The sequence below is a fragment of the Lissotriton vulgaris genome, chromosome 1_1 (genome assembly GCF_964263255.1).
Source record: "Lissotriton vulgaris chromosome 1_1, aLisVul1.2, whole genome shotgun sequence".
NCBI classification, from domain to species: Eukaryota; Metazoa; Chordata; class Amphibia; order Caudata; family Salamandridae; genus Lissotriton; species Lissotriton vulgaris.
The window spans coordinates 466355415-466427503 of record NC_141685.1 but is presented as its reverse complement, the minus strand read 5'-3'; positions in this window follow the sequence as shown (position 1 = coordinate 466427503).

Genomic DNA, 72089 nt, shown 5'->3' with positions numbered 1-72089 from the left:
GAGAGGAAATGGCGCCGCCTGTATAAGGAAGAGGATCTCAGCCATTATAAAGAATCTAGGAAGCAGTACCATGCACAGATTAAAACCGCTAAAAAGGAATACTACTTAAAAGCAATTGAATCTTCAAATAATAAACAGAAAGAGATTTTTAAAGTAGTTAATGATTTTATGAAACCAAGGTTTCTCCTATCAGAGATCCCTCCCTCCCTCACTCTATGCAATTCCATTGCAGATTTCTTTGAGCAGAAAATATTAAACCTTACTAAAGATTTCTCTGAACTGCCCGCCTCCAAGGCAGTAGAGGACCTAGAAACTGCCCCGGAAATAGCACAATTCTGTGATTTCCAGCCTATCAGCCCAGAAGACTCACGTCTATTGATCATGTCCACTAAATCTGGATCCCCTTTTGACCCTTGCCCCCCAATGCTGATACAGGCCTTAGTTGATACAGTCAACCCCATCATAAACAACATCATAAACTCATCTCTGTCCTCGGCCGAGGTCCCATCGGAGTGGAAACTGGCGGCAGTAAAACCGCTGCAAAAAAAACCCCTGCCAGACCCCTCAACCCTCTCCAACCTCCGCCCAATCTCCCTGCTCCCGCTGCTTTTTAAAATGACTGAAACTGTGGCGACCAAACAGCTGACTAAGTTCCTAGAGGATGAGCACATCCTGCACCCTAATCAATCAGGGTTTAGGGCCTCACACTCCACCGAGTCTGCCCTCTTATACACCGTGGAGACACTGAAGTCCGCCATGGATCAAGGGAAGAAGGCAGTCCTTGTCCTACTTGATCTATCGGCGGCCTTCCATACGGTGTCCCACCCAATACTGATCAGTCGTCTGGTAGCAGCGGGGATAGCGGGCACTGTGTTGGACTGGTTGAAGAATTTCCTTGACCATCGTAGACAGGTAACGGTGTTGGGAGAACACTGCTCTGAGGAGAAAGTCACACAAACAGGGGTACCGCAGGGCTCTAGTTTGAGCCCGGTGCTGTTCAACTTATATATGACCCCCTTGATTGAGCTGATTTCGTCCTTCAACATCTGTACCATATCATACGCTGACGATACTCAGCTCATCCTAGTTCTAGATAGGGAAAATGGAAAGGCAGAGGAAAATCTAAAACACTGCCTTACCGCAACCTTCATTTGGATGCGTGAGAACCATCTAAAATGTAACACCGGGAAGACCGAAATTATACCTTTCGGCCCCCAAAACCCCTTTTCCCCTAGCCTATGGTGGCCATCGGATGCGGAATCCCCTCCGGATACCATCGCCACGGCCCGGAATCTAGGGATTAGGTTTGACAGTGCCCTATCTTTTAAACAGCAGGCTGGGGCAGTGGCAGGGTCTTGCTTTAACATCATCAGAGGACTCAGAAAGTTTTTTGATTTCCTTCCTCTGACAGCCAGGAAGACAGTGACAGTAGCACTCGTAACTTCTCGCTTGGACTACTGCAACAGCTTATATGCAGGACTCAATCGTTCTGTCCTGCATAAGTTGCAGATGGTCCAAAATGCTGCTGCCCGCCTGGTGTTAAAATGGCCGAGGAGGTCATCTGCCTCGGCTGCTCTCAAGGCCCTACACTGGCTACCCATTCACAAGCGCATACTGTTCAAGATCTTGGTGATTACCTTCAGAGCTTTCCATCAAAAAGGCCCTAAATACTTTCTTCCCTGGTTCAAACGGTATTTACCAACACGCTCCCTCAGATCAGCAAGCCTGAATCTGTTACGGATTCCCAAATTCAGACTCGCAACAAGAGGAGGAAAATCCCTCGCAACACTGGGCGCAAAGGCCTGGAATAAACTCCCACCCAATCTGCGCCTGATCTCTACGGAGAATAATTTCCGTAAGGCCCTGAAAACCTGGAGTCTGTATGACTTTAGTTTAGACACAGTTGTGTTCAGTATAGAGGAGACAGATGTGCGAATTTGACTGTTACCGGCCTCCCACCTTAGGCTACGGGCAAAAAGCGCCAAGATGCTCCTTGGAGTGACAGCCGCGCTATATAAGTACACACTTACATTACATTACATTACATAGAGAAGGGTCCGTACCCCTAGGGCTAACCATCTCTGTACAACCATCACCCTGCGTTGCTTTGCCAATGGTAGAGGCCTCTGAGGGCGGTGTATAAGCTTTGGCAAGTCTATCTATCAGGAAACATTTCTTCAAGAGACCTTCCAAGCAAGTGTTCGATGTGTCCACAATGTCTTTGGCGATGCCCACAAGCAGGGGCTCAATCCTGGCAACAAAGAGGGCCTCCAGTTTTTCTCCCAGAACGTCCGAGGGTGTGGTGGAAGTACCTGCTACATTGTTCATTTTCCCCCGTTTCCGCTTCAATGAGGCTATACCGTTAGGCTGGGTACATTGTGGATTATGCAATGTTTGACTATTGTCCTGTGTTGTGCCAATCCCAGGTGTGGCTGGGGGGGGGGGGGGGGTGGGGGGGGGGGTAGGGTTAGCAATAATAACGACTGGGTCCAAAGGAACACCAGGGGCGTCAGCAGTAACAGAAAACTGTGTCTCCTGAACGTTGGATGCGTTAGAAAGAGAGGTAGCTATGAGACCCAGTTCTTGTTCTGCGTTTGCAATCTCTTTGGTAAGTGCCCCCACAGCAGATGACAGATATGACATGATGGTGTAAGAGTGTCTTGGCACCTTAGCTTTACTCCCCCCTCATCAGTATTTGCATTTTTCTTGCGCTTACCCATACGTAGATGTAAAGTGACCGGCCCTGCCCTGCCTCTTCCGGCCTCTGACGGCCACGGACGGCCCGCCCTTTGCCCGGGCTTAGCCCGGCGCCGCCCGCGGGCGTCCGCGATGCAGAGGTAGCTCCTCGCCTTTATGCGCCTCCGCGCGCACTGCTGGTCGGAAGTGGGCGTGTCTGCTGAGGAGTCTGGGAGCTGTAGTCTTCCCCCGCTGCGGCCCCGCGATGGAACTTGCGGTGGCGGCAGAGAAGACTGACAGTGTCAGGGCCCCAGACGTGTGTGGCAGAACGAGTGGCTGGCAACCCTCCAGCAGGTGAGTCTTCGCAGCGTTAGTCCCCCGCTCCTCTGTGGGAGCTCCTCGCCTTTATGCGCCTCCGTGCGCGCTGTTGGTCGGAAGTGGGCGTGTCTGCCGAGGACTCTGGGAGCTGTAGTCTTCCCCCGCTGCGGCCCCACAATGGAACTTGCGGTGGCGGCAGGGAAGACTGACAGTGTCAGGGCCCCAGACGTGTGTGGCAGAAGGAGTGGCTGGCAACCCTCCAGCAGGTGAGTCTTCGCGGCGTTAGTTCCCTGCTCCTCTGTGGGAGCTCCTCGCCTTTATGCGCCTCCGTGCCCGCTGTTAGTCGGAAGTGGGCATGTCTGCCGACGAGTATGGGAGCTGTAGTCTTCGCCCGTTGCTGCCCCGCGATGGAACTTGCGGTGGCGGCAGGGAAGACCAACAGCGTCAGGGCCCCAGACGTGTGTGGCAGAACGAGTGGCTGGCAACCCTCCAGCAGGTGAGTCTTCGCGGCATTAGTAATGTCTTTGTGAGAATAGCACCAAAAAGCACAAGGAGCTTTTTGCTCACAGATATCAGATCTAAAACTACAAAATTTCAAACAGTAGACCCGGAGGTGTGATTTTTTCTAAAGTTTAAAGTAAAAAATTGTGATTTTTAAAAAAATTACTACGTGAGGTTACCAATTTGCTCACAGGTATCAGGTCGCATCTAAAAGAATTGAGAGGTTCATAACAAGTCGACAACCAATATTGAGAAAACCACCTTTAGGCCATCCTGAAAGAGACATTGGTAGCCTACTCTAACAGAGTGCATTTCATAACCCATACAGGAGAAATTGGAAAAGAGGGTAAGATTAAGACTAATAATAAAAACCTCATCACCTTCGAAATCATTTGACTGGTTCAAGTTTCATTCAGAAATATGTAAAGTCTTGTACAAGTTTGGTGTATGTTTTAGATGTGAAATGCATTTGATTATTTATTTTTATAAAGGTTTTTGTTCAATGTGATTGTTTGCAAACTACATATTTACTCATATAGTGCAGTAAATAATGTGCCAACCACAGAAATGCTGTCTGAATAATGTGTTTAGGTGTTTGTGAAATGTATACAAATATTATGAAGTCAAAAAAGGCAATTAAATTACTCGATTTTATGAAACAAATGTTGACTGAATAATTAGTCTGGATAGAGTGTAGGTTTTTGGATTTAATAGTGGCCCAACCCACTGGTTAAAGGGCTCAACTCCTTTGTATGTAAACTTCTAAAATGTGCATTTTTTTTTAATAGTAACTTAAAATCTAACTTAACCATTAAAGATGGTATTAGTTTACAATTTAAATAAATGAAAGAAGTATCTACCTGTCGCCAAGTTGAATGTACCCCATATTAAGTGTAGTAAGGTAACCCAGAGTTAGTCTATGGGAGAGATAGCCTTGATATAGTAAAAAAAAAAGTTGCAGGTTTTTTACTGTAAGGACATGTAAAACTTAAATACGCATATCCTACTTTTTACATACCATGCACCCTGACTATGAGCCTTTAGAGCCTACCCTAGGGGGGACTTATAAGTATCAAATAAGGGAGGTATAGGCCTAGCAAAAAGTTTATTTTTCCTGGTTGACATGGCAGTTTCAAAGTGCACTATAGGCCGCTGTGGCAGGCATGAGACTCTTTTTACAAGAATACTTCAGCGGGTATCACAATGAGTCCTGCAGCACTCTAGTAGCATTTGATTTACAAGCCCTGGGTAAATGTAGTACCATGTGCTGGGGACTCATAAAGTAAATTAAATGGACCAATCAGGAGTATTCCAATTTTGCAATGTTTAGAAGGGAGTGCACCACTGGTTTGCAGGAGTCCTAGGAGCCAACAAAAATCTTGGGCAAGCCTGCAGAGAGGGCCTGGTCCAACCTAACCTCCCTACAACGACAAGCTAGTCTAGACTAACTAATACCTTGATAAGCTTCCCTGCTTAGATGATAATGTGTGGACAATAGACCTCTTGTGTAGCAGCACCTGTCAGTTCCATGCCCATATGAACCTTTTTGGACACCTCTGTCAACACCCTCCTGAGTGTTTGGGTAGGCTCAGAGGGACCCCTTCTCATATGTGAGCCCCTTCCTTGAGACTCCTACCTTAGTTTGCTTACAAATGCACCCCAGTAGGCAGACTGTTCCACCATGGTGAACAATGTGGTGTGGCCCCTTCTGGCCCTTGGATGTGAATCAGTCTCCAACCCTGAGAAAACTGTGCCCAAAGAGACAAATACCAATAGTATTAACTGACAGCTGCCAATGTCAGGAGCCAGACTCCGGGTGTAAACAACTGGGTTGTTGATTGAGAGGATGAAACACTTACTCAAGCAACAGCCTCAAACCTTATCATGGTGAGCCACAAATAGTCACTTAATTAGCCCATGCTTAAACCTCTGGTAGTAAATGCAGCACTCAAGCAGTAATAAAGTGGTACCAAAATCCTAAACCAATTTAGAAAATAGAGTAATTTGTTGATAAATAAAATGACACCAAAACAACAAAATGCAATAGGTAGGGCTGGAGTTATGAATTTTTAAAAGTAATAGATGAAAATATCTCCAAAGCGCACTAACCGCCATGCCCAATCCATCTAGTAGGGCTGAATTGAGTCAAAGTCACAAGTAAGGGCTGAAACACAGTAGGATTTAAGGACCAGGTTTGTCCTGGTGAAGAGTTTACCTTCTCAAAGTCCAAGTGCATGAGAGGAGCCTCAGCTGGAGCTTCGCATTAGTGGAAGCCACAATAAGGTCAATGTCGGCGTGAAGAGCAGTCTTCGCTGGACCTTTGCATTGGCAGGAAATGCAGGCAGTCGCAGTTGGGCGCAAAGAGCAAGTAATCGTAGGAACTTTGTGTTGGCGGGAGATGCGGCGATCTATGCTGACACAAGGAGTTTGCTGGAAGTTGTGAAGAGCCCCAAACATTTAAACCTTCACCTGGAGCTAAGATTTGCAGCAGGAGGAGCAAATTCTTATGCCTCCCTGGGGTCCAGGACCTAGAGGGCACCTCTTAAAGATCAAGACTCACTCCAGCAGAGGCCCAGAGCAGGGCTCAGACTGGTCCAGGTGGTGCTGGTCAGCAGGGCAGTTGCAGGGAAGCCTCTGGAAGCTCGTTGTGTCACTGTAGCTCAAATAGGAGGTCAGTCAACTGTCCCTTCTAGTTATTTCTTGGGATTATTGGTTTAAGGTAAGCAGGTCCAGTCTTCAAACAGCAGGGCTTTCCTTCTGTAATAAGTCACTCACCTGAATCCCAGGTGATGCCGATCGGGTAACGCTGGACCCCCAAATTCCTATTAGAGTCTGTACCTGATGTCAGGATGTAACACTGTATAGGCTACAGACCCCACAGGGAAAGGGGGGTGGGATTTTAAAAGACACCAGATGTTGTGGCTCTCCTCATTGGCGACTACAGTGAAACCTCAAAAGGGGCCAGTTTTAGAACTTACAGTACGCCCTGTCATAGGAGTTATCTGTTAAGGCACAAGGACAATAGGTATGTATACAATGTTAAGATCAATTCTCCTTTATTTAATTTGTCTTTTTAGTTTTGACTCATAGACTAAACAGACATCTGAAAAGCGCTGTCTTTCCGATGTAGGAGTTTCAGACAATATGAGCTGGAAACCTTTGTTTTCAGTCATTTAAAAACATACATTACAATCTTTACAGGGGCGTAACAAACGCCCCCGCAGCCCCCGCGGTGCGGGGGACACCACTCTCTTCAGTAAATGAAGGGGGCCCCCTCAGCTCTTCTGAGAGCTGTGAGAGAGGCTTGCGCTACAGCAAGCCTCTCTCCCTCCAAAGCAGGTGCAGGCTGTCTGTAGCCTGCTCCTAGCTCTGAGCCCCTCCCGCTGGCTGAAGAGAAACAATGTATCAAGTTAAATTGTTTCTCTTAAGTCAGAGCGCTCGAGGCCGGAAAGAGAATGGGGTGGGGGCCCAAGAGAGCAGGAGGCACTGGGAATGAGGGCTTCCAGAGACCTGCAAATATCTTCCCCTAACCAGTTTGTGGTTAAATGGTAGCAGCAGTTAAACTCTAGTTGTGTGGCTAATTAAGGGTGCGCACCTTTTATTCTTCCAAACAAACCAGTAGTATAGTATTTGAAAAACACGGGATAGTAAGAGCCAAGCTCTGATTCGTCCTCGTGAAATGACAAAGCACACACAGAAAACGGACAAGTTCACTCCCTCTCCCAGATCTATTATGGATCAGTATTCAGTATAGCGGCTAGGAGATTAAAGAAAGATAGCTGAGCTGCTAAAGTGCCTGCTGCAGAGTTCCATGCCTAACCCTTGTAAGTGACAGTTTTGAGTGAAGTAGGTAAAATGAGCACCACTGACTTGCAGTATCATCACATATCAGTGACGCACCCGCAGATAATTCAATATTCGCTCTATTTGGTATGTAGATGGTAGTTGTACCCGTCCAGGAGGGGATGACTTTCTTCTCTGACCCTCTCTCCCCAAAGGGAGGAGTCAGTCCCTCTCCGCAGGGTGATGTCATGCAAACAATATTAAAACACCTCCTTTTTGGTTTGGTGCTGTCATTTCAGCCTGGAACACACTGGGGTCATCCCCCCTTGCCCCCCCTTGGACTATCACTGGCACATCCCTCACTCCTGAGTGCCTGTTTGTACATTCACCTCAGGTACTCACTCCAGTCAGAGAGTAATGCAGGCTTTATTGCCAGCTCTTCAGTGCAAAGCCCCCCCCCCCCCCCCACCCCCTCTTCACCCCACACACACCTCCCTCAGGATCTTGATTCAATTCCACTACCACTGGCAGGCAACTACTTTGACTGCATTCTCAGTCAGATTTATTCATTTATTTGCGGTTTTATACTGTGGACTAAACGCAGTGAGTGGCAGAGCGCTTTTATAAGAGAGGAAAATGTATGCTGAATATACAAAGGCATTACAATGCAAATTAATTTTATGAATTGTACAAAAAGTATATATAACTGGCAAGAAAAGCTATTTATATACAGAAATACAGAGAGTTCCTCCCTACAGATGTAGTACCTGTAGAATAAGTAAATTGTGGAAAGAACCCAGAATTTTGAAATGGGTCCCCAGAGGACCCATTTTAAAGGTCAGGACTGGTTTTAGGTCAGAGCGACCAGTGCGGCCGCCCTGGGCGCCAACCTGGAAGGTGGGGCACTGTGTTTAGCAATAACTTAGGATGTAAAAGCATTTAATGCAGAGTTCCTTGTGCGTCCAGATTTCAGGCAGCAATAAAAATTTCAAGACAACTTTTGTAATTAATGTTCCAGAGATCTGAGTTTTGTGGAGTGGTGGGTTTGACTCCCTATAAAGTAGTGCAGAGGGTTAATATGCCTGCTGCCAACAATAGATAATTTGTAAAGGAGTCCCATCACTTAGAGTTGTGTAAAGGAAGGAAAGCACCACTTTATCAGTTTTGAGGTGTTATTCCTCAGGCACAATAGGGACTACCTTACAATGTACTGCTCTGAATTAAGAGCGTACACACTGATTGTTCTGTTCTTAGTAGGGGAACTCATTATTGATCTACCTGTTTGTGATATTTGTATATGTTTGATATATGTTGGACATGTATATATTGTATATGTGTAGTGTATCATATATATGAGCGTTATTTAAATGTTTATGTAATGAAGTGTATATTGTGTATATATGAAAACTTTATATGTGTTAGTTTGTTGTAATCATATTGGGTTTTGTCCCGTCACCTGACACGTACACAAGTTGTAATAGTAGAAATTAATTTGTCATAAATAAGATTTGGGACTAGCAGGGTAATTAATTGTACTCTGGTTGTAAATAAATGTTTTGATTGATCCCTTTATACATTTTTTCTTTGACTCTACATCATTGATGTTTATTGCCCAGGTATATGAGGGTAATTTGGGCATGACCCCGACTATATATATACCTGTACAGATTTCAGGCAGCAATAAAAATGTCAAGATAACTTTTGTGATTAATGTTCCAGAGATCTGCGTTTTGTGGAGTGGTGGTTTTGATTCACTATAAAGTAGTGCAGAGGGTTAATATGTCTGCTGCCAACAATAGATCTGTATTTAGTATGCGAGGGAGGAGCTTTGGAAAGATTAGGGGCCTTTTGTGGGTGTTGGTTAGAAGCAGGTGATGAGGGAGAGTTTGCTACAAAAAACTGCCGCACCGCACCGGGTGTCACCGTCACTAAAGCTGACACTGGGTGTCCTTTTCCTACTGAGGGATAGGATCTGGAGTAAGAGGGATTTGGTGCCCCCGGGGCACAGGATAAAACCCTGATTGGTCAGTTTCTTTGCTGGATTGTTCTGAGCACCAAAGTGGAGAGATCTGTGGACAGCGCATGCGCGTTTCATGGTGCTGTTGGCTTCACCGAGGGCAGGTGGGAGTACATGGAAACATTTAGTACTAGTTTATTGCATTTGCAGTGTTTAAAAGCTGGAAGCAGCTTGGCCTTGGCATGCAGTGCAGCCTCAAACAAAATCCAGTAGATTTTCCGAACACCTACTAGAAAAGAATTGTCTTTGACGGTAAACATCGTTTACTACAAATCCTTTTCCCTGGTGGGAATTACAATGCAGTGTTTACAACGACCATGTTATAACAATGCATACCATTACTCCGTAAGTCAGAACAACGACTTGCGGAGGGGGCAGAAGGTTTTGGATTTAAAATCCAACACCTTCCCTACTGTTGCACATACTTGAGTTGGAATTGTAAATTATGCTATTCCAACATCCAGCGCCCCCGAGAGCTAATGGTATGTGTTGTTATAACGCAGTCGTTGTAATTGCATGTGGGAAAAAAGCATGCAGAATAAAGGGGCATATTCGTCTTCGACTAACCTGGACGGGTTTTCGATTGTACCACTGTCTTAAATGTGTTATTACTTATATGATATTGTATTTCTTCCAGAGGTCTAAGGTCCGGAGTAGAGAGAGAGTAGAGAGAGAGAGAGCGGAAAGAGAGAGTGAAGAGAGAGAGAGTGGAGAGAGAGAGAGAGAGTGGAGAGAGAGAGAGTGGAGAGAGAGAGAGTGGAGAGAGAGAGAGTGGGGAGATAGATGGTAGAGAGAGAGAGTAGAGAGAGAGAGGAGAGAGACAGTGGAGAGAGAGAGTGGAGAGAGACAGTGAAGAGAGAGTGGAGAGAGAGTAGAGAGATACAGTGGAGAGAGAGTAGAGAGAGAAGAGAGAGAGTGGAGAGAGAGTGGAGAGAGAGAGAGAGAGTGGAGAGACAGAGAGTGGAGAGAGAGAGAAAGTGGAGAGAGGGAGAAAGAGAGTGGAGAGAAAGAGAGTAGAGAGAGAGAGAGTGGAGAGTGGGAGTGAAGAGAGAGTGGAGACAGAGTGGAGAGAGGGTGGAGAGGGAGTGGGGAGAGAGAGAAGAGAGAGAGAGAAAGGAGACAGTGGAGGGAGGCAGTGGAGGGAGACAGTGGAGAGAGAGAGAGAAAGAGAGAGAGAGTGGAGAGAGAGAGAAAGTAAAGTGGATAGAGAGACAGTGGATAGAGAGACAGTGGAGAGAGAGACAGTGGAGAGAGAGACAGTGGCGATAGAGTGGACAGAGTTGGGAGAGAACATGGAGAGAGAGAGTAGAGACTGACTGACTCAGAGACTGAATACTGAATGACCGAGAGACTGACTGGCTGAGAAACTGACAGAGAGAGAGAGACTGACTGACTGAGAGAGAGAGACTGACTGACTGACATAAAGAGAGAGATTGAGAGACTGACAGAGAGAGAGACCGACTGACTGACAGACTGACAGAGAGAGAGAGAGACTGACAGACTGACTGACAGAGAAACTAACTGACTGAGAGAGACTGAATGACAGTGGGAGAGATAGACTGACTCACTGAGAGAGAGATAGAGAGAGAGAGAGAGAGAGAGAGAGAGAGAGAGAGAGAGAGAGAGAGAGATGGAATTGGGCTCACAGTGTGTATGAAGCGCCCCTTAAGATTGCTATTGTCTACTAACAAAAATTTATTATCAAAATGTGCTCTTTGTAGTTACATCTACTTTTGAAATACTACATTGTCGCGTTGTCTAATGTTTTAAAACAGAAACGAGAAGGAGCAGTGGATGCACTTTTGTCAAAACTGAACGATGAGTGGGCCTGATGTTGTATATCATGACAGGAGTCTGCATCACGAAACCCACCTAAAATTGGGCAAACTTCCCCGACGTACTGATGGCAGGGACCCTGTAATGAATGGACCACCACCTATGATAGCCTGGTGGCAGACTAAGCCCAACCTTTAACTCCACCATCCAGTGTTACTTATAACGGCTGGATTGGTGACAGTGGCGTAACAATAGCCCCGCATCCCCTGCAGTATGGCGGGTTGCTGGCCTGCAAGCTCTAGACTGGCACAGAGGATGGGAGGGGGGCCCCTTCCATGTAGTTTGCAGGGGGGCCCCCTCAAGTTTCGTTACGCCACTGAATCTTTAACGTATATCGGCATACAGAGTAGAGGGAAATATAATCATTGATAAAGCCCGATCGGTATTTTATCTATTTGGACCTTTTTATCTGCTAAGAAGTGTAATGGGGAAATACCTTTGCATTAATAAAATTTCCAAATGACCAATGCGATTCAATTCAAAGGACTACTGACTACAAATTTAATTTGGGGAATTGATTATAAAGCCAAAAATAACTGAACATACAGGCACCTCAGTAAGAGGTTAACCATATCAGTGCTAAGGGAATTTACCATTGTTCATGACAAGGTCAGCTCGTCATAAGCACACGACCAGTGTACTGCATGACGAGCTGACCTTGTCATGAGCATGGAAGGGGTTAAGAAAATAAATGGTCACTAATACAAACATAATCCTATGCAAGAGTCTCTTCCGTCTGTGCTAAAAGATAACTCTTGAGAGTGTCCCATATATCTTTGGGCCTCAACGCCCGGGGGAGTGTTTCGGCATTTGTAGTCAGTTGTTCCTGGCTATATATTAAATCAATAAGCCACTCCTTGAATGTTGGTGCTCACCCATCTACAAGCCACTTTGCGTTTAGCAAGCAGCAGGGCAATGGTAAAGTATCGACAGTAGAACTTGTGAGTATGTTTGGAATATCCTAACAGGGCTATCAGGGGGCTGCACTCCAACGAGACTGACGCCATCTGCTCCACAGCGTCAAAAATCCATACCGAATACTCATGCACCCGTGGACAATCCCAGGCCAAGTGTAGGAAGCCAGCCCCTAGAATTCCACATCTCCCGCAGCAATCTGTGTCTTTTAATTTGGATCGAACATTTTAACCGGGTGTAATATAGGCGCTGCAGAAACTTATAGTGCATGATGTGCAAACTGCAGCTGGCAGATATTTGTTCTTTTTGTAAACAACAGTATGTCCATTGTTCATCCGTCATTTTGCACTCTAATTCTGTGTTCCATTGTGCAGGGGAAGAGCTGGGAGAATCTAACTGCTTCGTGTGTTTAGTATGATAAAGCATAGCGACCAAATGCCCAGGCGAAGTAGCACGTAGCATCAGATGTAAGGGAGCGAGATTGAGGGGTTCCTGAGGGAACTCCGGAATGATGGAACGTACTCCCTGACAAAGCCAGATATAAAGAAATATGTCCAGAGAAGAGGGTTGCATCTCATGGAAGATGTGCCATTATGATATAGATCTCCCCATTTGGTAATTTTACTGCGTTCACATATTTTAAGGATACCTTTTTCTTGAAACAGGGGCATGCGAGGATGGTAGGACAGGGGAAGCAATGGCGAGTATAGCATAGGACACTGAAGGGAAGCCAAGACACTATTCCAGGTATCTACTGTGCGTAGTAATAGTGGTGGTCTCTAAGTCATACGTACGTGTGGGTGCGCACAGCATACCATCCAGAGGAATGGCGTCTGCTAGCCATTGCTCCACCACTATCTGCGGCATATACCTAGGAGGGTGAACTCAATAATAAGCGTAATGAGCCTGTGCACATGTGTAATATAGCTCAAAGTCTGGAACATCGAAACCTCCCTGTGCATAGTGTTTCTTGAGGATTTTCCATTGTATTCTAGGCTGCAGTAGCCGGATCATTTCTGACCAAGTGTCTTAAAAAAGTGTCAACCAGGATAATATGCAATGTTTAGGAATAACTACAATAGCTGCGGTAGCACGACCATTTGTATTAAGGATGCTCGGCCAGCCAGAGAGAGCGGCAGTGAGATCCAACGAGTGATGCAGCTTGTGAGGCTTTCCATAGTGGTGCCATAGTTGAGGCGCATCAACATCTGCCTGCCTCCTGAGATGCCAATCCCCAAGTAACGCAGGTCGGTATCACACCACTCCAGTGGGAAATCAAAGGGAAACCGAGTAACTGCAGGTGTCAGAAAACATTTTTGCGACTTCCCCAAGTTAATATGACCCCAGACAGTTTACCAAAGACAATAAATTCCTGCAACAGTGGATTCATATTTTGCTGAGGGTCTCTTACTTAAAGGATAATGTCATCCGCATATAGAGTATGAGGATTTGACGTAGGCTGCATCGGAGTGCCTTATCTTGGTGATGCTGCCACAGCTTAGATGCTATCGGTTGGATCGCGAGTGCAAAGAGCAGGGGAGATAGTGGGCACCCCTGCTGGGTGCCTCTAGAGATGGGAAACGCAGGAGACATATGACCGTTTATTGTGACTTTGGACGTAGGAAGTTGATATACCAGCCATATCGAGGAGAGAAATAGAGGGGGAAAGCCCATTCGATGCAGCACCCTGAGGACATAATCCCACTCTACAGATTCAAATGCCTTAGTAGCATCTAGAAAAACCGCCGCTAGTGGCAATTCAGGATCAACCTTCTGAAGAATAGAGAAAAGGGTTCAGAGAGTGTGTGTGGTGGCACGTCCAGGAACAAAGCCCGCCTGATCAGGGAGGACAAGTTTTTCGCTTAGGAGGGCCAACCGATTAGCAATGAGCTTGGCTAAAATGTTCGTGTCACAGTTGATAAGGGACAGTGGCCTGTAAGAATCTCAGTATATTGGTGACTTCCCAGGTTTCACAAGAGAGGTAATGAGTGCCTCTCTCATGGAGGGGGAAAGTGTACCAGTCTTGAGCGAGTCCTCATAAATTTCTTTTAGAATCGGGCCATCAAGTCTATATAAGTTTTATCAAATTCAGCAGGTAGTCCGTCCAAGCCTGGAGCCTTTCTGGACTGCATTTGCATTATAGCTTCCCGGATTTCACCAAGTTCAAATGGAGCACATAATAATTCCCTTTGTGAGTCACCTAACCACCCAATCACCACTTCTCCCAGAAAATTATCTAGCTCGAAGTGGTACCTCCTTTGTGAAGTATACAGTGCGGAGTAATGTGTGGTAAAGGTGGTAAGTATGTCAGCAGTGTCGCGATAGAGCACCTCTCCAGGACCAGAGATTTCCAGTACATAATTAGAAAAACGTGGTCGCCATATTGTCTCAGCCAAGGCCCTCCCGGGTCTCTCGCCCTCTCCATACCGGCGGGCCACCGAGTATTTACCCCAAAATGTTGTCTTGCCGGCTGCAGTTGTGGTTTATTCCGAAAGTTTCTCACAAAATTCATGTTGCGTGCGACCATCACCCCTGCAGAAAGCTGTGTTTCCAATGCCTTAAGCTCTGTGTCCAACCTCTGTAATGTTCCCTGTATATCTAGGAGTACTCCAGAGCTTTTTGAGATACACAATCTTCTAATTGTGACTTTAAAAGCCTTCCAAATCGTTTCAACACTGTCTTCAGAGCCCTTATTTCTCTGAAAGAAGTCCTGGATTTCCTCACCCAGTTTGCTATGAAAGACCATATCCAATAGTGTTGAAGGTTGTAGTCTCCTACTGCTACGCAATGCATTATAGCCTGGAGGAGCAAGTGTAAGTTTCACCGGGGAGTGATCATGGTATGTTCTAGCTAAGTGTGATGTCTTTTATCGATGGTCCCAATCCACGGCATAGCAGGCAATAATCTAAACGTGCCCAAGATGCAGCTTGCGTTGTGAAATGTGTACCTTCCCATCTAAAAGGGTGAACATGGCGCCAGGCGTCTAGTGGCCGTTATCCACCCTGATTTCCTGGAGGACTTCATGTGATTTATTATAATGATGCGGTGCAGTGTTGGACCTATCTAGTGCGGGATTAAGGGCAACATTAAAGTCTCCTCCCCATATGATGTGGGTAGAGCCTATTTCTACAATCTTTCCCCATAGCCTGGTGAAAAAGTCTGGAGTGTCAACATTAGGGACATAACAACATACCAAAGTGACGAGTCCATACCCAGGCGTCCCCATGCAAGTGAGTACCTCCCATTGTGATCTACTAATGTGCCCGCTAGGGCGAATGGTGTCCGTTTTTTTATGGCCGTGCCTCTGGCGTATGAGGAGTACGATGAAAATATCCTGTAGTACACCAAGTTACACCAAGTTATTAGCATAGTGGTGGTGTGTTGTCGATTAATGTGTGCTTCTTGGAGCATGGCAATATGGATCTGGTGGGGTTCTAAGTATGTCAGTATCTGGGCATTTCTGTGGATCGCCCAACCCCCTAACATTCCAAGTGATGATCCGTAAGGTCTGGCGAGTTGTTGAGTCAGCCATATTTACTATTGGTGTGCAAGTGATAATGGGTAGACCTGTGTCGTATGTAGAGAGAACAAGAAAGCGTCCACATTTCTGTCTGTCTTGTTGTGGCATATATATGGTAAACAAACCCTCTACCACCCCCCACCCACTGAAGCATCCCAATCATACCAGACATTTCTGCCCCAACCCCCACCCTGACACCCAAAGACTCCAACAACAACCAGCACCTAACTGTGCAGTGTATTTAAAAAAAAGAAGGGGTGCGAATCACCCTTAAGGGGAACTCCTAGGTGCTTGCACAGATATACCCTACCCTCAAAGAGTTAACGAGATGGAGGCTTCAACCTCTAGGAGAGTTTGAGGGTGCTTAGCTCAGGTTATCTCAGTTACCCATTGTGTCACTTATCTGGTCTGCAGTGGTGAGTGCCCCATAGCAATGGGATCATGGTACAGTAGTCCCAAGGCCACATATCAGCACAGCGTTCCATGCCCCGCTAGGGCTGTGCTCCCTCAATGGCGTCCAAGGAGTCACTCCGTATACGGTGAGGCCGATCCAGGCGATGCATCTGGTGCAGTAACAGCTGCATTCTGGCGTTTGAGGCTCTTCAAAAAGTCATCCACCTGCTGTGATTTAGTGTAGAACATCTGCTTGCCTTGAAATGAAAATGAAATGAAATGAAAAATTCCACTTATATAGCGCATAACTGCCCGGAAGCCTCGCAGCGCTGGTGACTGATTACTGTGCTTGACTGCAGGGCAAAGTTAGTACGCTTTTGAAAACAGGTAAGTTTTTAAATCTCTCCTAAATGACATCAAATTGTCGTTTTGTCTAAGGGATAAAGGCAGAGAGTTCCATGCCTTCGATGCTGAGCAAGTAAATGAACGGCCACCCCAGCGGGCTTTCTTGATTTTTGCCGTGGTTGCCAAGTGCAAAGAAGCCGAGCGAAGAGTTCTAGGCGGCACATAAGGCAGTACTAGGGGAAACAGCACTGCCGGGCCAGTTTGATGAAAAGATTTGTGCAGAATGCACATGGCCTTGAACAATGTTCTTGCAGCCACTGGGAGCCAATTAAGCTCCTTTAGGGCTGTTCTGGCTGACTGCCAACGAGGAATGATAAACAGTAAGCGCGCGGCACAGTTTTGAGTGACTTGGAGTTTTTTGTCACTGATGCCGGAGCCCCTAGATATAAAACATTTCCATAATCCAGGCGAGAGAGTATCAGGGCCTGTACCATGACTCTTCTCGCCTGGAATGGAAGTAGGGGGAGCACTTTCCTTGGTAGGTGATTCGTAGGCGGGCCGGATACAATTGTGCATCTATTTAGGCTTGTCACAGCTTTTGTTTGTCAGGGAGAAATTTGCGTCTTTCCTCCTGCACCGTTGCCATGAAGTCTGGGTATATGGTGAATGGAATGCCCCCAAAATTGAACCAGGGCAGCTTTAAGGGCGGCATCTCTCTCCCTATAATTCAGGAGGTGTGCAATGATGGGTCTAGGCGTGCTTCCCGGCTGAGGTCGGGACCCCAAAGAGAGGTGGGCCCATTCAACAATAAAATGGGGAGAGAGGGATTCAGCACCAACCAAGGCTATCAATATATTCTCTATATTTTCTTACATTTTGCCAGTATTTGTACTCTCATGGATGCCAAGGACGCGTATATTATTGCGTCTGCTCCTCGCTTCAATATCTTCATTTTTTGCAGCAATGATCTTCAGGAGTTTGCCCATTTGCTTGGATATGAGAAGTGGGGTCTTCGGCATCTGTAATACGGAGTTCTGTCTCCTTGATGCGTTCTTCATGGCCATTTAGTTTGTGAACTATGCCGTCCATGCGGGTGTTCATTGCATCCATTTTATGCGCAACAGCTGCGAGTCTCTGCCTGAACTCTTGTAGTATTTCTTTCATATCTTCAGCTGGGGAGGAGGATCAGCGCTCCTCTCGGACTCTGTCTGGTGTAGGCGGATGCTTTTTTTGGCGTCAAATGTCAGCCTTGGCTGCTTAGCGTCCGGCTACCTCATGGTCGGTACGCTGGGAACGCGTAACTGTCACTCGCGGATGGTTAAAGGCTCTGGAATTTTCCAGGCAACAATCAATAAGTGAGGATTGGCTATGGCTTTCTCTTACAGTGAGGTCAGCAGTTGTTAGGAGTAATCGCTGATTTATTTGCGGTATTCTGTGTGCCGCTGCCACATCAACTGTGTAGCTTCACCATCGTAGTATATTGCCACTGCGAGGTCCACAGTGAGTCGGTCCCCCCAAGAACAGGTGCCAGACAGGGGAGAGGGCGCGCCCATTTGACTTTATAGGGAACAACATTAGGATATCTCCTCCTTACACTGTAGTGGGGGCACAGGTCTCACCCTCTGCCAAGAACTGTGGAATTAGCTTCTGCGTGTAGAAGAGCTCTTCTCTCCTGAATCCACACCCTTATGATGTGAGGGTGATAACATTGGCATCAGACCATCAGAGGCGGCTCTGATGTATTATGCTAACTGCAAGTTCCAAGGATTCTACGTTGCCTTCTATCGCCACATAAATATCCCGCTCCAAGGGCCAGAGATGAATATCTTCTGCACTGCGCTGTATAGAAGGACAAGTGGAGCTGTCAGGGCCTGTTTTGTGCCAGTAATTCAACAATCTCTACCTCTCCTCTATTACCAGGATGTGGGGTGTGGTATCCACTGCATGCTCCGCAAGAAGGTAGTGCTGCACACTGCCGCTTAAGGCCGACCCGCCACCCGCGCGGCCGAAATCAATATGGCGCTCAGTGCAGATGGGGTGAGTGAAGGATGATATATGTGGACCAAGGGTCCGCCACCCCAGCCGCAATTCCGCTTGTGCGTTAGCCGCTTGTTTCTGTTGGACCACACCGGAGGGGTAGAATGCGTACTCACCACTCCAAACACCGATCATGCCCATCAGGAATAGAGACCGCATGGGAAAGACAAAGCACCCGTGTGGCGCGTCGTGCCCAGCAGCAGCTCCGAAAAGAGCGGGACCCCACAGTGGTGAAAGTAGGAGCCGCCGGTAGCAGGGTGAGACAGCCTTGGGTAGTGTTCAGTTTTACAGCATCAGTTCTGGAGTCATCAGACACCGCATGCCTGTAGTTTTTTTCAACGTTATTTACATCTAGGCAGGAAAATTTAAAGGATAAATGCACTGAGCTGCAGGAGCCTCACTCCAGTGCAGCCATTCTGCTTGTGCGCCACCTAGCGCCCCCCAATATGAGCTGGAAACCTGCTGGGTTCAGTGGAGGATGTTGTAGCAGGGCAATTAAAAGTTCCTATAACAGCGTTACACAATAGTTCGTTGATTCACTATGCTGTGATATACTGGACAGATTAGACGATTCAAGATTTCCTGAGAACAGACTGTTAACACTATTAAGTTCTCGAGGAATGCATAGATATAATTGATGTCTTGACAGAGCCCTGTCAGATGCTGTTAAATGATCATCTTAGAATTTGTCTTTAGAAGACTACTGAGCTCAGAACACAAAAAATATCAATTGTAAATGAATATACATTAAAGCCTGATTTGTTTTCTTTTTAATTTTGTACCTTCCTTGTCTTTTAGGATTCTTGGTTCAAACTGGAAGCTTCTGTCTGGAGCAAGTCACTGGAGAGGCTGGAGCAACATCAGGAGGCGTGCTGGAGCAGGTCGAAGGAAATAGGTGAGTGTCCAACAAAGAGACCCGGACCATATGTAGGAAGCCAAATTGGGACCGCAAACGCTGAATTCACAGAATTTTAGCGTTTGCGATCGCAATTTAGGCAGTGTACAATGTAGCACACAAAACCCACTCGCAAAATAAGGAATTGCAAAATTTGAGGTTCCTCATTTTGCAAATGCATTTAAGGAATTCCAATTTGCGATTTCTTAAATGCAATGTAGGAAGCACCCAAATTGTGCAATTTTGGCTTAAGAAATCGCAAATTACCACTAACTTCAGGTTGGTGATAATTTGCGATTTCTTAGAAAAATGCACTTTTTTGCATTTTTCAAAGTGCCATGTGGAGCACATACATGCCCTTAGGGGAGCAACAGGGTGTCCTATTGATATCCTTGCAACCTTGAAATTGAATTCTCAATTTGGAATTCTCTAATTGGGAATCGAAAATTGAGAATGTCTTCCTATTCATTCCTTTGGGCATTCTAACCCATAGGAATGAATGGGAGGGTATTCCTTATTTGCGAATCTAAATTTGCGAATCGCAAATAAGGAATATGTAGGATTTGCAAAATATTTAGCAAATCCTACATACATTGTATTTTGCGATTCTCTAATTGCTATTCCCTAAAAAGTGCAAATTCAATCAATCAATCATTTAGTAGTTTATAGAGCGCACAACACACCTGTGAGGGTCTCAAGGCACGTGGGGGGCAACAGCTCCGGGTCAGTCGAAGAGCCAGGTCTTTAGGTCCTTCCTGAACGAGAGGAGGGTAGGGGAGCATCTGATGTTGATCGGGAGCTTGTTCCAGGTTTTAGCAGCGATGTAGGAAAAAGCTCTCCCGACGGCTCTGCTTTTGGAGATGCGGGGGACCTCTGCCAGGGTAAGGTCGGTGGAGCGGAGGTGTCTCTTGGGTACGTGGAAACATATTTGTCGTTAAGGTATTTGGGTCTGATGTCGTTGAGGGATTTGTAGGCATGGGTGAGGAATTTGAACGTGACCCTCATCTCGACGGGGAGCCAGTTGAGGCTTCGTAGGTGTTGGGTCATATCTTTGTGGCGTGGTGTTCCTAGGACGAGTCTGGCTGCGGCGTTCTGGATGGTTTGGAGCTTGGGTAGAAGAGTTTTGTTGATTCAGGCATAGAGGGCATTGTTGTAATCTAGTCTGCTGATAATGAATGTGTTGGTGAGGTTTTTTCTGCTTTCGGGGGGATCCATTTGAAGGTCTTATGGAGGTGCGGAGGCAGTTGAAATTGGTTGATGCGACAGAGCTGATCTGGCGGTTCATGGAGAGGGATGGGTCATGGATTATGCCAAAGTTCCAAGCGTGGTCAGGTGGGGTGGGTGGTATTCCGAGGGCGGGGAGCCACCAGGGGTTGTCCCAGGTGGAGGTGGAGAGCTCGAGGATAAGGACCTCGGTCTTCTCGGAGTTGAGCTTATGCAGCTGTCCTTCATCCAGGCTGCCAAGTTCTTCATTCCTTCCTGGAAGCAGAGTTTAGCGTCTTTGGGATTCTTCATGAGTGAGAGGATGAGCTGGGTGTTGTCGTCGTAGGATACGATGCTAAGCCCGTGCTGTCTGACAATGGCGGTGATGAGGGCCATGTAGATGTTGAAGAGTGTCGGGCTTAGTGAAGATCCTTGGGATACTCCGCAGATGATGTCAGTGGAGTCGGAGAGGAAGGGGGAGTCTTATCCTCTGGGTTCTGCAGGAGAGGAATGATTGGATCCAGTTGAGGGCGGTTCCCTGTATTCCCGCGTTGTGGAGTCTGGTGGCTAGTGTGCAATGTGAGACGGTGTTGAAGGCTGCGGAGAGGTCTAGAAGGATGAGGGCCGTGGTGTGTCCTTGGTCTAGCAGCATGCGGATGTCGTCGGTGGCTGAGAGGAGGGCGGTCTCTGTGCTGTGGTTGCAGCAGAAGCCAGACTGCAAGGCATCTAGGATGAAGTTTTCTTTAATGAAGGCTCTCAACTGGGTGTTTACGATGCTTTCGGTGACTTTGGCTGTGAATGGGAGGAGAGAGACGGGCCGGTAGTTTTTCAGGTCGGTAGGGTCGGCTGTTGGTTTCTTGAGGAGGGGTTTCACCTCTGCGCTCTTCCATTCGTCTGGGCAGATGCTGGATATGAGGGAGGAGTTGATTGTTCATCCTAGTTCCGGTGCAATGACAGCGGCGGCCCTGTGGAACATGTGAGGGGGCAGGGGTCCGTTGGGGATCCCGAGTGCGTCTTCTTCATGGTTAAGAAGATGAGCTTGACGGAAGCGGGGGCCCAGGATGTGATGGTCGGATTTTCGGCGGTGGTGGGTGGTGTGGTGCTGTTTTCTGCTGGCTCGCTGAAGTTGTCGTAGAGGGCCTTGATATTCAGGTGGAAATAGGAGCTGAGTTTGTCGCAAAGTTCCTGAAAGGGTGTGATGTCAGAGGATTCGCAGGCGGGTTTTGTGAACTGCTGAATGACGTTGAACAGTTCCTTGACGTTGGATGCATTGGTCTTGACTTTGTCTCTGATGAAGGTCCTTTTGGTGTCCCTTATACGCTGGTGATAGTCAAATAATTTTCTTCATGCACACAAGGAGGCAACACCACTCATCCTGTGTGGGGCTAAATTGCCAGAATTTCAATGGGAATCCTACAATTGTAGGTACGCCGAACCAGAATCCCACTAAATAGCTGGTATTGGAATAAAACGAAAGTGACTCCAGTTACCAAGTTTTAAAAGAGAAGATCAGGGTGTGAGTGTACCCATCAATCGGGTCACAAGGTCACAGGCAGGGTTAGTAATTCAATTATTCAAAATCCCCATTTGCAGCTTCCCGTCGTAGAGACGAATCCTGTTTCTGAATGAAGGAAATTTATTGAGAACAAAAAAGTGGTCGCTTGCACTCTTAAAGTTTTCTGTCCTGATGATGACCCTTAAAGCAATCATGGGTCGAAACCCCTTTGACGCTTAAAAAACGTGGCCGAATTAGGAGAGGACACTATTGTTATATTGTGTATCATGTCAATTGATGAATGTGTATGTTTTTTCTCTGCCACTGTTTGTTTAGTTTACACTTGTCAATGTTTATAATTGTGTTATTGTCAGTGTAACTGCCTGAGCACCTTTTCCATTCTTTTTTTTTTCTCCCCTTTTTTGTGTCCTCAATAGCCACTTCATCGTTCCAGGAACTCTCCAACCGCCAAGACACGGTCTTTGCTATTTTTCATTTCCAAACTGACGGAGCAGCCTTTCCCTACCTGGGAGCCTTCCTGCCAGTGGAGACTCTGTGCTGGTGTCTTGGCGGTGTGTGAGGGCTGCGGGGACGCGAGCAGAACAACTAGTGGGCTCTACAGGTCTCCCCCGCCGCTGCTGCACCCTACCATCCGTGCGCGGCCGCCGAGGGGGGAGACCACAACCACCAGCGCTCCCCGCGGCTGACCCCGCCCACAGGGATTCCGCGCCAGTTGGCGCTTCAAAAAGAGGACAGAACTGCTGAGGAGCGGGCGGTCTTTGCTATTTTTCATTTCAAAACTGACGGAGCAGCCTTTCTCTTCCTGGGAGCCTTCCTGCCAGTGGAGACTCTGTGCTGGTGTCTTGGCGGTGTGTGAGGGCTGCGGGGACGTGAGCAGAACAACTAGTGGGCTCTACAGGTCTCCCCCGCCGCTGCTGCACCCTACCATCCGTGCGCGGCCGCCGAGGGGGGAGACCACAACCACCAGCGCTCCCCGCGGCTGACCCCGCCCACAGGGATTCCGCGCCAGTTGGCGCTTCAAAAAGAGGACAGAACTGCTGAGGAGCGGGCGGTCTTTGCTATTTTTCATTTCCAAACTGACGGAGCAGCCTTTCCCTACCTGGGAGCCTTCCTGCCAGTGGAGACTCTGTGCTGGTGTCTTGGCGGTGTGTGAGGGCTGCGGGGACGCGAGCAGAACAACTAGTGGGCTCTACAGGTCTCCCCCGCCGCTGCTGCACCCTACCATCCGTGCGCGGCCGCCGAGGGGGGAGACCACAACCACCAGCGCTCCCCGCGGCTGACCCCGCCCACAGGGATTCCTCGCCAGTTGGCGCTTCAAAAAGAGGACAGAACTGCTGAGGAGCGGGTGGTCTTTGCTATTTTTCATTTCCAAACTGACGGAGCAGCCTTCCTGCCAATGGAGACTCTGTGCTGGTGTCTTGGCGGTGTGTGAGGGCTGCGGGGACGCGAGCAGAACAACTAGTGGGCTCTACAGGTCTCCCCCGCCGCTGCTGCACCCTACCATCCGTGCGCGGCCGCCGAGGGGGGAGACCACAACCACCAGTGCTCCCCGCGGCTGACCCCGCCCACAGGGATTACGCGCCAGTTGGCGCTTCAAAAAGAGGACAGAACTCCCGCGTCGCGGGACGCGGCGCGGGTGCAGCCGGGCTAAGCCCGGGCAAAGGGCGGGCCCTCTACGGCCCTCATCGGCCAGAAGAGGCTGGGCTGGACCAGAGGTCCTGGTTTCCGCCATCTGTAAGTTGTGATCTATTACTCTACACAGCCCGCCACTACTTCTCTTTGCATGATGGCCACAGCTGCTACCAGCCCTGCTATTTCTGGAGTAGATAAAAATGGGGGCACGTTAAACCGAACCCTGGACGACTATTTTCTTAAATCAGCTCCTGAGGGTAACAGGGAGCTGTTGTTAGCAGAGAGGAGGGCAGATCGCCGCCGCTCAATAGAACGTATCAAAAACAGAACATTCTCTGAACCTATAATGTCGGTTACTTTGGACGATGACCTGATCTCCACATCAGCAGATAATACATCACTAACTGCCAGTGTACCTCTGCTCCTTAAAGAATGTCTAGCTCCAGCTGTGTCACCCACCCAAACTCAACAAGAGTCACCATCTGTGACTAATGCCCTTAATAGCACTTCCAAGATTTTGATTTCACCTACAATTAGACCTGGTAAGGTTGTAAGAGGCAAAAGCTCGAGGCCATTGCCACATAAAATGCATGGGCCCCCACCATCTAAAAGGAGACGGAAAACAACAATCACGAACAAGTCCAAATTAAGTCATACTGAGTTTGGTAAAAAGGCGAACACTGCTACTATAACGTCTATGGGAGATCCCGTCACTAAGCAAGTAATAGCACCTATCTTTACTATCCCAACATCACCATCCCAAGTAACTATAGAGTCAGACACTATCCATATCCCAATGGAAGAAGATTTACAACCAGCTTCCCCCAAGTCCCTTCTGGACAATATAGAGCTGATTGTACGTAGCTACATGCTTGCATTGGCAGAAAGATTTAAGGGGATGGAATTAAGGCTGGGTAAAATAGAGGGGGATTTGACTACACTAGGGAATTTTGTCAGGTCACAAGGGCCCCCAAAAGTGCAACAACAAAAAGTTGTAACAACAACGCACACCCTTTCAAAAAATGCTGTGGTCTCTACACCCCCTACATCCTCTAATGGTAATAACCAGGCAGCAGGAGCAATCCCAGCTGCCCCTAACCGATTGCAAGCGGGTGTGTTAATACCTGATGGCAATATTCCTAACAAAGCTCAGCCAACAGATTCAATAGCAGTCTTGGGTAGACCAATTACAACATCAAATACTAATGCTGTTACTCTAGCTAACACCTTGACTAGGGAACCTAGTATTCTCCCAAATAGACTCCCTAGACCCGATGGGAATGAGATTACCCGGGGGAGAGTGGGAGAGTCTAGGAGACCGCCTATGGAACTCCCACCGGAAGCCCTACCGTATGTGGTTGTACTTACCGGGGTCCCTCAATTGCCAAATGGAAAAAGAGAGGGATATTCTCAATTAAAAAACAAGATAACGCACTGGCTCTCTCTGTACAGACCCAAACCCAACCTGGTAAATGGCGAAATAGTCCATGTCCGTCGCCTGTCCTGGTTGGGGGGCAGAGCGAAGGATATAGGGGGTGACGTCGTGGCTATAAATTTCAGGGACAGAAAAGCAGTACAACATATCTTGAATTGGCCTTTCGGCAATGAAAATAATTGCATTGTACCACGTCCTTTGACGTATGTTTATCCCAGATCCACTGTATTTCCCCCACAACATTTAACTAATAACACCTATCTCACCTCCCAGTTCCTCAACATGGAGTCTGCCTTGAATCCTGCATATATGCATCATCTAGCTCCGACTCCTGCAATGCAAGGGTGGAACACCATCCCACTAAATCATAAAATAGGAGCAAATGGTAACATGACACATCTGATGCCGTTTACTCCCCTAGAGTTATCTAATAGGTTCGAGGCTTTTAGTGGCCTGGAGCAATGCGACTGATGCTTAAGGTGTGTAGAGGGTGTGGGGGGGTGAAAATGTCTCATGCATTACAAGGTCATATGAAGAGAAAGGTATTTGCTGCCTCAAAACAGGAACACATACTGCTGTAACACATGTTGATATGAATAGTAGTTTACCTGTTGCATTATCCACAGTGTCTTCTGGGAATAACAAGGGTTCTTTACTGTTCTTACCTGTTATGAGGCCAGAAAGTAGTGCCCCTGAAAGTGGTGTTGATAAGGGTGCATGTATAATAGGATGCTATGAAGACCACCCCAGTATGTTACTGCTAACTTTGGACCCTCCATCTAAAAATGACAATACCCTTGCTTCGTCTGGGGTTCTTGACCCTACCTTGGAACATTCAGAACCTGATGTAGCAAGTACTATGGACTCGGGGGACACACACATAGAGATACCTATCCCAATGTCCGCTCCAATTACCAGAGAAACTCTTACATGTCCTGCATCTGATGATTGTGTGAGCCTAATCTCGTGGAACATAGCTGGCTTGGCCGATAAGATATGCGACCCAGCCTGGTTATCATTTATCAAAAAATATACTATTGTGTGTCTTCAAGAGACTTGGATGGAGGATAAAAACGTCCACAAAGAAGGTTTCCTAAGCTTTATCATTCCAGCGGTTGCCTCGACTAGGGGCAGAGCAAAGGGTGGCTTGGCCACCTTTATTAACTTGGGCTTGCTCTGCAAAACAAGCATCTGTCACAATGGAAACCTGAACATCCAGATGCTTGACTTACAAAATGGCAAGAATGTTCTGTCCCTGGTTAATTTGTATAATGCTAATAGCGGTAATGGTGTTTGTAACATTGCATCCCTAACAGAATTAATGAGTAAAAATGCATGCACTGTATCACGGAATCTGTTGATAGTAGGTGATTTTAATGTTCATCCATGTGGCAACCCAGGCTCTACCCCAATGGACTCCTTGGGATGTAACAGTGTTGAAGGTTTCCACTTTTCTCATACTAGGGGAGGCAAGAACTTAAATGACTTAGTGAATAAAAATAACTTAATTGTAGCTATGTCTATGGTTCCTGACACAAAATTTTTTGACGCTCCAACCTTCAAGGGACACGGGCAGGGATCCTTCATAGATCACATATTAGTATCATCAGATCTTGTACATTGGGTCTCGCAATTTACTATCCTTTTCAGTGTTTATAGCGATCATAACCCCCTAGTTATTAGTTTGGGCGGGTCTCTACTCACAAAACGAATGTCTTGCAACGATCAAGGCACGTTGAGTTGTATAAATGGCAGACGCCGCATTAAATGGACAATGATAAACCAAGACACTTTATATTCCAAAATAAACAGTGCATGTGAGGAGGAGCTGTCTGCATGTTCATCTTTTGACTCATCCCCCGCGAATGTTTTGACCGGGTTTGCGGGGTTGGTTTCAAAAATTGGTTCCATGCTAACAGCTCCAACAAAAGGGCAAAGTGGGAAAAATTCTAAGTGGTTTGACCACAACTGCTCAAAGGCAAGTAGAGATCTGAAGAATACCCTAAAAATTAAACCTAGAGACTGACCTGATAAAAAGTCTTCGTCTGTCCTATAAGAAGGCATTAGCCGTTAGAAAAAAGGAAATCAAGGTCAACACCATAGAATCCCTCCTTGATCCTTCAGTTCTGGGGAACAGCAGCAAGTTCTGGCAAATTATCAACAAACCCCTGTTTGATAACCCTAATGACACAGTACCTGGTACAAATATCTCAGAGGGGGAGTGGGTGACTCACTTTAGTACAATTTTTAAGAGTAACGAGCACCGGGCAGTAAATGCTTTTTTAACACCATCTGTAAACCCATTATGCTTTACAATTAATGAGGTTGTAAGGGGGATTCAGGGTCTAACCAGCAACAAGGCACCGGGCCCGGATGGCCTACCACCGGACCTGTTCAAGTCTAGTATTCCCTTTTGGGCTCCTGTTCTCACGGCGGTAGTTAATGCAGCAGTGATAACAGGGTGCCCAAACACGTGGGGTCTATCGACTATAGTCCCTGTTTTTAAAAAGGGCGATCGCAGCAGCCCATTATGTTACAGGCCGATTTCTTTAATAAATTCAGTAGCTAAAGTGGTAGGGGGGGTAATTCTTAACAGGCTATCCACATGGGCTAAAGATAACAATATTCTATCATTTATACAATATGGGTTCAGACCCGGCCATTCGACTATCACACAGTGCCTGAACCTATATTTGATCTTAAGTAAATATACCCTGGCTAGACAAGGAACTGTCTACATGGCATTTATGGACTTGTCGTCCGCTTTTGATTGTGTGGACAGAAGCTTACTATGGGCTACCTTGCTGAGAATGGGTGTAGAGAGGAATCTTGTCAACTTCCTAGCCGACATGCATTCGGATACAAGAGCTAACGTCCGTTACACCCAAGACCTTAAAGTAACGGACGAATTTAGAATAAACCGGGGAGTTCGACAAGGATGCATTTTGGCCCCATTCCTCTTTAACCTGTATATTAACGAATTGGAGGAATTTCTTCTAAATACTGAAGCAGACTACCCCTTTGTTGAGCACAAAGGGGTGCCTGTGTTACTTTATGCAGACGATGCTGTTCTTATATCTAGAACAGCAATCGGTCTTCAGAAATTATTAAATTCCTTCTTTAAATTTATGGAGTCCCGTGGCCTAAGCATTAACAACTCCAAGTCCTATGTCATGAAAACAGGAAAGGGCACCCGGAAAACTGATTCCTTTAGTATAAATGGGGAGAAAATCCCCTCTACTAATACATTTTCATACCTTGGGGTCCTCTTAGATCATAAATTATCGTGGGGCCCCGCAGTGTCCAAAAAGAAGGGCGAAACAACACGGGTAAATGCGGCCATACTTGGCTTTGCAAAAAAAATCGGCAACTGCCCTACGGCCTCATTGCTCAAATTATACCAGGCAAAAAGTGTTGCTGTCGCCTGCTATGGTAGCGAGCTCTGGGGCTATTGTAAGATAAAAAACCTAGAGGTTACAGAAAATAACGTCCTGAAAAAGATACTGAGGTTGCCAAGGGGTATTGGGAACTATTCTGTACATGAGGAGCTGGGGGTCCCTTATTTAAGCGATAGAATAGCAGTAAACCCGGTTCTGTGCTGGCTGAATTGTTGGCTTAATACCGACATTCCGCTCACACATGCCTTACTGAAAGAAGCTTTGTTGCTAGACGGGAGGTTCAAAGTCCTGTGGGTGAAGTATATAAAGGAATGCTTGACGGCAATTGGCCGTTCTGATTTGTTTTATGCTCCCAACTTGATTACAAAATCCGATGTCATCTTGGTAAAAAATGCTATATTATTGTTAAGATGTACTGACAGAGAAGAGGTCGAGATACAGAAGGACAGTGTTAGGAAACACTTACTACTCAAAACCTGTCCACAAATGGAACCTTATCTGTCATGGCCTATGACCAGCTATGAACGGTTTTTGTTAACAAGGTTCCGCTTTGATCTATATCATCTCCTACTGGCGGTACCAAGTGGGGCTCAACGGGGCGAAATGTTGCCAGCTTGTGGCTGCGACGGAAAGTCTCCTCAAGATCTGGCACACTTTCTTTTCATCTGCCCCTATTATTCCACCCCACGGAAACTATATCTTATACCGTGCCTTAAAAAATTGAATTTTGTACAAATCAAACCTGCACTTTACTACCTCCAACTACTGAATTCCGACTGTACTCTATTTGTCTGTAACTTTTTTAAAAAAGCCATCTGTTTTAGGAAAAGTATGGATGGATAGTCATGCTGTGAAGGTTTTAGGTACTTTTTAAACAATATAGTAATTTATGTTTTTAACTAAATACTGCTCATGCTTATAGTGCCCGCTGTACTTTCTTTTTCTTTGTACTGTATACTGTGTCTCTTACATGTCATATGAAATGAATTGTCTGGATTGTTTTTTAAATGTGCACTTATGAATTGTACTTTTATGATTGTAATACCTACAATCGAATAAAGATTTTTGAATTGAATTGAATAAAACGAAAGTGACTCCAGTTACCAAGTTTTAAAAGAGAAGATCAGGGTGTGAGTGTACCCCTCAATCGGGTCACAAGGTCACAGGCAGGGTTAGTAATTCAATTATTCAAAATCCCCATTTGCAGCTTCCCGTCGTAGAGACGAATACTGTTTCTGAATGAAGGAAATTTATTGAGAACAAAAAAGTGGTCGCTTGCACTCTTAAAGTCTTCTGTTCTGATGATGACCCTTAAAGCAATCATGGTTCGAAACCCCTTTGACGCTTAAAAAACGTGGCCGAATTAGGAGAGGACACTATTGTTATATTGTGTATCATGTCAATTGATGAATGTGTATGTTTTTTCTCTGCCACTGTTTGTTTAGTTTACACTTGTCAATGTTTATAATTGTGTTATTGTCAGTGTAACTGCCTGAGCACCTTGTCCATTCTTTTTTTTTCTCCCTTTTTTTTGTGTCCTCAATAGCCACTTCATCGTTCCAGGAACTCTCCAACCGCCAAGACACATTCGTCTCTGTACAGGTAAGAAACCAGAAAATAGTTTTGTAACCCCCAGAAAGACAGGCCCAATGTCTCAGCGAGGGGAAACTCACACGATCTATCTCCATTCAAGCCTGTTTTCGGCTGTTAGTCCAATAGCTTTGTGGCATGGGGTGCCTCCCGTTGAACATGGAGTATTGGGCTTAATCATTGGACCCGGGAAAAAAAAAAAAAAAAAAAAAAACCCGGGTTCTCTGACTGCTTTATCTCCACTTAATTAGATAGTTCCAAAATCTCACGGTATGGGGACTGCAGGTTCTTGCTAAATCTACTTTCGTTGTTGCATAAAGTGATGTCAACCACTCTGCATGAGTCGGTGAATTGATGTTAACCCAATTTTTGCATATTTGTCTTCTTGCTAATAGAATGGCGTAGTATAGAAATGCCCTTTCTAGTCCCTTGATGTTGTCACTCAGCCCAAAAATAACTAAAGACCATGAAAATGGGATAGAGATTTTAAGAATTGATTCAAGAGATGTCTTGACTTCTTGCCAGTATCTAGTGATATTCGGGCATTACCAAAACATGTGTAGATCTGAGGCTGCTGGAAGAAGGCATTTACTACAGCACTTCGCTGGTTGGAACTTAGAGAGTTTTTTAGGGGAGTAGTATGCGCAATGTAGTGTAAATAATTGGTTGCGCCTCAACCACGCAGGTTTTATTATTTTATACAAAAGGCTAAAGGATTCCATCCATAGATCTCCTCCCCATAATTTTTCCGGAAGGTTAAATTCACCCTCCTCTTCTTCCATAATGTTCCAATAATAAAAAGCAACCTCTTTACCTCCATAGGCTTTCTCGACTAAGTTTTTCTCTAAGGAGCTGTACCCTCCAACTTTGACCTTTTTCTTTGTTAGGTTTCGCAGCCAACTAGACAGTTGTATATAGATGAACCAGGATAGTAGTGAACTTATCTTATCTGAGAATGCCTCCCATTCTAATAATGATTCAGAAAAGGGGGGTGGTGATGAACAGAGTGTCTGAATTAAGCAGACCACTCTTACCCAGTCCAAAGATCAGGGCTTGATCCATCACCGTTTTTAAGCTCACTGCACCATCCCAGCTCAGAACTTGGCTATATGCAAATTAGTCTGACCCTGGCCCAGTGCATCATGGGAACAGGGCAGACCAAACTACCAAGCCAATTCTTATACTGGGAAGGAAACAAGCTACCGGGGACCGGTTTCTGGCATTTCAGCCGTCTTCGGCCTGGCTTGCTTGAATCCTGATGGTGCAATGAGCTAGGGACTCACATCTGAGTATACCCTTCCATGCTTATGGTGGACAAAACTGATTCAGAAAAGGGGGGTGGTGATGAACAGAGTGTCTGAATTAAGCAGACCACTCTTACCCAGTCCAAAGATCAGGGCTTGATCCATCACCGTTTTTTAGCTCACTGCACCATCCCAGCTCAGAACTTGGCTATATGCAAATTAGTCTGACCCTGGCCCAGTGCATCATGGGAACAGGGCAGACCAAACTACCAAGCCAATTCTTATACTGGGAAAGAAACAAGCTACCGGGGACCGGTTTCTGGCATTTCAGCCGTCTTCGGCCCGGCTTGCTTGAATCCTGATGGTGCAATGAGCTAGGGACTCACATCTGGGTATACCCTTCCACGCTTATGGTGGACAACAATGATTCAGAAAAGGGGGGTGGTGATGAACAGAGTGTCTGAAATAAGCGGACCACTCTTACCCAGTCCAAAGATCAGGGCTTGATCCATCCCCGTTTTTTAGCTCACTGCACCATCCCAGCTCAGAACTTGGCTATATGCAAATTAGTCTGACCCTGGCCCAGTGCATCATGGGAACAGGGCAGACCAAACTACCAAGCCAATTCTTATACTGGGAAGGAAACAAGCTACCGGGGACCGGTTTCTGGCATTTCAGCCGTCTTCGGCCCGGCTTGCTTGAATCCTGATGGTGCAATGAGCTAGGGACTCACATCTGAGTATACCCTTCCACGCTTATGGTGGACAAAAATGATTCAGAAAAGGGGGGTGGTGATGAACAGAGTGTCTGAATTAAGCAGACCACTCTTACCCAGTCCAAAGATCAGGGCTTGATCCATCACCGTTTTTTAGCTCACTGCACCATCCCAGCTCAGAACCTGGCTATATGCAAATTAGTCTGACCCTGGCCCAGTGCATCATGGGAACAGGGCAGACCAAACTACCAAGCCAATTCTTATACTGGGAAGGAAACAAGCTACCGGGGACCGGTTTCTGGCATTTCAGCCGTCTTCGGCCCGGCTTGCTTGAATCCTGATGGTGCAATGAGCTAGGGACTCACATCTGAGTATACCCTTCCATGCTTATGGTGGACAAAAATGATTCAGAAAAGGGGGGTGGTGATGAACAGAGTGTCTGAATTAAGCAGACCACTCTTACCCAGTCCAAAGATCAGGGCTTGATCCATCACCGTTTTTTAGCTCACTGCACCATCCCAGCTCAGAACTTGGCTACATGCAAATTAGTCTGACCCTGGCCCAGTGCATCATGGGATCAGGGCAGACCAAACTACCAAGCCAATTCTTATACTGGGAAGGAAACAAGCTACCGGGGACCGGTTTCTGGCATTTCAGCCATCTTCGGCCCGGCTTGCTTGAATCCTGATGGTGCAATGAGCTAGGGACTCACATCTGAGTATACCCTTCCACGCTTATGGTGGACAAAAATGATTCAGAAAAGGGGGGTGGTGATGAACAGAGTGTCTGAATTAAGCAGACCACTCTTACCCAGTCCAAAGATCAGGGCTTGATCCATCCCCGTTTTTTAGCTCACTGCACCATCCCAGCTCAGAACTTGGCTATATGCAAATTAGTCTGACCCTGGCCCAGTGCATCATGGGAACAGGGCAGACCAAACTACCAAGCCAATTCTTATACTGGGAAGGAAACAAGCTACCGGGGACCGGTTTCTGGCATTTCAGCCGTCTTCGGCCCGGCTTGCTTGAATCCTGATGGTGCAATGAGCTAGGGACTCACATCTGAGTATACCCTTCCACGCTTATGGTGGACAAAAATGATTCAGAAAAGGGGGTGGTGATGAACAGAGTGTCTGAATTAAGCAGACCACTCTTACCCAGTCCAAAGATCAGGGCTTGATCCATCACCGTTTTTTAGCTCACTGCACCATCCCAGCTCAGAACTTGGCTATATGCAAATTAGTCTGACCCTGGCCCAGTGCATCATGGGAACAGGGCAGACCAAACTACCAAGCCAATTCTTATACTGGGAAGGAAACAAGCTACCGGGGACCGGTTTCTGGCATTTAAGCCGTCTTCGGCCCGGCTTGCTTGAATCCTGATGGTGCAATGAGCTAGGGACTCACATCTGAGTATACCCTTCCATAATGTTCCAATAATAAAAAGCAACCTCTTTACCTCCATAGGCTTTCTCGACTAAGTTTTTCTCTAAGGAGCTGTACCCTCCAACTTTGACCTTTTTTTTTGTTAGGTTTCGCAGCCAACTAGACATTTGTATATAGATGAACCAGGATAGTAGTGAACTTATCTTATCTGAGAATGCCTCCCATTCTAATAAGGATCCTCCTGCCACCAGCTCTCCCCACCGTTCTATTCCTGCCTCAAGTAGAACAGTTTTAACCGTCTCAGTGTATTGCGGAGAGAACCCTGGAAAATCCCAGATCGGTGCAAAATTGGAAAAATATGCCATCCCAACCTTAGATTTGATTTGAGTCCATTCTTTTAAGAACCAATATAGTGTCGTTAACCTTACTTTTTTGAAAAATCTCTGATGTCCAAACTTGAACAAGAAGCCATCTAATGGAAGATTAGAGCCCAATAACATTGCTTTGAACATACGACCGTGTGAATTGTCCAGCGGGGTTTTTAATAGCATCCTGGAGTGGGTCAGATGAAAAACCCAAGCGTAATATTCCAGGTCTGGCAATGCGAGTCCTCCCTTCTCTCTCCTCCTTCTTAACTTCTTCCATGCCAGCCTAGTTGATTTAAAACTCCAAATAAATGAATTAATGTTTTGTTGACATTTAAGTAGTTGCTTAGTATCGAATGTTAATGGAATAGTATTGAAGATAAATGTGTATTTGGGGAGAATGGTCATTTTGACTAGGCTCGTTCTCCCATAGATGGTGAGCGGGAGAAAGGACCATGCTTTCATCAATGCCTTGGATTCGCGGGAAATTCGATCTAGATTAGTCTGGGCCAAGATGTTTATATCGTTTGTGATTCTAAACCCCAGATAGCGGATTGAAGGTTTCAACGGAAGCTGAAGGTTTGTGATGTTCCAAGCCATTATATCTGTTTTTCCGGCATTTATTTCATAGTCTGAAAATTTTCCGAATTCTTCAGCCCTTTTAATAACCGTAGGAAATGTCTGCGCCAGGTCAGTTGTATAAATGACAATGTCGTCGGCATATAGTCCGACTTTCTTCTCCCAACCAGAAAAAGAAAAAGGCAGAATATTGATGTCCTCTCTTATGATCTGAACAAATGGTTCCACATAAATGTTAAATAAAAGAGGGGAGAGAGGACACCCCTGTCTTGTCCCTCTACTGATTTCAAAACATTTTGTACGTGTGCCATTAATCAAAAGGCTGGCTCTCGGGCTTTTATACAATAAACCTACAGCTCTACAGAATTTAGGGCCAAATTGGAATTTTTCCATAACTGCAGTTAAATAGGACCAATTGACCCTATCGAATGCTTTTGTTGCATCGAGTGTCATGATTGCATGAGGCAAGGCAAAGGTTGAGGCGATGTCTATCGCTCCGACCGGATCGTAAGTTAAGTCAGCCAGTTGTCGACCTCTGATAAACCCCTTTTGGTCTTGATGGATAATCGTTCCAATCTTGCTTCCCAAACGTGCAGCCAAAATTGTTGAAAAGAGCTTATAATCATTATTGAGAAGCGAGATTGGACGATATGATCCGCAATCTACTGGATCCTTTCCTGATTTTAAGATTAAAGCAATATTTGCCTCACCCCAGGAACTAGGTGGTGTCTCACCCCTGATTAAGATGTTATTAAAGAGATTCGTTAAGATCGGGGTAACAGTTGGATTTAGTACTCAGTATAATTCGCCAGGAATGTCATCCGGTCCTGCAGCCTTTCCCTGTTTTAGTTGTTTAATGGCTCTTTCCACTTCTGCCTCTGTTATCTCTTTACCTAGATGTTCACTCTGTTGCCTGGTCAGCTTTGGAAGGTTCACCTTTTCTAACCACTCAGTTCTTTCCTCAATGTTGACTTCGATCTCTTCTGTATATATCTCCCGAAAGAAAACACAAAAGGCTTCTCCTATTTCCAGATCTGTCTTTCTCACCTTCTAGCCTCACTTCCCTTATATGGTTTCTGGCTTGGTCAGCTTTTATTTTCCAAGCTAACAGCTTCCCCGCCGCCTCGCCATATTCAAAGTGGGAAAGCTTACTGGCCTGCCATCTTTTATTCACTCTCTCCTGCAATAACATGTCTAATTTATTTTTTAACTCACATCTTTTTTCTGAATTTGCCGGGGGTCCTTGATCTACAGATTCTAAGTGAGACAGATCTTGCTTTATTGTTGATATCTCCTCTCTATATTTCTTTTTTCTGAAGGAAGCACGATTTGTGATACAACCCCTTATATATGCTTTCCATGTCTCCCACACACTAACCAAGGAGTCAGAATCTAAATTCCACTCCAAAAAAGAAGCGGATTCGGATATAAGATGTTCTCTTTCCTCTTCTTCCAGAAGGATGGTACGATCGAAAGACCATGAAGCATAAGTGAAATTCTGATCTAACGTTATTGAAAAGAGAATAGCTGAATGGTCGAAAATATGCTGAGGGATATATATTAAGTTCTTTAAATGGTCTTTAATAGTGAAACTGAATAGGGCATAGTCTATACGCGATTTATGTTTATATTTGTAATTATGAAAAGAAACACCCAGAGTTTTTCCAGCTTTTTGTCTCCACAGGTCTTCCAACCCCAGATTAGACATACAAGACAAAAGAGTATCTCTCATTTTATTGTGTGTTACAGCTCCAGAACTAGGGGTTTTATCCAATTTCGGATCCAGAACTAGATTAAAATCACCCATCCATATTATAGGATTTGGAGTTGTGATCAGATGATTATGTAATGTATTTAAGTGAGAAGGATCATCCTGATTGGGGCCATAGTACCCCACCAGAGTATATTGCCTCCCATCAAGCTGAACGTTGGCTATCAGCCATCTACCGCTCGGGTCTGTCCGCCAATCCGCAATCTGAGCCTTAGCTCCCTTTTTAAAAATGATAGCTATTCCGCGAATATTGGCATTGTGATCTGTGCAAAGGAATTTATCAACCCATTTTAGTTTTTTCAACATATCTGTAATCTCTTGTTTCTTCAGATGTGTCTCCTGGATTGTTATGATCTGCGCAGGTGAATCTCTAAGGTACTGCATGATTTTATGTCTCCTTCCTCGTACACGCAGGCCATTTACATTCCAGGAGAGAAACTTAATATCCCTCACTTATCCTTCACATCCGAATTCCCCGCTTTTTCCCGTGTGGGCATTATACTGTTTTTCTACTATTTTCTGTCGACTATGTGTTGTTTTATCCAATCGCATTATAGGATAATCCCTGGAATCATAAAATGTTAAAAGGTTGAAATTATGCTTGTGAGGAAAAAAAAAGGAGAGCTAATAATTAGCAGTTTTATATTCCTATTGTATTCTATATTGTATATTTGTTCTCTTCTCTTTTCAAGCTATTTTCAAACTGTTTATTGTTTTAACTCCTTAACTCTTTGACCCTAAGTTCTCCCTTTTATTTACTTATTTCTATATATTTTTTCCCCCCTTTCTCCCCTTTTCCCTTTTTTTCCCTTTTTCTTTCCCTTTTCCCCTTGCCCGGTATAGCTATATATATATATATATATTTTTACCCTCCTTTTCCCCCTTTTTTTTTTCTCACTCTCCCTCAGTGTTACTATATTTTAACCCATCCAGATCATTTAAGTGACTTACAATATTGTCGTAAGATACAGAAGAGGGCAACAAAGAACCAGACGGAAGTGTAACCTCTTTTTGTTAACTCATAGGTGACAGCATGTGTCAAGGGGTCGTTTGAGAAAATTCACTAATAGACACTAGAAGTTCGTCCGCTTCGAGAGGAGTTTTGATGTTGTGCATTTTATTATTGAACATTATTTTCAAGAAGGCGGTAAATCGCATCTGCACTGTAGCTCTAAGAGCCCTGAACTTCTCCATTCACTGTCCAAGATCCCATTGTCTTTCCAGTGTAGTTTTAGACAAGTCTGATCTTACTTGGAAAGAAAAGTCGGGGGCCTTCAGTGTCTTAGCTTTTAATGTCAGGTTGAGGATCTTCTCCTTTATTTCATATGTTAAGAAGTTTACGAGGATCTTTCTAGGTTTGGTCCTCCCTGGATTGAGTCGAAAGGGGTCGCGATGTATCCTCTGTATGTCCAGTTCTAATTCTGTTGTTGAGTCCTCTAGGTTGAGAGCGTCCTTAAGCAGGGTGACAACGTACTTCTTGATTTCACTTCCTTCTTTCCCTTCTGGAATTTTTAGAATCCTGAGGTTATTCCTCCTAGAATAATTTTCTAGGGACTCAACTCTCTCTTTTACAGCTTCTCCTTCTCTCCGCATAGTCTGGATTTTTATTTCTGCATGGTCTAATTTTGCTTTGAGCTCCCCTACGGTATCCTCTAGACTCCCAGTCCTCTCAAAGAGCCCATCCACTTTAGTCTCTAGGTTTTCGCACATAGCCCAAATCTCAGATTGATTTTGCCTTGATTCAGCAAAACTCTTTTTTGACTCTGCAAAGCCACATTTAATTTCGTTTCTCATATTGATAAGTATATTCTGGAGAGTGTCTTCACTATTACCCCCAGAGCATAGTTCTAACACCTTTATTGCACTTGCAGGCTCTGATCCTACTGAATCGGCAGATATCTGGTCTGTTGGTGTCTCTGTAACTGCACTTATCTCTAATGCTTCATCCGTCATCATCATATTTTCCTGCTCCATTTCCTCTACTGTTGCAAGCTTAGTATTGCTAGATATAACTGACGTACTGAGTGTGACAGGAACTTCGGTTGGAATGATTATGTTTTGTACAGCAGCCAAACCTTGAGGTTCTTGGTTGATGTTTAGAACCTGAGGGAGGATCTTGAAATAGGATTTAAGAGAGGGCGTAATCAGTGTGGCTTTTGTAGTTGTTTTTTTGGGTTTGCTTTTTTTCTGAGATAACTTTTGGGGTAGCTCTTTTGTATTGGGAATATTGGTTGATCCCTCTTCTACGGATTTAGTGACCTGTGGTATCGAATTGCTCCCTTCTCCTCTCAGCGTTTTATCATACAGTGTTGGTAATGAGTCCAGCTCAGACTCCGTCTCCATCTCAAGCTCTGTCTCTGGCTCCCCCCCGGCTCGTATTCTGATTCTGAGTCCACAGTTTTACTTTGATCTGCCAAGATTTTGTCCTTCTTTTTACCTTTTCCCCTTCGCTTCCCCAGATTGCCGCCGAAAAGCTCGTTCTTCCCTTGGGGTCACCTCTTACCCTGCACCTTACTTCTCCTCTGAGTTAAAACTGCGCTAGAGAGAGCGTGTAGTTTGCTCTTGATACTCTCCAACTTCGGGGCAAAAACAGGGCAAAACTCTTTTTCGGTTGTTTGCACAACGCTTACTGCCGTATCTGTCGTGGAGCTCCTACCTCTGTCTGTGTCTGTCTCTGTACACTTATCTTTAAGGTGATCACATTTAATGCTGGCGGTAATTATGCTTGTATTTATATTTTTTTTCACCCCCTGAACGTCTAAAGGTACATCCTCCCACGAAGCCCCCTTACTGCACTGATTCACTGTATTACTTCCTCCTCTGGTGAAGGAACCGCGTGCAGCCGCCCTCCGGCTTCTCCGCAGCTCCACGGCTGCTTCGTACCAGCGGAAGGGCGCAGGGAGAGTGGCCCGCCCCTGACACATCGGCTGCCTTGATCGCGGTATCCGGGAAGCCGTTGAGGGAAACGCCGATTCAAATTTAGCCGCTGTGTACGGTTAACCGCTCACTTCAGGCCACTTCACCATCACAACGCCTCAGCAGCAGCTCATGCCCGCCGCTCGCGACCGACCAGGAGCAGCTCTAGCAGGTCTGGGGCATCGGGTCGGGAGTTTCTGTCGGTACGTGCGCGCCGCTCTAACTAGCGGCCGCCATGTTTTCCTCAAGGTTCCGGCCGCCCTTTCCATTCTTATTGTGATTTTCTTCTGTATTATATTTAATTTGTATTAAACATTATTTATGTACATGGTTATTTCAAAATTATGTTAGCATAAGTTTCTTTCCTTTTTGCACGGTCTTTCTCTTTTTCTCACACCTATTGGTTTACAGTTTGTTATTTTAGCTCTCAAACCATTGTTTGGAAAATAACTGTTTAGGGCAGGCTCGAAGGGCAATGGCAGAACAACAGCCACACACAGCTGTAATGAAGCAGCAGGGTCATGGACATGGACAATAGATGATAGGAGGGAACAGGAGTAGCAAACTTGGGTGGGAGCAGCACAATGCAAGGTCAGGCCCTGCGTTCAACCCCACCTCCACTGTGCATTGCGAAGGGCATCTTACTTCACATTAAAAAAAAGACATTAGAAATTCACTGAAAAAAACTAAGATTACAGTGACGTTATAGTTAGGAAATAGAATTTAAAAAAAACGTAGAAATCCACTGAAAAAAAGAAAGATTAGAGGGACATTATAGTTAGGCTCAGAGATGTCACTCGTACAAATCTAGTGAAATTCAGCAGCCCCCCAGAAGGTGAGGGGAAACAAATGCCCCCCTTCCCCATATATATATATGGATGTTTTCACACCGTCTGGCTGTGCATGAGTTCTACAACTCACGCAAATCCTGGCTGCCCAGTAATCAACAAGAAATCTCCAGCCAGCAGGCCTTCTGTGAAAACATTGGGGTGCCTCCCATATTTGAAGTGGCACCGTCATGGTGAAAGCATTCTTTCCAAAATTAAAGCAGCCAGCGGGCCTCCTTTACACTGAAATCCAAATGCAAAAGGGACGAAGAGAAGCCCATTCAGGCGGGCCGGGGCTTGTAGGCAACATCCCTGCCATAAATCCAGTCACCAATGTAGCATCCTGTGGATTGTTTTCACTCCGTCTTGGTGTGCATGGTGTGTATGAGTTCTACCACTCACGCGAACCCTGGCTGACCAGCAATCATCGAGAAATCTCCAACCAGCAGGCCTTCTGTCAAAACAGTGGCGGAGCGTCCCGTATTTGAAGTGACACCGGCATGGTGAAAGTATTCTTTACAAAATGAAAGCAGCCGGTGGGCCTCCTTTACCCTGAAATCCAAATGCAAAAGCAACAAAGAGAAGCCCATCCAGGCGGGCCGGGGCTTGTAGATGACGTCACCGCCATAAATCAATACACTATTCATGCTACTGCACAAGCGCAGAATCAAGCCCTCCAGTCAGACGTCAGGTAGGAATTTAAAAATGTGTAATTATTTGTGTGTATATATATATATATATACTTATATATATATATATATATATATATATATATATATATATATATATATATATATATATATATATATATATTCCACAAAGAGTTTGCCCACAAGAAGATGTCTCTCAGGTAGGGGTTACAGCGCAAACCATCCCAGGCAGCATGCCTTTTAGTAGGAAGTCAGTCTCTCCTCGGCCAAACGCGTTTCGAGCTCCCTCGAGCTCTTGTTCACTGGCAAAAATGAGGCAGGAAATGAACATTAAGAACAACTGCTTTATTTAAATATGGAATCCCGCCCCAGTGGGCGTTGCAAAGAATGGCCTGCTGGTCATGGTAGTCCCAAAGTAACAGCCAAACACAAATTCCTATGTTCTTTCACCAAGTGGGTTCAAGTGTTGCCACAAAAGTTCTCTTGATAATCCATATACCCGGTTAGGTGAGAGAACTGCACCTCGCGCTGTGAGGCACGCTGATAATAACCTGAGACAGAGGCCCCCTACTTTCCAGTGAGCGCCATTGATTCACGGCACTCGGGATCTGCCCTGAAGGAACGGCGGGGCATCTTCGCGACCGGGCCGGCCGCAATTGTATTCCACAAAGAGTTTGCCCACAAGAAGATGCCTCTCAGGTAGGGGTTACAGCGCGTTATCCACTGGGTTTGATGAACTGCGAGTCCGGGGGCAGCACTTTGAACTGCCATGACCAGCATGCCTGTGGCCCACTGGGGCGGGACTCTAAATGCTATTAAAACAGCTGTTCTTACTCCGCATCCTGTTTCCTTCCCGCCAGTAATCAAGAGCTCAAGGGAGCTCGAAACGCGTTTGGCCTAAGGAAATGGGGGGGCCGCCTGCTCACCCAACCGCTGCCTGCGGCGCTGAGTGCGGTAACCCTGATGTATGTGATATCCTCACGAGGGCAACCTTTTGTTTTTGAATATATATATATATATATATATATATATATATATATATATATATATATATATATATATATATATAAATATATATATTCACTGAAAAAAACATAGGTTATAGACCATATATAGTTAGGAATTAGCATTTACAAAACCTTAATTTACTCGCACAAAACCATAGAAATTCGAATATATAGTTAGTTGCAATAACTATATATCGCGCACCCGCAATCCACTGCTGATGATGTCACATATTACATCATTCATGACATGTTTCTGTAAAGTTAAAATATGTCTTATATATTGAAGAATGAGTGGATGTATAAGTGTCTGGATGAAGGATTTAGTAGGTGCATGACTGACTGTATGAGAGAGTGATTAAATGTGTCTCACTGAGTGCATGGGTTAGTGACTAAACTGTCTTAATTTGAGAACATTATATCTGTTGTTCTGTAAACTGCTGCATGTGTTGATCAGTAGCTATATGAGTAACTATATGGGTTATTGATTGGTTGCCCAAGTATTTGTATGGGAGAGTGAGTGTGTGTGTGTGGGTGTCTGGGAGGTGTGTGACTCTGTGCATAGATGTGTGAACAGTTGATTCACTAGATGTATGGGTTCAAAACTGCATGTGGAAACAGCTGTATGGGCGGTTGACTGTGTACATGAGTGTATTGGTGAGTGAATGGATATCTCAGTGCTACATGTCAAAGTAAGTACATATGTAAAACACAGTACATGTGAGAGTTGACATATATAAATAACTGTGCATAAGAGCCAGTGAATGTGTGAGTGGCTGTATGGATCATTGTGAACTTGTATCAGGGATTGTATAAGAGAGTAAATATGTGTTAGTATATGTTTGAATAAGTAAGGTGTGTATAACTGTATAGTTGAGGAAATGGAGGTGTGATTGATTCTTTGCATGACTGACTAGGTGTGTGAGTAACTCCATGGATGAGTGACAGTCTGTGAGTGTCTGTTTACACTGATTGTATCTAAGGTTATATTAGAGTCTGAAGAGGTTCATCGTATTATCACATGAATAATATTATCAGTGATGTGATCAGTAATGTCAAATGAGATGTCATCAGTGATGTCATCAGTGATGCCATTTGAGATGTCATCCGTGATGTCATTTGAGATGTCATCAGTGATGTCATTTAAGATGTCATCAGTGATGTCATCAGTGATGTCACTGACTATGTCATGAATGATGTAATATGTGACATCATCAGCAGTGGATTGCGGGTGCGCGATACATAGTTATTGCAACTAACTATATATTCGAATTTCTATGGTTTTGTGCGAGTAAATTAAGGTTTTGTAAATGCTAATTCCTAACTATATATGGTCTATAACCTATGGTTTTTTCAGTGAATATCAATGGTTTTTTAATAGCAAATATGAAAAGCTGTAAAATGTCAAGTACGTGGTAAGTAAAAACATTTTCGTATTTATGCACGCTGATGATTCTTGGAAGAGGTTGACACAGATGACATCTTAAGGAACAAAGAAAGACAAATTAAGGATGAGGAAGTTGTCACTTTAGTTTTTTCATCAGCTAGCGATAGCAACAAACACATTGTAATGGAGATTAGAGAGGCTACGGATGGGTGAATACATTTTGAAAAGAAATGGCGACTCCCCCCTTTAGTAGATTAGCTAAATCTTTGCGTAATTTGGGCATAAAAGTTATATTATTGGAAGTAGATGGTTATAGTTCTGGTTAATTTCCATTCAGAGTGTCCTACACAGCACCACTCTAGGTAAACACTACTTTATGTAAAACCTGGGACATAGCACTCATTGGAATGTTTGTGATCTTTCCTGTTAAGTTGCATCATAAGTTATTTTAACCATTCCATATAAAGTCATGCATAAAAATGAATACACAGACACAAATAACATGTGTATCCAAAAACAAAATACAGATTTCGGCCTTATTTATTGCCTCTAGTTTTCAAAGGCAAATTTCTGTGGAAAACATGCACATTAAGGGTTGCCTTTCCTTAAACCTTTGTTTTTTTTAAAAAATGGAAGAAACAAAAAATCTTCCCTTCCATAAATAACCCAAGACTTTTTTTTTGTTATGGCAAGGTAACGAAATAGAGAATAAACTATAGTTGGTCACCATGGTCCGGACGAAAATGAAAAATCAATGATACTAAGTACCTGTAAACACTGAGCAGACATGTGAATGTGACATTCTGATTATTGCTATGCCTGAATATGTATATAACTGCTCCAATCACTATGCTAATAAACAATCTTTTGTTCTGTTTTGTAAAGTAAAACTATTGTGAACGCAAGTATTATACATAGTAAGTGTTTAATATAGCATTTGTCAGTCATTGATTAAGCAGCTAGGACCTGTTCACTCTTGACACCCCAGGTGCTGTGTATGCAGATTTCGGCCTTATTTATTGCCTCTAGTTTTCAAAGGCAAATTTCTGTGGAAAACATGCACATTAAGGGTTGCCTTTCCTTAAACCTTTGTTTTTAAAAAAAATTGGAAGAAACAAAAAATCTTCCCTTCCATAAATAACCCAAGACTTTTTTTTTGTTATGGCAAGGTAACGAAATAGAGAATAAACTATAGTTGGTCACCATGGTCCAGACGAAAATGAAAAATCAATGATACTAAGTACCTGTAAACACTGAGCAGACATGTGAATGTGACATTCTGATTATTGCTATGCCCAAATATGTATATAACTGCTCCAATCACTATGCTAATAAACAATCTTTTGTTCTGTTTTGTAAAGTAAAACTATTGTGAACGCAAGTATTATACATAGTAAGTGTTTAATATAGCATTTGTCAGTCATTGGTTAAGCAGCTAGGACCTGTTCACTCTTGACACCCCAGGTGCTGTGTATGCAGATTTCGGCCTTATTTATTGCCTCTAGTTTTCAAAGGCAAATTTCTGTGGAAAACATGCACATTAAGGGTTGCCTTTCCTTAAACCTTTGTTTTTAAAAAAAATTGGAAGAAACAAAAAATCTTCCCTTCCATAAATAACCCAAGACTTTTTTTTGTTATGGCAAGGTAATGAAATAGAGAATAAACTATAGTTGGTCACCATGGTCCGGACGAAAATGAAAAATCAATGATACTAAGTACCTGTAAACACTGAGCAGACATGTGAATGTGACATTCTGATTATTGCTATGCCCGAATATGTATATAACTGCTCCAATCACTATGCTAATAAACAATCTTTTGTTCTGTTTTGTAAACTAAAACTATTGTGAACGCAAGTATTATACATAGTAAGTGTTTAATATAGCATTTGTCAGTCATTGGTTAAGCAGCTAGGACCTGTTCACTCTTGACACCCCAGGTGCTGTGTATGTTGCACTATAGTGCTGAATCGGGTACATTTTTCTATTTTTTTCTACAGCACCCTCAGTGCATGAACAACTATAGCAAGAGTAGAAAATATGATCATTGCCTTTTAGTCTAGACTTCATTTTATGTGTTTTGAGTGGGAGAAACGCCGTCTTTCGCCATTTTATGTGTTTTGAGTGGGAGACACGCCATCTTTCGCCATTTTATGTATTTTGAGTGGGAGACACGCCGTCTTTCGGCGCAGCATTGTAGGATGGCCACACCAGTGCGGCAACTTGCTGGACACCACCTCGGTGCCATCCGGATCTCGGCGCGTTGTGCTGCCTTCGGCCTATTCGCACATCGGTCCGCTACTGACGCCGCCTCATGGGCCAACGAGTTTTGTATGCATTTTTATAACCCAAAGCCGCATAACAGGTCATGTGACTTGTTTATAAAACTTTTCATTGGTTCATTTTACTTTTGGTTTCCTAATGATGGAAGGCTTGATCATATGACCTAAAAATAACACTTTTCATTGGATTAAAACATTTTTTTTCCCAAACTATGAAAGACCCACCTTTTTTTTCTTACTCGGCAATCAAAAAAGGTTCCGTTAGATGACAACAGAGGGGACAGGCAACAAGAACCATCACTCAAAAAAGGGGAGGGCAAGTTCTTCCCTACCGGGTCACGTTGGGGCTCCACCGGAACTCATCGAATTGATAGTCTACAGTGTTTCTGGATGTTTCAGACTGAAGCTGGCGTCAGCATGAGAGCACCACCATCTCATAGCTCCGTCGTGGCCATTCCGCAAGCAATCATGGCAGCCGCTCCCCACCGGAAGCCTGCGGGAGTCGGAGGACCCCAAGACTTTTATAGAATCTTCAAGGCTGAGGGGACGCTTTCGGGAATGGGGCCCATGCCCTAGCAGACAAGCGTCCGAGTTCCAAGGTGTCCCAGGGCCATTTTAGTGGACCACGCCGAAATCCGAAGAGCCGGCCGCCATTTTAAGAGTCCTGTGGCAGCCGCCTATCGCTGCACCGCAAGAGTGGAAGCAACTCAACTACATGGTGAGCGAGACGCTGTAGCTGCAAGAGCGGGTGGTAAACAGCTGAATGGCGGAAGAGGCACAGTGTAGCAAAAGCGGGCGGAATGGCAACTGAAACGGTAAAGGGGCGCCCCACTACAGCAGACGAGCCTCCACCTGGGGAGGCCCATTCACGCCCCCCCCTGGGGCGCCCCATGCCGTTTTTCGGAACAGCATTGTAGGATACCAAAACCAGTGCGGCAACTTACTGGACATGACCTGGGTGCCGTCCAGATCTCAACGCATTCTGCTGCCTTGGGACTATTCGCACAACAGACCGCTACTGACGAGACACAGTGCAGCAAAAGCGGGCGGAAAACTGCTGAATGGCAAGTGCAATGCTAGAACAACACTAGAATAACATCTGGAATAATTGTCGCTCAGAAGAACAACACACAAAACTCTGTAGTGTCTGAGGAAAGTAAAACAGAGAAGGTCACTGTAGGTTCAGACACACTTAACACTAATGACTTAACAAAGATATCGTCTGTCTATGAAGCAGCTGTCATGTTCACAGAATTGACAAAGAAGTGTGCAGACACCAATGCTATTAAGAAACACAAGGAAATCCCTAACGCATCTGCATTCTCGGAAGAGGTTGACACAGATGACATCTAAAGGAACAAAGAAAGACAAATTAAGGATGAAGAAGTTATCACTTTAGTTTTTTCAATAATGTAAAATATGCAGTCATTGGCTATGAAGAATGTCTAGTGAAGCAGAAAAAAAGGCCATTTGATTAATCATCGAAAATTGAGTAATTGCGTAATTTAGGCATAAAAGTTATATTATTGGAAGTAGATGGTTATAGTTCTGGTTAATTTCCATTCAGAGTGTCCTACACAGCACCACTCTAGGTAAACACTACTTTATGTAAAACATGGGACATAGCACTCATTGGAATGTTTGTGATCTTTCCTGTTAAGTTGCATCATAAGTTATTTTAACCATTCCATATAAAGTCATGCATAAAAATGAATACACAGACACAAATAACATGTGTATCCAAAAACAAAATACAGATTTCGGCCTTATTTATTGCCTCTAGTTTTCAAAGGCAAATTTCTGTGGAAAACATGCACATTAAGGGTTGCCTTTCCTTAAACCTTTGTTTTTTTTTAAAAATTGGAAGAAACAAAAAGTCTTCCCTTCCATAAATAACCCAAGACTTTTATTTTGTTATGGCAAGGAAACGAAATAGAGAATAAACTATAGTTGGTCACCATGGGGTTTAAAAAAGGGATGGTTCTTCACCAGATTAGATATTTACCCAGACCCTCATTCTCCAATGTGATGAACTAGGCTAAAATTCTTCTGGTGCCTGCACCCTGTCACAGAATATCACCCCAAAACATGAAAGCGCCCAAATACCAGATTGAGTTGAACCCCACAGTAAGCCTTATTTCTTCAGGGCCTCAGAATTTCTTTTGCTTTGCTCATGGAAATTGTGGGGTATAGGACAGCTAAGGTGTCACCATTAAGAAAGAGTAGTATTTAAATTTGCATATCAATTATGTTTAACCTTTTAAAAATATGATATGCTAGCTTGAACTTATGCTTTACATTTCAAGCCGAATTCAACAGCTTAAGTAAGTAGGTTTTCGTAGTTGTAACTTTAAAGGGTGATGTAGCAAACTGTAAAGATTTTCTAAAACAGTGGAGCGTATTTAGTTTTTTAATGTACATGTTTTTGAAACGATTACACAAATGAAACATTTGTGAGTTTTAAATTTCCGGAGAAGTATAATTTACCAATAGTTTTCTCTGTAGATGTTTTTCCATTAACAAACACAGTTCCATCACCCGCCCAGGATATCACTACTGTTCCCCATGTCATAAAACCTTAGGATGTTCAATAACTGAAACAGCTAATATGGGTTTACTTACAGGGGACATCTTTTGTTCTGTTTTGTAAAGTAAAACTATTGTGAACGCAAGTATTATACATAGTAAGTGTTTAATATAGCATTTGTCAGTCATTGGTAAAGCAGCTAGGACCTGTTCACTCTTGACACCCCAGGTGCTGTGAATGTTGCACTATAGTGCTGCATCGGGAATACGGACAACCCTATTGATGTCGATTTTTCATTATTGATTATTGTAAAGAAATGGCGACTCCCCCCTTTAGCAGATTAGCTAAATCTATGCGTAATTTGGGCATAAAAGTTATATTATTAGAAGTAGATGGTTATAGTTCTGGTTAATTTCCATTCAGAGTGTTGCTTCTGTTTTAATAAAAATATTTTAAGGTGTTTACTGTTTTTGTTGCGATGTATATATTTATAAGTTATTAAAGTGTTAAAATCCTACTACTTTGTTGGAGTGCTATATATTTTTAATGTGACACATAATTGTGAAGACTTTGATGTACAAAAAGGCATCCCTGGAATCTTCCGCTTCAGGCACGGTCCCACACACCCTCACAGTGAGAATACCCTCCCCAATCACAATACACGATGGTTATCAGATTGTAGGAACGCGTGTAGTGTGACGGATCTCATCGGGTGGGGGCCTTGATCTACTGTAACTCCTTTGAAGGGGGGTGATTCTTTACAGTTGAGGCCATAAACTACATCCGCAGGGCTAGGTGATAGCCTGGGACCGGCCTGGACAATCGGACACAGAGGAAGAGGAGTGTCAGAGGGTGCGGTAGTGAATAGAGTGAAAGGGAGGTGTCGGACGGGCACAGGGTGTGATTCTCAGGGAAGAGCAGTGCAAATGGGGGGAGGTTTATGGCCCATGCATAAGACAGAGAGCGGGGGTGACCAGTGCGTAGGGGAGATGCTTGCAAGGGTGGGGAGCCATGCTGAGGATCGGCAGCGTGCAGAGAGTGGGTCTGGTCAAAGCATCTAAAATGGCTGCCGTGCACGACAAAAGTGTGGCATTGGAAAAAAGCAAGATGGCGCACACAATGTTTATCAATACGGATTAATTTATAACAATTATTTTTAACAATATATTTACTCGCAGTGTCAAAATGGCGGTCAACACTTCCTGATTTCCTTCGAATCGAACGTCAACAGACGTCACACAGCAAAAAAAAAAAAAAAACGCTCACGCGCAGCCGGTGGAAGACAAGTATCAACATATATGAGCCTCCTCAGCCACCCTCAGAAAACATAAGGGGTCAGGATACGTCTCCCGTACCCCCTTATACCCTGTAATTTAATTAAAACGAAATACAAAATGGCGAATTCCCGTTTCGCTACCAGTTTGCGACCCGGTTCGCGAACCGGGAAGCGCTTCTACCGCGAAAAATTACATTTTTTTTATTTGCCCCACGGGACCCTTTAATAACCCCAACATCATTCCTAGGGGGTCAAGAGGGGTCTACCTTGCCCCCTTTCATTAAATTCCCCCTTCGTATTTCTCCTCCTCTTGTCTCTCGATCCTACCGAGAGACAAGATGGCGGCCGCACCGGACTGTTTAGAATGTTGACAGACACGGGAGAGCCAATCAGCTTCGCTTCGCAAAGCTCCGTTACGCGAAAAGTACGCGATCTGGAGCGCTATCCGGGACGCTGTCACAGAAATATGTTTTTTTAAACGTTCATTTCTCAAAATCCACTGGAGCACATATATTGAGACCCAGCAAAGGCACATCGGGCTAACAGTCCCTACAATTTTGCCAAGTTTCGTGTAAATCCATTCAGCCGTTCGAGCTAAAAGTGAGGCCAAACGCCCTATGGAAAAATAAATGGGAAAAACGCGTTTTGGGACCCCCCTTTTTTCTCGGCCCCCCCTTGACAAAACCCCCCCAAATTTTCAGGGGCTGCTCAGAGACAGAATGTGCCATTTTCCTGAAAATTTCAGCCGATTCTGTCCACAAACGCTAAAGTTATTAGACATAGAATTTTCAAAAGTTCCATAAAGAAAAAATCCTAAGTATATATACCTACTGGCGACCGCCAGTAGGTAATATATATATATATATACATATATATATATATATATATATATATATATATATATATATATATATATATATAAAAAAATTCACTGAAAAAAACATAGGTTTCAGGCAGGTTATAGTTAGGAATTAGCATTTAAAAAACTTTAGAAATTCACTGAAAAGAACATTGGTTTTAGGGGTGTTATAGTTAGCTGGACATTTCACTCATACAAAACCATTGAAATTCCTACGTTATAGTTAGTTGGACTAACTGTAACTCCCGCGCCCGCAATCCACAGGTGATGATGTCACACATTACGTCATTCAAGACAAGGTCAGTGACATCACTGATGACATCACTGATGACATCTCAAATGACATCACCGATGACATCACCAGTGAATGTGGATTGGTTCCATATGGCAATTTGTATTATATATATACCAATCTGTATTGAAGAATGAGTGGATGTGTAAGTGTCTGGATCGAGGATTTAGTAGCAGTGTGATTAACTGTTTACTTGACTAATTTATAGTGTCTCACTAAATGTATTGGATAGTGAATAAACTGTGTGAATATCTATATTATTTTCTTAGTTGTTGTGTAAACCGTTGCACCATTTAGTTTCTAGCTACGTGAAAGTGTATATTAGTTATTAATTAGTTAACTGATTATTTGTATGGGAGAGTGAATGTGTGTATGGTTCGGTGGTGGGTTTGTGACTGTCCAAAGATGTGTCAATAGTTGATTCAGTAGGTATATGACGTTAAGACTACATGCTATAATAATTGTGTGGGTGAATGAATATGTATATAGATGTGCTGATGAGCAAATATATCTTTCAATGGTACATGTCCAACAAACTAGAATAATAAAAGGCAGTGTATGTGACATTTGTTCTATATAAATAAGTATACATAAGACTCAGTGATTGCATGAGTGACTGTATGGATATCTATATACTTGCAATAGAGATTTTATAACAGACTAAGTATGAGTTACTATCTATATGAATACAAGAAGTGGTGTTTGTATAAGTGTGTAGCTGAGTAAATATAAGTATGATCCATTGTTTGCATAAGTGAGTAGGATGACTGCATAAGTAAATAGAATGTGTGCTGTGTGTAAAGTCAATGTAGGTGTATAAGTATATTTGATAGTGTTCTATTGATCATTGGCAACATGTATGAGTGAATCTATAGGTAATTGATTACATGTTTGTGTAGATCTAGGAATGACTGAGTGGGTTTTTAGTTACTTGTATTGGTGTGTCAATGGATTCAAATATGGTACTCTGTATTTTTCAGTGAGTGATGAAAGATTACAGTAGTGTATAATGAGGTGTATCTTATTGTCACGTGGATGATGTCATCAGTGATGTCATCAGTGATGTCATTTGAGATGTCATCAGTGATGTCATCAGTGATGTCACTGACCATGTCATGATGATGTAATATGTGACATAATATGTGACATCATCACCAGTGGATTGCGGGCGCAAGAGTTACAGTAAGTACAACTAATTATAACGGAGGAATTTCAATGGTTTTGTATGAATGAAATGTCCAGATAACTATAACACCCCTAAACCTATGTTTTTTTCAGTGAATTTCCAAGGTTTTTTAAATGCTAATTCCTAACTATAACCTGCCTGAAACCTATGGTTTTTTTGGTGAATTTCAAAGGTTTTTTAAATGACAATTCCTACTTATAATGTTGGCCACTTCCCCATATTTTCAACAAGTAACCAAATCTGCAATGCTAACTAAAAAATCAGACAATAGTTCCACTTCCCACTAACACATTAACATCAACATTTAAGTACTGTAACAACGTTGAATATGTACTGCGTGAATTACAATCAACTCACACCCATGTTTAAAGAGCAATATGTGATAGAGTTTCTAATTATACACTTCCCACACCCAACAAAATCACAATACCCAGCGCCACAATCACCACAACCATCCCCACAGACCCCTCCCCCATACTAACTCAGAGGCAGCGCAAAACAGGACAACCGACCTTTACAAAAGAATATATCTCCTCAACAGTAAACTAGCTCAATCTACAGAGATGTGGCAACTAAGTATGTATAAGGGAAAGAACTCGAACATCAACAATAATGTACACAACGCTAAGACTACCAGTGAAATACTATACACAATTCACTATACAAACCAAAAACTTCTCAGTGTGTACATATGCCATTGATATATGTAGTGTACTGAATAGTGGACGCAACCATATAATCTGAGACACTGAGGAATATTTCGCTCATGTAGCTGTGTTCACCCTCCCCTTTGAAACAGAAGCAGATTGGGCTAATCCAACGTAAACAACGTCAACGTACGACTATAAATAATCAGGCTACGCCTTGGGTGTGGTTCACTTCTGCAAAGATAAGAGACTCCGCCGCAGCGAAGGTCCTCACCCTGCCACATGGCTGCCGCCATGAGCACGTGCCTCCATGATACAGGCCCATTCCAAACTCAACGCCACAGCACCGCAGACTTATGTCTGTATTGACTTCTGCCTTCGATCTCCATTGTGGACAGCAGGGCTCACAAATTGAATTCAGATTTGCATCTGTACTACGGACAGCGTTGAATCCAGCCTTGCTTTATTTAAGGTAGAGACAATTGGATTCTATGTCTTCCGATTTTGTACAAGGATGTGACAAAAAGCATTCATCTAAAATTGTGCTGACTACAGCCTTAAATCTACACTGCGGACAGCAGGGTTCACAACTTGAATTCAGCTTTGCATCAACAATACAGACAGCATTGAATCCAGCCTTGTTTTATTTTTGTACCGCTTTTGGCCGCCATAAGTGTGGCAGGGTATGCTCAGACGTGAGTCCCTTGCTCACTTTGCCACTGGATTCAAGCAAGCCGGGCTGAGGACAGCTGGAATGCCAGAAACTAGTCCTCGAAAGCTTGTTTCCGGTCCAGGGAAGACATGGCTTGGCAGTTCGGGCTGGACTGTTCCCATGAGGCACAGGGTCAGACTGATTTGCATATAGCCATGTCTGAACTGGGACGGTAGAGTGGGCTAAAGAACGGTGATGGATTAAACCCAGATCTTTTAACTGGGTGTGAGTGTTTGATTGATTCAGATGCTCCGTCCATCACCACCCCCTTTTGTACTGCATTTGGCCGCCATAAGTGTGGCAGGGTATGCTCAGACGTGAGTCCCTTGCTCACTTTGCCACTGGATTCAAGCAAGCGGCGCTGAAGACGGCTGGAATGCCAGAAACCGGTCCTCGGAAGCTTGTTTCCGGTCCAGGGAAGACATGGCTTGGCAGTTCGGGCTGGACTGTTCCCATGAGGCACAGGGTCAGACTGATTTGCATATAGCCATGTCTGAACTGGGGTGGCAGAGTGGGCTAAAGAACGGTGATGGATTAAACCCAGATCTTTTGACTGGGTGTGAGTGTTTGATTGATTCAGATGCTCCGTCCATCACCACCCCCTTTTGTACCACTTTTGGCCGCCATAGGTGTGGCAGGGTATGCTCAGACGTGAGTCCCTTGCTCACTTTGCCACTGGATTCAAGCAAGCCAGGCTGAAGACGGCTGGAATGCCAGAAGCCGGTCCTCAGAAGCTTGTTTCCGGTCCAGGGAAGACACAGCTTGGCAGTTCGGGCTGGACTGTTCCCATGACCCACAGGGTCAGACTGATTTGCATATAGCCATGTCTGAACTGGCGTGGCATAGTGGGCTAAAGAACGGTGATGGATTAAACCTAGATCTTTTGACTGGGTGTGAGTGTTTGATCGATTCAGATGCTCCGTCCATCACCACCCCCTTTTGTACCGCGTTGTTTCATTTAAGGCAGAGACAATTGTACTTTGTCCTCAGATTCTGTTAACTGTGACAAAATACCATTCATCGATCTTTGTGTCGACTACTGCCTTCGATCTACACTGCGTAAAATAGGGTTCACAACTTGAATTCAGCTTTGTATCTACTCTACGCACAGCATTGAAGTTATCCTTCATTTTTGTAAAGCAGAGACAATTTTCTTAAAGTATTAACAGTAGGAAATTCAGCCTTCATTTATTTAATGCAGAGACAATTGTACAATATGTCTTCAGATTTTGTTTACATAAGTGACAAAAAGCATTTGTCCATGTCTGTCTCAACAACTGACTTCAATCTACACTGCATACATCAGGGTTCACAACTTAAATTCAGCTTTCCATCTACACTACAGACAGCATTCAACTTAGCCTTAGGGACAATTTCTGTTAATGGACGCCACAAAAAACATTCCTTAATGTCTATACAAAGTACTGCCTTCAAATGTACACTGCAAACAACAGAGTTCACTACTTGATACCAGAAGCGGAGAAGCACTACAAAGAATATTTAATTCAGTCTCGATTTATTTAAGGCAGAGACAATTGTACTGTGTCCTCATATTCCGTTAACTGTGACAAAATAGCATTCATCGATGTTTGTGTCGACTACTGACTTCAATCTACACTGCGTACAACAGGGTTCACAATGTGAATTCAGCTTTCCATCTACACTACAGACAGCATTGAAGTTATCCTTGATTTATGTAAGGCAAAGACTATTTTGTTGAAGGATGCCACAAAAAACATTCCTCAATGACTGTACTGAGTTCTGTTTTCAAATGTACACTGTGATCAAAAGAGTTTACCACTTGATACCAGTGGTGCATAAGCACTACAGACAACATAATATGTAATCTTGATTTATTTAAGGAACAAACATAGTACTGGGCCATCAGAATTTGTTAAAGTATGTGAGAAAAAAAGCATTCCTCGATGTCTGTGTCACCTACAGCCTTCGATGTACTCTGCGGACAGCAGGGTTCACAACTCAAAGTCACCTTTGCATGTATAGTATGGACAGTAAGGAATTCAACCTTGATTAATTTAATGCAGAGAAAATTGAACTGTCTGTGTTCAGATTTTTTCAGATAGAATGCCGATTGTACATGACGCATTCCAATAGACAAGAGACATTATACCACTGCGACCCCCCGAAACACGAATATCACAGGGTACCTACACGCTGAGTTCTTTCAGTACCACTCACTCACTGTACCACAAGTCATTTCCCCTTAGCCTTATTAAAGCAGAATTCACTAGGAAAAAAACATTGCTGCCAGTACAGCCCCCCTGCATTACGTAGTATCGCAGGGTACGTACAAGCTCAGCGCCAAATATACTACTAACTCAGTACACCATCAATCATCGGAAAGAAGAGTGAACAGTTTTATGTCAGCATTGAGGCATAATATCACTTTTAAGTGGAATTCATGCAGAATCCAATCGACAAAAGACATTACTCCAATTACTGTCCCCCCCTGCACCCCAGACCACACATCATCACTGAATATGTGCACGCTAAACGCCAAAGGTACTAGTAACTCAGTGCACCAAAAATGATTATCACATGGCCTTACTAAGGCACCATTTACAACACAAAAAACATTGCTATCAGTACAGCCTGCCTGGACACGCATCATCACAGACTCCACAGAACCTTCTTGTTTTAGATACCACTAACTCAGTGCAAACCAAACTAAGTATAACTCCTATCAAACCCTGTACAATATCCCTTTATGCTTCCTTGAAAAACGTATTTTATATCACTTATAGATTTAGTTTAATAATAATATACACACTGCATACGTGTTCTATCTTCCACTTCAATCATATTTGCAGATGATGCACTCCACCCTAAGATGTACACTGCGGACAGCAGGATTTAAACTTGAATTCACCTTTGCATCTACACTGTAGACAGTAGTAAATTCAACCTTGATTTATTTAATGCAGAGAGAATTGTACTGAATTATATTGTATGTATTCAGATATTGTTAAAATAAGTGAAAAAAGCATTGTTCTATAACTGTACTGATTACTAGCTTCCATGTACACTGTGCACAGTAGTGTTCACAACTTGAATTTACCTTTTCATCTACACTACAGACAACATTAAATTCTGCCTCGATTAATTTAAAACAGAGAAAAAAAGAGTGTTGTTGCACCGCTAGTATCCTTCAATCGTTGCAGTCTCTGAACTATGAAAAACAAAGAATGAAGAAAATTGCGGCAAAATGTACCTCCACAACCGGCAATACCAAGTACCTCTGGTACATCACCTTCAACATCGCCACCAGACATACGTCCCCATTTCGAGAAAGTTAGAATGCATTATGTAAAATGCAATTTTTTTATTTGTTATGGGGCAATCACTAGACTTAGTTTACAGAGCAATTGATAACCATCAATGCTAGTTTTTTTCCCCCTCATACAGTCCAGTATGCAACAGTGAATGGTTTGAGTGCAGCCCGCTCAGACTACGCATCATCGCAGGGTGAGCACATGATAAACACCACACGTACCACTAACTCAGTACACTGTAAATAATTGCCACGTGCCCTTGTTAAGGCAAAATTCAATAGTCAAAGCACATTTTCACCAGTGCGGCCTGCCTGAACCACGCATCATCGCAGGCTCCACACAACCCACACCTACTACAGTACGCCACAACTCATGAACCCTTTACGATAGAATGTTCTATATATTATTTCACATACAATGTTCCTACCTTTGTACAGCAGAAGTCATAAACCGTTTATGATTAAATATCTGTATATGATATCATGATTACTATTCTACTTGTTACCAACAACAATGTGATAAAATGGAGTCGAGCACATGTGCCCGTACCCACTTCAACTATCTATCTGTGTCTGTGTATTTATTGTGTTTGTAAAATGCTGCTCCTCTGCCCTATCACATTATATTGTGCTATAAATAGCGTATGCAACCAACTTACCTGTGACAGTCAGTGTGGGCTATTCCTTTTTTTTTTTTAAGTATATTTATATAGCTCAAAATCAACCCAAAACTATACCAGCTATTTACATGAGCACCATATTTACAATACATTTTCAGGCACGTGTGCATTACGTCATTACTCTACAATAACAGGATGCACACGCAACTCCGACACTCAAACACTGATTACCAGCATCAAGTTGTACAGTGTACCTGAATGACCACATACATATATATAGTAGCTACCCTTCATGTGCCAAAAACTACAACTTAAACCTTTCACAGCCCTGTATTACTACAGTTACAACACTCCACTGAATGTACAATAAACATTCATAATCACAGAAATACGTCATGTCTACAATATTTTATGTATGTAACTATGAACGAATATGGAGTCAGTGATACCCTGTAACTTCCATGTTGGCTATGTTGTGAATCTTTACGGATATAATGACACATTTGCTTTTAAGACCTGGGTGACGTCAGCACTACAAAATGGACACCCGAATAACTTAATTTCTCATATAGCTCACGATGGGACCACGCCCATAGCTCCGGAATCATGCTTCAGAGCGTCGCGCTGCACAAGCGTACGTCAGGCCAGCCCACTCCACTTATGCTTCCAGGAAAACAAAAAAACAAAACATGGCCCAGATTTCCATTGTAGTGATTTCTTAGTTCCATGTTTAGTTGTCAGAACGGCACACACACTCCCTCATAGCTGGTATACACCCACACCAAACCCATTCAACGCATCCGTCACTACACACATGACCGTACCTATAAAAAAGACGGGTCGCACGTGCTGTACTCCATTTTAAAGTTGCTCCCATCGTAAGCGCTGTGATGGCCCGTCCTGGTGGTTCGGACGCCTCATGTAGGCCCAAAACACCGATCAGTGGGCATACCCCTACGTGCGTAGCCTCTTTGGTTACTGAGTTAGTGGTACCGGAAGGACTGAGCGGGTGAAGAACCTGCGATGATGATGGGAGCACGAGTATGTTGTTAGCCATAGAGATATCAAGACTCAGCACCATATGCAAGACTTCTTAGTTGCAGATCGGGACTAAATGATGTAGAAGGTGTCCTGTCCACGAAAAGGTGAGCAGTGAGGTCTTGGTGCGCATCGGAGGGACTCGAAGGGCTGTAGCAGGCTGGATACAAAAAAGCGATGCAGCGATTTAGACGAACGTAGTCCTATATAGTGTATCAAAATGCATGTATATTTTTTTTCCAATAGCAGGAATATTTTTATAATCGGTCAAATGTTCGGAATATAAAATATACAAATAGTTCTTTCAAATGTGAGAGGGAATGTGTGTGAAAGGGTGATGTTATTCAACTTCACATTAAGATAGTAACAACTACTAATCATAAAATCTTTCTTTCACTATCTTTTAGATGTAGAGCTTCAGGGTGCATTATGTCCCGGCACGTGGTGAAAAACACACTGGTGACAGAAAGGTGAGCTGCGAATATTCTTTGCAGTCACTCTCTCACTTTCTCTTTCCTTGGATAAAAAATTGCAAACAATGTTAACTTCCTTTTTAGCTTACAGGTTGTGTTTCACAAATTGGCGTCCCCCCAACACTCTAAAACTCAACGTTCGAGGATTCTGCAATGATGTATGGCCATCATAACAACTTCTGAGAAAGCGGCTTCGACACATAGTGCACCCTCTTTGAATCGCACCAATGGCACAAGGTGAGCAAAGAAGCTTGTTTCTGAAACAACAACAAGTCATCAGTAAAAGGAGAAAGTGGGTAGAGTGCAGCAGCTTCACTGTGTAGGAATGTACAATTACCTCCGGCCAGTGAGAATAGATAGGTTACAACAGTTTGAAGGGCAGATGTACGAGCCCCTTGCGCCACTTTTGTGTCACTTTTAACATAGAAAAAGTAGTGCAAGGAGCTTCTAAATCTGCCTCTGACTTTCCAAGAGACTCTGCGACTCAATAGGGTGCAACAGTCTAAATACCCAATATTGAGAACTCACCGCTATGCAGTGGGAGTGCATGGGATATAGTACTTTGGAAAAAAACAGCGCACAGATACCTCCTTACAGTGGAACTTGTTGTAATATAGTGTCCTGTGTGTACAAAAAAAACCCCAAAAATATACGTGTGCATTTGTATGTACTATGCTATTACTAACTTGATATACAATCTTTCAGATCACTAAACTAGAGGGTGCACTATGAAGCAGAGCGTCTTTGTACACACAACGGAGGCAAAAGGTGAGCTACGAGTATTTTCTCCAGTATTAACTACTCCATCTATAACTTTCTCTCTCTCACACTTTTAATATAATTTTTTCCCTCTTTCATTCGCTCACTTTCTCTCACATCGTTTCTCTTTCTCTTTTAAAGTTATGGACGCTGCTATCCACTCTGACGTGTAGAATCAAAGCTGAGTTCAAGTTGTGAACTCTGTTGGTCACAGTGTTTACACAAGGTAAGCAGAGTGGCCTAGATATACAATCCCTCTGATTAAATGCATTAGAATTAAAAGACCTTATTGCGCCACTTTTGCGTCACTTTCAACATGAGAAAAGTAACACAAAAGTGGCGCAAGAGTCTTGTAAATAAGCCCTGAAGAATATTGTCCTGCATAATGACTTGATCTCTCACCTAATTCTGTCTCATCTCTAAATCATTTGAAAGACCTGTTGATCTGTAATGTAAATCTGACGCAGTAGGCACTCAGATACAGACACCGCTTTAATGCTGGCCTATAAGACAAGTGAAATGTATCAGGCTACCTGCACACGTAAAAATAAGGAAATATTGTCAAGAGTTACCTTGACATGTAATGTTTGACCTCATTTAGTCACATCGATCTAATTTTAAACACTAATTTTCTTTTTGTTGTGCATATTACCTACCGTACTTCTATTGGAGTGCATATCACATTTTGTTTATTATATTGTTTTGTTAAAGTTATGTTTCTAGTTATTTATTGTATTGTTAATTTTAAGTTACGTTTCCAGTTATTTATTGTTGTTTTAATAAAAGTTAATTAAAAACAAGTATATACGTCTTTTTTTTGGGGGGGGTGGAGGTCCCCAATAGAAATAATATTTACCATTTCAAGTATAATTCTGAGGCTAACTCTTTAACAGATCTTTACCAGAGTCTATAGCTAAAACTAACGGTTCCAATGGAAAAGTTTTAAAACTCCAGCACAGTAACTTTTTCCATTAGCAACATAGTGTGGTGAACTTCTAACCTCTGTGCTCACGTAAGTGTTCCATGAACTGTTACTATGGTAACAGGCAGAAAGCCGTTTGGGGGTAGGGTTGAAAGGTACTGGCTCTACAAAAACCATTATATTTACCCTGGATCCTCTACATGACAGAAAGGAAAGCAAAGTAAAAAACACTAATGCTGTGCTTGAGTGACATGTTTGCAAGCCCATGAGGAAGGGGTGTGTTAACCCTGAAATGCGTCGGGCATTTATAAACAGTGTAAAGCGTAAAGGCGTGCCAGGTGGGAAGCCCGGAGGGCAGAGGACTGTTGTGTGCCTTTCATATGCTTCAGGCATTTTGTTGATCCATATATATATATATATATATATGATGTGATCAAGACAGTGGATACTGTCGAAACGCGTAATGGCGGGCATGCTGGGCAAGATTGAGCACAAATAAACGCACTTGTTTGGCACCATTCCTGGGTTCCTCTCTTCGTTTTCCTTGGCTGTTTGAGACTTGGCAGCGTTTGGATTTTCGAGACGAGTTTTCCTTGATATATATATATATATATATATATATATATATCCAGAAAGAATCCTAAAGTCGAATCCTCCGACAGCAAACGGGCACGAACCACTCCGAGTAAGTTTTTTGAAATGAAAATGAATGAAATGAAAATGGTTTTTATAGAGCCCACATAGTTGCCCTGAGGCGTCCAAGCGCTAAGACTAAGGGTGTTATCTGACGAGGCGTAGAGCTGGGGAGGGCTTTACTTATTAAATAGAAATGTTTTTAATTGTTTTGCGAAAAGATGTCAATTCCGGATTGGACCTTAGGTGAAAAGGGAGAGCATTCCATAACTTAGCAACATTGAAAGAGAAGGAACGACCTCCCGCTCTGGTTCTTCTGATCTTGGGCACCGCAGCCAAAAAGGCATTGGCTGATCGTAGTTGTCTTCTGATATGACACGGGGTGATTAGAGAAATGTTGATTGCTGGACCGGTTTCCCAGAAGGCCTGATGGGCAATACATAAGGACTTGAAACTAATTCTGTCCTTAACGGGAAGCCAGTGCAGTTTTTTCAGGCCGGGTTTAGCAGACATCCTACGAGGGATTTGCAGTAGCGTACGGGCGGCGCAGTTTTGGATTATCTGCAATTTTCGCTGGGTAAAGTCAGGAGCTCCTAGATAAAGGGCATTACCAAAATCCAAACGTGATTGGATCAAGCCCTGTATCACCATTTGTCTGGCTTCGAAAGGTAGTAGGGGGAAGAATTTTCCTAAGAATTCTGAGTAGGCTGAAGCAGGTGGCGGCTAACATAGTTGCTTGATAGTCGAATGTTAGGGGCTTGTCGAGCCAGATACCCAGACTCTTGATAGCGTTCTTAGGTAGGGGTGGCGGGCCTAGATTAGAGGGCCGGATGGAACTGATTGATGCTGGAGCTGCATTACCCAGTTAGAGGTCTGTCTTGTCTCTATTAAGCTTGAGACAAGACAGAGTCATCCAGCTTTTTACTTTTTCCAGGCAGCCCACCAGGTCCACTTTGGCTGAAGGGTCACATTCCTGTTCCAAGGAGACCACCAGCTGAGTATCGTCCGCGTAGGTGACGATCTTAACACCATACAGACAGGCGATCTCAGCCAGTGGTCTCATATAGACGTTAAATAACGTCGGGCTCAGGGAGGAGCCCTGTGGGACTCCGCACCCCAGGGGTTTACTGGAGGCAATATTGTTTCCTTCATATACCTGGAAGGTTCTTTCGCTAAGAAAGGACTTGAGCCATTCCAGCGCCCTACCTGATATTCCAGTATCACAGAGACGCTGCAGTAGGGTTTTATGATTTACGGTGTCAAAAGCAGCGCTTAGATCGAGGAGGATGACTGCCACTGATCCTCCTCGATCCAAGATTTTTCTAGCTTCCTCCATGACTGCCAGCCGGGCTGTCTCCGTTCCATGTTTGGGGCGAAAGCCCGTCTGCGACGGGGCGAGCAGCTGATTACTCTCAAGAAAATGTATTAAGAGTCCATTTATATATTTCTCTACAATTTTGCTGGCCCATGGGAGCAGGGAGATGGCGCGGAAGTTGCTGAGATTGTCAATATTCATATTGGGTTTCTTTACAAGCGCCCGCACCATAGCCTGTTTCCACGCAGGTGGGACCGTGCTAGTAGCAATTGAGGCCTTAAGTACTTCTAGCAGGATGGGAGGAATGGTCCGAATAGCGGTCACCAATATGCATGGGGGGGCAGGGTCACTAGGGGATCCTGATTTTACTTACATCATTAGAGTGGCAAGTGATTCTGGTTTCATCAGGGGAATCTCATCTAGCGAGGGTGACCGGCTATACATGGTGCTCTGTACAAAAGTCGACTGGGTATCCACTGGGCCATTTAAATCACTGTCCGGGAAGGATGAGTAGATGAGATCGATTTTATGGAAAAAGAAATCCGCTAGGTCGTCACAGCGAGCTTGTGGATTATTATTAGTTGAAGGGGGTTGAGGGAGTTTGGTAAGGATTTTCACGATCTGATAGATCTATTCCTTTTTCACTCCGGCAGCATCACGCGTTTCAACCGGGGCAACCCGGTCTTGATCACACGGTGCTCACAGAGATCAACAAGTTATTTAAGTGTAGAGTTTACACAAAAGCTCCACCTCCACAGGCATAGAAAGAGAAGACATACTCCTAATTAACAAAATGTTTTGTCCTACCTTTAAATAATACCTAAAGGTAGAATATATCTATTAAATCACAATACAAAGAGTGGAAAATATCACAACAATAACATTTCTAACTTGTTCTGTAAATAATCAGATAATTACACTCAATGAAAAGTAATATCAAGAAAAAATAGGATGATATCAAGAAAAGATGAGATGATAAAAGAATATAGGGCAAGTGCCCACATCTGTTCTAATCTACAACAATTCCCTTAATATATAAAGGTGTTCATATGATCTTCAAAGTCCATGGAGGTTAGGAGAATGTGCAAATAACAATGTAATGCAAAAAGTGAATTAAAATCTGAGTACTAAATACATACTCAAATATTCATCTAGCGGATGTCCAATGAACCATAATTAAAGTGCATAGTGCCAGAACTTTTCATGTCGAACAAGAATCACCAGGCACTTTTTGGGAGATAACTTCGGGAAGATTTGTCAAATGCCGCCAAAGATATCGGCAAGCCAAAAAACACTTTTCCTATGAAAACATGATCCTAACTCCTATATACATATATATATTTCCCGCACCATAGCACCATAGCCTGTTTCCACGCAGGTGGGACCGTGCTAGTAGCAATTGAGGCCTTAAGTACTTCTAGCAGGATGGGAAGAATGGTCCGAATAGCGGTCACCAATATGCATGGGGGGGCAGGGTCACTAGGGGATCCTGATTTTACTTACATCATTAGAGTGGCAAGTGATTCTGGTTTCATCAGGGGAATCTCATCTAGCGAGGGTGACCGGCTATACATGGTGCTCTGTACAAAAGTCGACTGGGTATCCACTGGGCCATTTAAATCACTGTCCGGGAAGGATGAGTAGATGAGATCGATTTTATGGAAAAAGAAATCCGCTAGGTCGTCACAGCGAGCTTGTGGATTATTATTAGTTGAAGGGGGTTGAGGGAGTTTGGTAAGGATTTTCACGATCTGATAGATCTATACCTTTTTCACTCCGGCAGCATCACGCGTTTCAACCGGGGCAACCCGGTCTTGATCACATGGTGCTCACAGAGATCAACAAGTTATTTAAGTGTAGAGTTTACACAAAAGCTCCACCTCCACAGGCATAGAAAGAAAAGACATACTCCTAATTAACAAAATGTTTTGTCCTACCTTTAAATAATACCTAAAGGTAGAATATATCTATTAAATCACAATACAAAGAGTGGAAAATATCACAACAATAAAATTTGTAACTTGTTCTGTAAATAATCAGATAATTACACTCAATGAAAAGTAATATCAAGAAAAAATAGGATGATATCAAGAAAAGATGAGATGATAAAAGAATATAGGGCAAGTGCCACATCTGTTCTAATCTACAACAATTCCCTTAATATATAAAGGTGTTCATATGATCTTCAAAGTCCATGGAGGTTAGGAGAATGTGCAAATAACAATGTAATGCAAAAAGTGAATTAAAATCTGAGTACTAAATACATACTCAAATATTCATCTAGCGGATGTCCAATGAACCATAATTAAAGTGCATAGTGCCAGAACTTTTCATGTCGAACAAGAATCACCAGGCACTTTTTGGGAGATAACTTCGGGAAGATTTGTCAAATGCCGCCAAAGATATCGGCAAGCCAAAAAACACTTTTCCTATGAAAACATGATCCTAACTCCTATATACATATATATATTTCCTATGAAAACATGATCCTATATATATGGTGTGGTCTGGAGCAGTCATAAAATTATGCGAGTGCACCGCCGCTGCTGAATTTGGGAAGAGTGAGATCGCGATTCCAATCGAAATAAGAAACATTTGGATTAAGAGTGTTGGACAGACACGCGACGATTCGCGGTAAGCCTTGATTTTCATTTAACACTCGTGAAATTACCAGTAGCGGCTAAGCGAGGGATAAGTAAGCAATACAAGGAGTGCAGGGTGGTACGAGTGTTCCGGGACCGGAGCACTACAGTATTAGCCACCAGACTAAGATGTTTAACGTCACGGAACGCCGCGCAGCAGCAGCGGGGATGTTTAAAAACAAAAATCCTGACATCACGCAAACACCGCAGAAACCGGTGAAGGAGGACGGAAATGCTCTGGCTGCTCAATTTATGAAACTAGAAAAGCTCTACGAAAGGGAAATACGCAAATGGTGGGAGGGAACCTCCCTTCAAAGCTACATAGAGGCGCAACGAGTTCCAAGAGGTCTGCGTATTTTCACTGTGCCAGCCTATGAAAACCCGGATCCCTTGCTGTTGGAAGCTTGGGCAGCACACATAGCGTTATCTTGTAAAGGGATGTTGGAAATTTTGATACAATTCGCCTGGAGCGACCGGGACAAGGCTTTGAAAGAGATTGAAGTGCTCGAACAAGAGCTGACACAGAATCCTGAGAAAGACCAACAGGAACAATTAAGAGCTTCAATGAAAAAAAGATTGGAGAAATATGAAATAAAAATTAAAAACCGGAAACAAGAAAAATTTGACCGGGATGAACGGGATTACGCCATGGGCAGGATCCTAACATTCGCTAAAAGATACGCTCAAAGTCGCAAGGAGTTGGCTAATAAAAACAAGACCCAAAAACCAACGGTTCAAACCACTGTGGAAACTTCTGAATCGGAAGTTACACAAGATGAACGATCAGGTGAAGACCTGGCTAGTTCCTCGGATGCTGCAACAAAAACCCCTTTTCAGCAGGAATTCAAAACTGGTTAAGGGGTGGAAAGAACAAACCCCCAGAAGAGGACTACAAACAAGGAGGGGCGGCTGGAAGGGGAAGGGGAAGGGAAAGAACCGCACCCACAACACCAAGAGTTACGAGGAGCAAAAGAGGAGCCAGATGGTATAGAGACAGAGTCTCTTAACCATTGTCTACCGATCACATAAAGAACTAACACCTTGCGAAGAATCTGTATTGAAATTAGGACTCACATTCTGCCCTAATGATCGGATGGAATATACACAAACAAGAATAGATTTATTCAAGTTTATTCGTAAAATCAAATTATACAAATACTATAAAATCAAACCAACCCCAAAGAGATCAAGTATTTGAAAACTAGTCAGAGGGAAACAGATTTTCTCCATGTAAATGACTTAACTGCATTGGAAATTCTGGAAAATCTCAGACAAGCAAATGTCGCTGAATGTGCCGCAACTCCGGTAACATTATCTCAGAGACTATTGAGAGTTGACATAGAGCAACAGGCACCCAGCAGTGGGTTGAAACCCACTTCCAAATTTTTACCACAAATGCCTCCAGATGCTATTGACACTTTCTCGGACTTAATGATCAAAGAACGTATGGCTTTAAGAATGGAAAAGCCACCGAGGAATAGGAAGGACAATCTGACCAAAGCTCAATGGCAGTTAAACAACTAGCAGAGGATAACAGTATCATCTGTAAACCTTCCGATAAGGGGGGAAACGTGGTCATTTTATCACGGGAGTCATATGTCAATGAGGCAATGCGGCAATTGGGAGATGAGACCTGTTACCAACCCTGTTCAAAATTTGTGTACCAGGAGAGCATTGAGAAACTTTGTGGTTTATTGAAGAATTGCACGATAAGCACATGCTCGATCTGGACGAGTATCTATTTTTGAAGACAACTAATCCAATTTTACCAACATTCTACTATCTTCCTAAGATACATAAGAACATTGATAACCCACCGGGGCGACCCATCATTTCCTCAAAGGGAGGACTGACAGAGAACCTTTCGAAATTCCTTGATCACTTTTTATTTGAAATGGTTCTCTCTTTGAAATCCGACATAAGAGATACCACAGACTTTATCGAACGAATTGAAAAAATAGACTGGCAATCTTCATATTGCCTAATAACACTTGACATTACCAGTCTCTATACTTGCATTGACCATACTAAAGGCTTACATGTGGTAAACTATTTCCTGCAGAAACGACCGTTGAAGTTGGCGATGCATAATGCAATGTTACTGGAATTAATATAATTCTGCCTTAGAAATAACATATTTCTTTTTCAGGATAACATGTTCAGACAAGTCTCCGGCACGGCGATAGGCTCCTTCTTCGCCCCCAGCTACACGAATTTATTCATGGGCTGGTGGGAGGAGCAGGTAGCCTGGGCCCCAGAAAACGAGGAATGGTCAAATAAAATTGTATCTTGGTTCAGGTACATAGACGACCTGTTCCTAGTCTGGAATGGCTCGTCTGAAGAGGCAGAATCCTATGTACAAGTGTTGAATAACAACAGTTGCAATCTAGTATTTACTGCCCTGATAAGTTCTTTATCAGCTAACTATCTGGATTTGAAAGTGGAGGTGTGTGGGGGTATAGTTAAAACAGAACTCTACAGAAAACCCACTGCGGGTAATAGCACGCTACATGCATCCAGCAGCCATCCCCACAGTCTAATCAGAAGCATCCCCTATGGGGAATTCCTCAGACTTAGACGCAACTGTTCGTTTGATTCTGATTTCAATAAGGCTGTCGTTGAAAGTACCGACAGGTTTTTAGCAAGGGTCTACAAGAAGAATTTCCTAGACAATGCACTCCAACGTGTTAAACAACTACCGAGGGAGTCACTGTTTAAAAAGAAAACAGAGTAAATTAATCTGGAAGAAGGAAGGTTCCGCCTCATAACCACATACTCTTGTGATTCATATAAACTGAGACTTCTGATGAAGAAACACTGGCATGTCCTTAAGACAGACAACATCATTGGCATGGACATTCCCCAGGCACCCCAGATTACCTTCAAAAAGGCAAGGTCACTTCGTGACCAACTAGTACACAGTCACCTCGATCCAATAGTGAAGAAAACTGGATCAATCAAAGAAGCTAAGGGGTTCTTCCCTTGTGGAAGATGCAAAGCTTGTGCATTCAGCAAGCGTGTATTATCTTATGAAGTGAAGGGATGCAAGGGAGATAGAAGGATTAACAAATTTATGTCCTACAACACCAGTTACGCTGTTTACTGCTTACGGTGTCCCTGTAAACTCATTTATATAGGGAGTACGATTAAGCCAGTGAAACACAGAATCCTGGAGCATATGAGAGCGATTGCGAGTAAGGATTTTTCTTACCCAGTCGCTCGTCATTATGCGATTAAGCATAAAAGTGACAGGAACCAGCTACAATACTTTTGTTTGGACCATGTCCCTGACAGTGTCAGAGGAGGGGACAAATTACTAAAGCTCAGGAGACTAGAGTCACGATATATAGTGGACCTACAGTCAAAGGCCCCTGAAGGCCTTAACAGCGGGGAGGAGATGTCTATACATTTAGGTTAGATGAATTCACTGAGAGTCAGAGAGTCAATGTATCTTACGAAATTCGATTGTTTGGACATGTGCGAATTCAGTATAGTGTATTTCTCTGTAACATATATCTTTTGAAACAAATTTGATAATCTGAAAAGATATGCTTATAGATAGCATTTATGTGAGTTTTGTTGTTGAGTATGCTTGGAATGTTTTGGTATCTCTGTCCTTGGGATGCGGGTCACTTTATAACAGATGTTTACTTTATCTCTGGTCAAATTTTAATCCTGTGTAATTATTAACGATGGTTTACAATGCAATTAATTTGTGGTTGAAATCAGCGGCACCACAGGGGCAAAAGCAATCCTGGTTGGGTTGCAATAGCCGATCCACGGCTTGATATCTTGTTAGCAATGAGCATAGTTTAAATGTAATTGCAATACAATGAAGTGTGTCATGATTGGGGAATTTTTATACCCAGTCAAATGTCATTAACACTTGGCGCTATAGCAATTTAGCGTTACTGGCCCCACTTTGTAGCTTTAACCATGTTGACCTCTCACAGGAGGAACTTCGCGATCCGGCTGGGTCGCAATTGCCGATCCACGGCGATATTCTTAACTAGAGTCACAGACGATTAGGAAATGTTTGGTTGTCTGAGAATGTGTGACTTTGTAAACACTACACTTACAAATGGCGCTTTCCGCATTGAGATGCATGCGGTTGTCCCTCGTTTGTGTTTGCTTTTTGCTTGGCCAGATATCTGTTTAAAAATGGCGCCGCGCACTGCGTCAATGTTTGACACCGAGGAAGGGAGTTTTCCCGAAACGCGTCTGTCAAGATAATAAATACTCATCTGTGCTGAAATCCCGGGAGTGCTGCCTTTCTTTTCATTGAAATTGAAGAGTGTTTGAGCCTCTGTACATTCAGCGGTACACCACCGCGTTGCAGCACCCGCTTTGAAGAGTGACTCGCTGTTGGTGTGGTCTGGAGCAGTTATATATATATATATATATATATATATATATATATATATATATATATATATATATATATATATATATATATATATATATATATATATATATATATATATATATATATATATATATATATATATATATATATATATATATAAAACCTACTGCGGTCGCCAGTAGGTAGTTATAGTTAGGACCTAGTTTCCATAGGAAATCCACAACATTCTATTTGGAATAACTTTGGCGCCGGTGGACAAATCTCCAAGAAATGGCCTGCTTGGTTCTGCTCCGTCCCTGAAATTTTGGGGGTGATTCGTCAAGCGGGGGCTGAGAAAAAAACGTGTTTTCCCCATGCAATTTTTCATAGGGACCTTTAGCCAGGGCTACAGCCCGAACGGCTGAACGGAATTAAATGAAATTTGGCAGAGAGGTAGAGTTCTGTTCCCAGATTGTGCTGTTTGTTAAATGGGATACTATGCCCTTATAAGTTTTGGTAACTCTACGGTTTTGCATGTGCAGTGTGACTCGTACATTCCAGTTTTGTTATAGTGCTGCGTTCAAGTGGTGTCTATATGGAAGTGCCTAGTGCGTTACTGACGCCCGTTATGGTGAATTATTTCTAATGCATTCCTGTGAAGGCTTTGTAGATCTAGGCCTTTGTGCTTACCGTTGTATAAACCTTGTGGGTAAACATTTTAGGCAGTTGGTGTCACAACTTATTCTGAACAATTCTCGTACAAGTCTACACGTCGGAGACAGCAGTGTCTAAGTTTCAGAGAGAAAGAGAAATGATGTCACAGAGAGTGAAAGAGAGAAAGAGAGAGAAAACAACATTAAAACTGTGTCGCAGAGTCTGGAGTTGAGATTTTTTCCTTGCGTCACTTTACTCATGTTAAAAGTGACTCACAAGTGGCGTAATAAGGTTGTGGATCTGTTTGTCAGACCGTTGTAACCTATCTGTTGTCACTGCTCGGAGGTAATTATAGAATTTAAACAGAAGCTACTGTACAGTGCGCTCTCTGGGCCATATTATTAAGCCTGGGCGACAAAATTATCGCCACTTTATCGGCAGGAAAGTGTCGCTAAAGTGACGATATTGGGTTTGATAATATGCTCTATGGAATTCCAATCGAAGGTCATGTCTGATGTCCTTCACATCTAACATGAGCTTCGATTGGAATTCTATAGAGCATATTATCAAACCCATTATCGCCCCTTTCCTGCCGATAAAGTGGCGATAATTTTGTTGCCCAGGTTTGAAAATATGGCTCTCTCTCGTTTCACAAATAAAGCTAACACTACAGTTTTACGAGTGCAGTGGACCTGGTATATTTCAGTTGTTATAGTGCCGCGTTCAAGTCGTGTCTATATGGAAGTACCTACTGTGTTACTGACACCCGTTATGGTGACTTATTTCTATGCATTCCTGTGAACGCTTTGTAGATCTAGGCTGCTGTGCTTACCTTGTATAAAGAGTGCGGCCACCGGGGTTCACCACTCCACTTGAACTCTGCTTCTATACGTCAAAGTATATTCAATAAGATGCAGAGAATTCTATTGCTGTTGCTCGATAGCCCTTAGTTGCTTCTGAACTATGTTTGCTGAAGGAAACAAAAGGACATTTTGATTAGTCATCGTAAACGGAGTTGCGTAACTACTATCAAAAGTGAATTTTAATGTGAGTTCTTAATATTCCGTAGTTAAGACTGTTGCAGCTCCAGCAAACAGAGGAAGATCAATAAGTTAATAGAGGCCTGGGACGGCATCGTGACGCAGAAAAAAAATACTATCATGGACGCACAATTAATTATAATAGATGCCTAAGCACGTGGCGTAGTACAGAAATACGACACAGAAATTTATGCTCGCACAATTTTTAAGATTAGAGGTGTATAGGACCTCGTGACTTATAAATAAATATTTCAATTATGTAAGTACAATTTAAAACCATTGAGGGGTAGGAAAGCCATATGAAGGATAAAAAAATAGTATTATGAATATACAATTTACAGTGGAGGCTGATGATGTGACATCTTCTCTTACCTTTGTTTTTGTCGTCTTTTGTCGTGTCTTGAAAGGCTGTGGTTTCGCTGAGTCTGGGGTGTTTTCGACAGTCTGTGCATCATCGCAGCAGAGTAAGGCAAAAGAAAGCGTTCTCACGTCAGTGCCCGCATTATATGGGAACCGCGGGGCTGACCAAACCAAGCCCAGGGCCGTCATTGGTAGTGTTTTCACGGTCTGCAAGAATGATGGCCCTGGGGGACATCCCATTGGCTAATGTATTGGTTTCCAGGCTAAATGATAGCAAGCATGCTTGGTGGTGGCATGTGTGTAGTGTGGGCGGGTGTGCACCGCGCATGTGCAAGTGTGAGTGTGTACACCAACAATTAACAACAGAGAGAGATGGGGGCGGTGTTATCATGTGCGCAGAGGCAGGCCCGGAATCGGATCTGCAATGAGTCAGCACTTCTAATCATTCTCCTTAGTGCGCCCTGAGCTCTGATTTGTCACTGAGAGGGTGATCACACCATAGTTTGTACTGCTTATCATACTCAGCGTGTACCCACGCATACATTATCAATATGCTTTGACTTTACGCGTCGCATTAAAGCTTCGGTGTGACGTCATGTTCGCGTTCTGTATGCGAAAGGGGGCAATGTTTCTACTTAGTTTAAAACATGTATGTATTTGATGTACATACTAAGGGCAGACATTTGGGATAACTATGAATTTTTTTTAATACTTGTAGTAATCATATATTACTTTTAAAAAGAATTACACAAATCGGGGTAGAACATCATGCGTACTCGTATTGAAAGAGTTGCGTAAGCGCATCATATGCGTACCGAAAGCCATGTGACTTAAAAAGTAGAGATTTAATTGGTTCATAACTTTTCCTATTGCGACTGTTGAAAGTTCCGCCCCATTATAATTATTCGACTTTGAATTTCTAAGAAGAAGCATTTGTTCAGAGAATCTTCTCAAATAGAAGGAAGATCACAATAACAGGAGCAATGGAGTCATATTCCAGCAGTTCTTCAGAGGGAGATTTCATTCCTGAAGAACCTCCAAAGAAGAGAAAACAAGCTCTAATTTGGAAGTTTTTCACTTTTCCAGAAGGTCAAAAAAGGTTAATGCTCCAAAAGTAACTTGTAAAATTTGCGAAACAACTCTTTCAAGGGGTGATCCATGTAAAAAATACTCCTTTGGCACAGCAAATATGGTGCGACACATGATGAATTTGCACCCCAAGAACTTTGCTCGAGCTGCAAGACGGAGGTTGCACGAGAACCCACCTGCTGCTACACCTAGCACATCAACTGCGGCAGCAGCATTTTCAGCAAGCAGTCCACACCCACATATTGATTCTGAATTTGCTAAAGTTAAAATTCTAT